The 72,089-nt window shown below is 45.2% G+C and overlaps 1 protein-coding gene across 1 annotated transcript; it reads left to right on the forward strand.

The window, feature by feature from the left end:
* The first annotated feature begins 3,128 nt into the window (after positions 1-3,128).
* LOC142210260 (cytochrome P450 2A13-like) lies at positions 3,129-43,898 on the forward strand. Its single transcript, XM_075279313.1, has 9 exons — positions 3,129-3,296; positions 19,891-20,053; positions 28,381-28,530; positions 28,877-29,037; positions 29,904-30,080; positions 30,278-30,419; positions 41,294-41,481; positions 42,686-42,827; positions 43,714-43,898. Exons 1-9 carry the CDS (start codon positions 3,129-3,131, stop codon positions 43,896-43,898), a joined length of 1,476 nt encoding a protein of 491 aa, XP_075135414.1.
* The last annotated feature ends 28,191 nt before the right edge of the window (positions 43,899-72,089 follow it).

Here is a 72,089-nt window from a genome sequence, read left to right on the forward strand (position 1 = left end):
TAGGAGTCCCAGTTCCTCCAACATAATGACCCTGATCCTTATCTTCCATAACCAACACAGCTCCATGAGGTTGACTAAGAAGTGGAAACTGTTCCTCTCTGCCCACATCGCAGACTTCACATCTGCAGACGAAAAGAGAAAACTCTACATCCTACTGGGAGAAGAGGAGGCCACTGTGGAGATCGCTGCCCAATACGTGTCCAGCTGTCACCAAACAAGAGGAAGATGAAACCCCAAGGACTATTAATCCCTCAACCCACCACCCAAAGACCTTTAAGCCCCCCATCATCTGCCTACCCCACACCCATACCCACATGTCCCAAACAAGAATGACGAGACCCCAAAGACACACGAACCCCCAATCCACACACCCCTCACCCACCCCCTTCCCCCACCCTCAACCATTTTTTGCTTTGGCAACACCAAATGTTTTTCTTCCGTCATGCTAATAAAGCATATTTGTATTTGTTTAGGCGGAGGTCCACCAAGTTGTTAAGGGTCAGATAAGGTGGAGTAAAAGCAGGCCGTCTTGTTACTGGAAATCAAGCAGAGTGTTTTTTGTGAGATAAGAACAGTTGAAATGTGCAGAGACTTTTCTGGTTATGAGGATCACCTCTTAACCCACTATATATACTGTATGTATATATATATATATATATATATATATATATATATATATATATATACACACACACACACACACACAATAACGTGCAAACCAACAGGTTACAGACATGCACCAAACTGGGACTATGTCTAGCCACAGCACAGCAATAATATTGGTGCCATTGTCGTTGGCGAGGATTTATTCAGAGGAATACTTTAAGCAGGACGCAGTAAAGCAGCTGCTCGCTCCTCCACCGTGCACCTACTCTCATCCAGGCTCATTAATTGCAAAAAAAACCTGGCAGGGCTTCACCTTGCACCCATATAATAGGAGGGAGATGGAGTGGAAGCAACAGCTTGCCCTGGTGAAAATTTTGGTGTGGAATGGTCCAGAGATGAGAATCCAGAGGAGGTGGATGTTACGGTTCTGTCTATATATATAAACTAGCTGGTACCCACGACTTATTCTGCGGTGATTGTAGAAGTGGGTATATACAGGCGCGGGTAAGGTTTTCGTACTGTGTATAAGGTATGGGATATGAAATGTAAGTTTGTATCTTGTTTTTGCTGTAATTCAGAGAATACGTGAGACTTTTGTGTTGAAGTTAATTTGTATTTGAGCTGCTATACGGTGTTGTGAGTAACTTTACATAGTGACTTTGGGACAGAAGTATTTGAAGTTAACCCTTTCCCGCCGATAGCATTTTTTGATTTTCGGTTTTCGTTTTTGACTCCCCTCCTTCTAAACCCCATAACTTTTTTATTTCTCCGCTCCAGTCATATGAGGTCTTAATTTTTCCTGGGACAAATTTTTCTTCATGATGCCACCATTATTTATTCTGTATAATGTACTGGGAAGCAGGGAAAAAATTCAGAATGGGGTGGATTTAACGAAAAAATGCATTTCTGTGACTTTCTTACGGGCTTTGGTTTTACGGCGTTCACTGTGCAACCAAAATGACATGTCCCCTGTATTCTGTGTTTCGTTACGATTCCGGGGACACCAAATTTATATGATTTTATTTACATTTTGACCCCTTAAAAAAAATCCAAAACTGTTAAAAAATTTTTTTTTTGAAAAGTCGTCATATTCCGACAGCCGTAACTTTTTTATACGTGCGTGTACGGGGATGTATAGGGCGTCTTTTTTTGCGGGACCGGGTGTACTTTTTAGTTCTACCATTTTCAGGAAATATTATTGCTTTGATCACTTTTTATTCAAATTTTTATCAGAATCAAAACAGTGAAAAAATGGCGGTTTGGCACTTTTGACCATTTTTCCCGCTACGGCGTTTACCGAACAGGAAAAATATTTGTATAGCTTTGTAGAGCGGGCGATTTCGGACGTGGGGATACCTAAAATGTATGTGTTTCACAGTTTTTAACTACTTTTATATGTGTTCTTTTATATGTGTTTTTTTTTTATATATATTTTTTTTACTTTTTTTTTATTTTTTTTTTTTTTCATTTATTAGACCTCCTAGGGGTATTGACATGGGTGGGCGGTGTCGCGGATTGTCAGAGCGGTGGGGGTCGGCAAACATGGCTGCTCCGGAGCGTTAAAGAGCGCCTCCTGGAGTATCGTTAAGGTGAGGGGCAAAGTGGTAAAGTATATGTATATGAGATTGTGTGGGGTGAGGGGCGAGGCTGTAGAGGGCAATATGAATGTTGTGGCTTGCTATGGTCCAAAGTGTGTGAGATTGCAGAGATGGTGGTGTGAGTTTGGGTTTTGTGGGGGTCCTGGCACAAACATATGTGTGCTATTGTGACGAAAAGTAGCCTATTGGTGGAGCGGTTTTTCCGTGATTGAGGAACAAACATCCGAACATGCAAACAACCAAACACACAGACACACAAACCCACAAACTTTCACATTTATAATATTAATAGGATAGCAGCCCCTGCACACAATATTATGTCCCATAGTGGCCCCTGCACACAGTATAATGTCCCTCAGTGGCCCCTGCACACAGTATTATGTCTCATTGGCTCTGGAGCACAAGAGAGGTGATGATTTTTTTCTATGTTTCATCACCTCTCCTGAGACTCTGCTTTTTACACTCTGAAGAATGAAGAGACCTCAGAGTGTAATAGTTTTGTTTCGGCCAAGTTTGGTCTGATCAGAACTACAGGGCTCTGGCTGCTGTGCCAGGGATATAAGCCTCGCGTGCACTCAGCACTTGTCCCGGGGGTTGCCGACCCCTGGCCTATATTTTCATGCAGCATGTCATTGCACGGTCGGTACTCACTGTTGTGTGCCTGAATTGTATAAGCCGTCTCTACTGACCCCCCTATAAACATGGCGGTGTATCACGGATTCATTACTGTAAGAATTTCCACTTCCTAAGACCAGCCTTGACAATTCTGCCATCAAAGGTCATCCAGGAAATAGGGTCAGAAGTTATCTACATGGTCGATTCGTTAAAATATGATAGTGAGTAACTTATAAGAATGTTAATAATTGTCAGACCTCAGGGACATCAAATAAATTGAGATTATTAGTGTACACTTCGTTACATAAGATGGAGGTGATCACGTTGTGTCTGGGAGTCTTCATTTTCCTCTCTCTTCTTAATCTTACGTGGAGGATACACAAGACACGACTGTCCTTACCCCCTGGACCAATTCCTCTGCCATTCTTGGGTAACTTCTTCCAAGGAAGCTTACTGCTCTATGAGTCCTACATAAAGGTAATTTATCTAATTAATCTTACTATATACTGAGCTTAAAGGGCACTTGCTTTTATAAAATATATATATTATGTATGATAATATTGTTAATTTTCCAAGATACAAAAAAAAAAAAAAAAAAAAAAAATCCTGCAATTTTTACTCTGACCACTAAGCCTAAAAGCACTTCATAATTCTGTAGGTGGTTTTATTGCAGCAGTAACCTCATTTACAGGATAACACTGATAATAGATAACCCATCATTACACCCACTCCTGACAATAGCTTATCTACTCCCCTCTCAGTAACAGGGCACGTCTAGCAAACACTCCCAAAGACCTCCAAGTAAATATGTATGATTATACATTAAAATGTCTCCAATGGACCACCACCGCTTTCAGAAGACCACTTGCCCACACCCCATTTTCATTTTTCCTGTATTGACCACCACCTTTGAGAAGATCACCCACCTAGAAGACCAGTTTTTAATGCCTTTTTGGGTGGTGCTCAGAGGTTTGACTGTATAGGTCTTTATTGTATATAACCAGTTGCAATCTGAGAGTCAATATAGATTAACCCTTAGGCGACATGAGGTGCCATAGTACAAAGCGGCCAACAGGGTGACAGGACCAGGGACAAAGTGGTAGAAGGAGTATTTATTTCTTCCAGGTTCCTGTCATATACATTCTAAAAGCACCTGGGAAATCTTGCATTAAGACACCTGTGCTCCTTGCTGGAGGGTTTGACCAAAACCCGGGTGAAAGGTCTGGCTGTTGGAATAGGGAGAGTTTGAGGTCTCTACTGCAGTCAGACAGTTCAGGTTTTGGGATGACTGGGGTTAATTCCTTGTATCCTGAAGACTGTGTGTGTAAGACCAGACAGGGCTGTTGCCTGCTTGTTTGCCTGAACAATTAAATAAAAATGGTTGGGGCCAGTTGCACCACACTTGGTTGGACTGGACTCTTAATGGCATGCCAAAAGTGCCCATCTATCTGAAGAGACCACAATCCCTGAGCTAATCCCAGGACAACATATGTACAATGCATAGGCTCTGGAGACAGAGGGATATAAATAATATACAAAATCTCCACAAGCTATCTAGTTCACCATTGCAGCCAGTCACCCATTCCTAGGCTCTGATATCTAATCCATCTCTATTATGCTGAATCATCAGGAGACATTTGGTTTGGTCAAAGGATAGAATCCATTGCAAGGATCACTACATTTCCCAGAGCCCTGACATTGAGCTTTATTACATCAGAATATCCAACGCTGACTGCTGGCTCCCACCGTCTTTAAATAGGCCTAGCCACATAAGCTCCGCCCCCAACCCCTGCACCTGGGGGAGCCAATCAAAATGTAAGGTCCTGCCCCAGGCCTGTAATGTGGGAGGAGCTACTGAGGGGAAAAAAACAACATTAGGGTGAATTCACACGGAGTAAACGCTAGCTTATTCTGAACGTAAAACACGTTCAGAATAAGCGGCGTCTAAAGCAGTTCCATTCATTTCTATGAGAGCGGGGATACGAGCGTTCCCCATAGAAATGAATGGGCTGCTTCTTTCACTCCGTGCAGTCCCATTGAAGTGAATGGGGAGTGCCGGCGTATACGGCAAGCTCTGCTCATGCCGGAGTGTACACGCCGGCACTCCCCATTCACTTCAATGGGATTGCACGGAGTGAAAGAAGCAGCCCATTCATTTCTATGGGGAGCGCTCGTATCCCCGCTCCCATAGAAATGAATGGAGCTGCTTTAGACGCCGCTTATTCTGAACGTGTTTTACGTTCAGAATAAGCTAGCGTTTACTCAGTGTGAATTCACCCTTAGATGTGAAGAAGCCAGGAATCGATCAAAGGAGAGGAAAGTAACCCGAGTGGCAGAGTACAAGCCAGAATAAGATCACGCAAGATAGAGGCCATGGGTAAAATAAATATCCCTGGATAACAAAGAGTGTAGATCCTGTTACTACATGTGTCATACAAACCACATATCATGCCTCGATCAGTAACAATGGTCTCCTCGCGAATATATCCATGCAGCGTATTATCAATCGCTCCAAACCTGCCGTGGTAGAACTGCTGCTATATAATAGGTATAGGTATATAATAGTTATAGGTCTATGCCGCCAAATAAACATCCATCAATAACGCAGAATAATAACTATAACTGTATACAGTATGTATCTAAGCGCAGCAAGGAATGGATCTAAAAAGATTGCCATGAGTATATCAAAACTGACTAACTCCTTCCTGACATCTGCAGTGGATGCCAGGTATTTAACCCCTTCCCGCCAATGGCAATTTTTGATTTTCATTTTTCGTTTTTGACTCCCCTCTTTCTAAACCCCATAACTTTTTTATTTCTCCGCTCCCAGAGCCATATGAGGTCTAAATGTTTGTGGGACAAAGTGTTCTTCATGATGCCACCATGAATTATTCTATATAATGTACTGGGAAGCTGGAAAAAATTCAGAATGGGGTGGATTTGAAGAAAAAATGCATTTCTGCGACTTTCTTACGGGCTTCGGTTTTACGGCGTTCACTGTGCTGCCAAAACGACATGTCCCCTGTATTCTGTGTTTCGTTACGATTCCGGGGATACCAAATTTATACGGTTTTATTTACATTTTGACCCCTTAAAAGAAATCCCAAATTGTGTTAAAAAAATTTTTTTCAAAAAGTCGCCATATTCCGACAGCCGTAACTTTTTTATACGTCTGTGTACGGGGATGCATAGGGCGTCTTTTTTTGCGGGGCCAGGTGTACTTTTTAGTTCTACCATTTTCGGGAAATGCTTTTGCTTTGATCACTTTTTTATTCAAATTTTTATCAGAATCAAAACAGTGAAAAAACAGCGGTTTGACACTTTTGACTATTTTTCCCGCTACGGCGTTTACCGAACAGGAAAAATATTGTTATAGATTTGTAGAGCGGGCAATTTTGGACACGGGGATACCTAACATGTATGTGTTTCACAGTATTTAACTACTTTTATATGTGTTCTAGGGAAAGGGGGGTGATTTGAATTTTTAATACTTTTTATATTTTTTTATATTTTTTTAAACTTTTTTTTTAATTTTTTTTTTGCATTTATTAGACCCCCTAGGGGTGTTGAACCCCAGGGGTCTGATCACTAATGCAATGCATTACAATGCTAATGCATTGCAATGCATTCAAAAAAATCATCTTTTCTTTTGCAGGCTGCATAGACCAGCTTGCAAAAGAAAGAGATTGCAGACTGGCCGGGGAGCTTTGTAAAGGCTCCCGGCTGTCATGCCAACGTGATGTCGGCCCTGGAGCATGCTCCAGGAGCCGGCAATCACCGGCAAAATGGCAGCGCCCATGCTCCGCCGAGAAAATGGAGCCTCCGGCGCCTTTGACCGTGGCGCCGGAGGGGTTAATTCCTCCGATTGGCTGCTTAAAGCAGTAGACACCCGACTCCCGGGTGGTCGCCATAGTTACACACCCAACATGCGCCGTACTATTACAGCGGATGTCGGGAAGGGGTTAAAAGATGTATAGATGAATAAACCAATAATTGTCCAGTAACTACAAATATAATATACATTCCATGCTTGCCCCTAACCAGGTCCAATGTATGCATAGTGATCATATCAGACCGCAATGGACTATTGTACTGAATATGCATCAAAAAGATGAGCCCCATATGGCTATACAAGAAAAAAAAAACAAGAACATAGAATCCAATTCTGGACTTTAACCTGAGAATACAGAGGAATCCCTCCAGCAACAAAATAAATAGTTGTACCCAATACATAATGAGGTAGAGATGACATGAGCGTGCGAGTGATTGAATATGGGGTGGGGTGGGGTGGGGGGGTGAAGGAAAGGTCTGCGTCAAACATGACCCCGAGGCAGCGGGCATGCTGCCTAGGAGTTATAGTGAGGCCTGAGACTGCAATGGATATATCAGGGACAGATCTATTAGATGGTGGGAACAGTAGTAGTTCAGTCTTAGGGAGATATAGTTTCAGATAGAGCGAGAACATGATATTAGAGACCGCAGAGAGACAGTCACTGGTGTTCTGTATGAGTGCAGGGGTGATGTCACGGGAAGATGTGTATAATTGGGTGTCATCAGCATAAAGATGGTACCTGAAGCCAAATCTGGTGATGGTTTGTCCAATCGGGGCTGTGTAGAGAGAAAAGAGCAGGGGGCCGAGGACCGAGCCCTGAGGAACCCCAACAGCAAGGGAAAGAGGGGAGGAAACAGAGCCCGCAAATGATACACTTAAAGTGCGGTCTGAGAGATAAGAGGAGAACCAGGAGAGCGCAGTGTCCATAAGGCCGACTGAGCGGAGCAGAGTGAGGAGGAGATGATGGTCAACAGTGTCAAAAGCTGCAGAGAGGTCCAGAAGAATAAGAAGAGAGAAGTCACCATTGGATTTAGCCATTAGGAGATCATTGGAGACTTTTGTGAGAGCCGTTTCAGTAGAGTGCAGAGCGCGGAAACCAGATTGTAAGGGGTCAAGCAGAGAGTTAGCAGAGAGATAGCGGATTAAACGAGAATAGACCAGGCGTTCCAAGAGTTTAGAGATGAAGGGGAGGTTAGAGACGGGTCAATAGTTAGCAGCACAGGATGGGTCTACAAACTCTTTGATTTTCATTTTTCATTTTTGACTCCCCCACCTTCCCTTCCACAACCCATAACCTTTTGTTTCTCCTCTCCCAGAGCCATATGAGGACTGAATATTTGCGGGACAAATTGTTCTTCATGATACCACCATTAATTATTCTGTACAATGTCCTGGGAAGCTGGAAAAAAAATTCAGAATGGGGTGGATTTGAAGAAAAAATGCATTTGTTTGACTTTCTTATGGGCTTCGTTTTTAGGCTGCATTCACACTGAGTAACGCTGGCGTTTTTTGTGCTTATTTTTGCACATAGCGCCGCGGTTAACGCAAAATCAGCACAAAAACAGCACAAAAAAACGCCAACGTAACTCAGTGTGAATGCAGCCTTACAGCGTTCACTGTGCAGCTAAAATGACATGTCACCTGTATTCTATTTTTCTGTGCGATTACGGGGATACCAAATTTATATGGTTTTATTTATATTTAACCTCTTAACCAAAATCTAAAACTTTTTTTCTAAAAGTCGCCATATTCTGACACCCGTTACTTTTTTATACTTCCATGTACGGGGATGTATTGGGCGTCTTTTTTTGCGGGCGTAGTTTTTGGTTATACCATTTTCGGGAATGTCTATTGGTTTGATCACTTTTTATTCAAATTTTTATGAGAGGCAAAACCGTGAAAAAATGGCGTTTTTGATTAATAAATAGGGTTGAGCCGATCTTGACTTTTCAGGATCGATTTTAAAATCCGATTTCCAATCATTTTTCATTCAAACCTGATCTCAATCCCAATTCCGATTCCGATGCAAGTCAATGGGATTTTTTTATTAATCGGAGATCGGATTTTAAAAGATATCCGATTACTATACAGCATGGAATCTAAGAATTGTTAGAATCCAGGCTGTGTAGTGAATCACTAAGTAGCCAGAGGATTTTTTTTTAATCCTCTGGCTACTTAGTCCCCCCATGTGTCCACTTACCTGCAGAGATGGCTGCTCCGGTGCCCAGTGTTCTTCTTCGCCTCGGTGCCGCTCCACGCTGCTCTTCTCACCTCACTGCCCCCTGCCTCCCAGATTAGGAGAGTGTGGGCGGGTACTGGGAGGGGAGACGTCACGTCTCCCCACCCTGTACCCGCCCACACTCTCCTAAGCCACAAGCCCCACCTTCCTAGCTCTTTAAACACTAACCTGGGAGGCGGCGGCAGCAAGGCAAGAAGAGCAGCGTGGAGCGGCAGCGAGGCGAAGAAGAACTCCAGGCACTGCAGACCAGCCATCTCTGGAGGTAAGTAGCTACTAGAGATGAGCGAACAGTGTTCTATCGAACTCATGTTCGATCGGATATTAGGCTGTTCGGCATGTTCGAATCGAATCGAACACCGCGTGGTAAAGTGCGCCATTACTCGATTCCCCTCCCACCTTCCCTGGCGCCTTTTTTGCTCCAATAACAGCGCAGGGTAGGTGGGACAGGAACTACGACACCGGTGACGTTGAAAAAAGTAGGCAAAACCCATTGGCTGCCGAAAACATGTGACCTCTAATTTAAAAGAACAGCGACGCCCAGCTTCGCGTCATTCTGAGCTTGCAATTCACCGAGGACGGAGGTTTCCGTCCAGCTAGCTAGGGCTTAGATTCTGGGTAGGCAGGGACAGGCTAGGATAGGAAGGAGAAGACAACCAACAGCTCTTGTAAGAGCTAAATTCCAGGGAGAAGCTTGTCAGTGTAACGTGGCACTGACGGGCTCAATCGCCGCAACCCAGCTTTCCCAGGATCCTGAATGGAATACACTGTCAGTGTATTCCCGTATACCCGATATATACCCCGATACCCGTTTCCAACGGTGTGCCCCCCCACCTTCACCCCAGAAATACCCTGCAAGTCCCCTAGCAATAGAATTGGGGCTATATACACCCACAATTTTTACTACTGGTATACAGTGCCATTGTCTGACTGGGAATTCAAAGAATATATTGGGAATACAAATACCCTCATTTCTTGCTACTGCCATATAGTGCCAGTTTCTGACTGGTAATTCAAAGAATATATTGGGGTTACGTGCACCCACAATTTTTACTACTGGTATACAGTGCCATTGTCTGACTGGGAATTCAAAGAATATATTGGGAATACAAATACCCTCATTTCTTGCTACTGCCATATAGTGCCAGTGTCTGACTGGTAATTCAAAGAATATATTGGGGTTACGTGCACCCACAATTTTTACTACTGGTATACAGTGCCATTGTCTGACTGGGAATTCAAAGAGTATATTGGGAATACAAATACCCTCATTTCTTGCTACTGCCATATAGTGCCAGTTTCTGACTGGTAATTCAAAGAATATATTGGGGTTACGTGCACCCACAATTTTTACTACTGGTATACAGTGCCATTGTCTGACTGGGAATTCAAAGAATATATTGGGGTTATAAATACCCTCATTTCTTGCTACTGCCATATAGTGCCAGTTTCTGACTGGTAATTCAAAGAATATATTGGGGTTACGTGCACCCACAATTTTTACTACTGGTATACAGTGCCATTGTCTGACTGGGAATTCAAAGAATATATTGGGAATACAAATACCCTCATTTCTTGCTACTGCCATATAGTGCCAGTTTCTGACTGGGAATTCAAAGAATATATTGGGGTTACGTGCACCCACAATTTTTACTACTGGTATACAGTGCCATTGTCTGACTGGGAATTCAAAGAGTATATTGGGAATACAAATACCCTCATTTCTTGCTACTGCCATATAGTGCCAGTTTCTGACTGGTAATTCAAAGAATATATTGGGGTTACGTGCACCCACAATTTTTACTACTGGTATACAGTGCCATTGTCTGACTGGGAATTCAAAGAATATATTGGGGTTATAAATACCCTCATTTCTTGCTACTGCCATATAGTGCCAGTTTCTGACTGGTAATTCAAAGAATATATTGGGGTTACGTGCACCCACAATTTTTACTACTGGTATACAGTGCCATTGTCTGACTGGGAATTCAAAGAATATATTGGGAATACAAATACCCTCATTTCTTGCTACTGCCATATAGTGCCAGTTTCTGACTGGGAATTCAAAGAATATATTGGGGTTACGTGCACCCACAATTTTTACTACTGGTATACAGTGCCATTGTCTGACTGGGAATTCAAAGAATATATTGGGGTTATAAATACCCTCATTTCTTGCTACTGCCATATAGTGCCAGTTTCTGACTGGTAATTCAAAGAATATATTGGGGTTACGTGCACCCACAATTTTTACTACTGGTATACAGTGCCATTGTCTGACTGGGAATTCAAAGAATATATTGGGAATACAAATACCCTCATTTCTTGCTACTGCCATATAGTGCCAGTTTCTGACTGGGAATTCAAAGAATATATTGGGGTTACGTGCACCCACAATTTTTACTACTGGTATACAGTGCCATTGTCTGACTGGGAATTCAAAGAGTATATTGGGAATACAAATACCCTCATTTCTTGCTACTGCCATATAGTGCCAGTTTCTGACTGGTAATTCAAAGAATATATTGGGGTTACGTGCACCCACAATTTTTACTACTGGTATACAGTGCCATTGTCTGACTGGGAATTCAAAGAATATATTGGGGTTATAAATACCCTCATTTCTTGCTACTGCCATATAGTGCCAGTTTCTGACTGGTAATTCAAAGAATATATTGGGGTTACGTGCACCCACAATTTTTACTACTGGTATACAGTGCCATTGTCTGACTGGGAATTCAAAGAATATATTGGGAATACAAATACCCTCATTTCTTGCTACTGCCATATAGTGCCAGTGTCTGACTGGGAATTCAAAGAATATATTGGGGTTACGTGCACCCACAATTTTTACTACTGGTATACAGTGCCATTGTCTGACTGGGAATTCAAAGAATATATTGGGGTTATAAATACCCTCATTTCTTGCTACTGCCATATAGTGCCAGTTTCTGACTGGTAATTCAAAGAATATATTGGGGTTACGTGCACCCACAATTTTTACTACTGGTATACAGTGCCATTGTCTGACTGGGAATTCAAAGAGTATATTGGGAATACAAATACCCTCATTTCTTGCTACTGCCATATAGTGCCAGTGTCTGACTGGGAATTCAAAGAATATATTGGGGTTACGTGCACCCACAATTTTTACTACTGGTATACAGTGCCATTGTCTGACTGGGAATTCAAAGAATATATTGGGGTTATAAATACCCTCATTTCTTGCTACTGCCATATAGTGCCAGTTTCTGACTGGTAATTCAAAGAATATATTGGGGTTACGTGCACCCTCAATTTTTACTACTGGTATACAGTGCCATTGTCTGACTGGGAATTCAAAGAATATATTGGGAATACAAATACCCTCATTTCTTGCTACTGCCATATAGTGCCAGTTTCTGACTGGTAATTCAAAGAATATATTGGGGTTACGTGCACCCACAATTTTTACTACTGGTATACAGTGCCATTGTCTGACTGGGAATTCAAAGAGTATATTGGGAATACAAATACCCTCATTTCTTGCTACTGCCATATAGTGCCAGTGTCTGACTGGGAATTCAAAGAATATATTGGGGTTACGTGCACCCACAATTTTTACTACTGGTATACAGTGCCAATTTCTAACTAGGAATTCAAAATGCGCAAGGCTCCCGGAAAGGGACGTGGACGAGGCCGTGGGCGAGGTCGGGGGAATGGTTCTGGGGAGCAAGGTAGCAGTGAAGCCACAGGGCGTCCCGTGCCTACTCCTGTGGGGCAGCAAGCATTGCGCCACTCCACAGTGCCAGGGTTGCTTGCCACATTAACTAAACTGCAGGGTACAAACCTTAGTAGGCCCGAGAACCAGGAACAGGTCTTGCAATGGCTGTCAGAGAACGCTTACAGCACATTGTCCAGCAGCCAGTCAGACTCTGCCTCCTCTCCTCCTATTACCCAACAGTCTTGTCTTCCTTCCTCCCAAAATTCCGAAGCTTTACAGAACAATAACCCAAACTGTCCCTGCTCCCCAGAGCTGTTCTCCGCTCCTTTCATTGTCCCTCAACCTGCCTCTCCACGTCACGATTCCACGAACCTAACAGAGGAGCATCTGTGTCCAGATGCTCAAACACTAGAGTCTCCTCCATCTCCGTTCGATTTGGTGGTGGATGACCAGCAACCCACCCTCATCGACGATGATGTGACGCAGTTGCCGTCAGGGCATCCAGTTGACTGGCGCATTGTGCGGGAGGAGGAGATGAGACAGGAGTTGGAAGAGGAAGTGGTGGATGATGAGGACACTGACCCGACCTGGACAGGGGGGATGTCAAGCGGGGAAAGTAGTGTGGATGTTGAGGCAGGTGCAGCACCAAAAAGGGTAGCTAGAGGCAGAGGCAGAGGTCAGCAGCTTAGGCGAAGCCAGGCCACACCCGGAATCTCCCAAGATGTTCCAGTTCGTACCCAGCCCCGAAAAACTCCCACCTCGAGGGCACGTTTCTCGAAGGTGTGGAGTTTTTTCAAGGAATGCGCCGAGGACAGATATAGTGTTGTCTGCACAATTTGCCTCTCGAAATTGATTAGGGGCTCTGAGAAGAGCAACCTGTCCACCACTTCAATGCGCCGTCATTTGGAATCCAAGCACTGGAATCAGTGGCAGGCAGCAACGGCAGGACAAAGGCCGCCTGCCGTTCACGCCACTGCCACTGCCTCTGCCTCTGCCTCTGCCACTGCCACTGCTGACTGTGCTGGCGATGCACTCCAGAGGACGAGCCAGGACACCACTTCATCTGCCTCCGCCACTTTGTTGACTTCTACCTCATCCTCCCCTGGTCCTGTCTTATCTCCTTCTCCTGCACCATCAAAGGCACCATCAGGCGTTTCTTTACAACAACCCACCATCTCTCAGACATTGGAGCGGCGGCAGAAATACACTGCTAACCACCCACACGCGCAAGCCTTGAACGCCAACATCGCTAAACTGCTGGCCCAGGAGATGTTGGCGTTCCGGCTTGTTGAAACTCCCGCCTTCCTGGACCTGATGGCAACTGCGGCACCTCGCTATGCCGTCCCTAGCCGTCACTACTTCTCCCGGTGTGCCGTCCCCGCCTTGCACCAGCACGTGTCACTCAACATCAGGCGGGCCCTTAGTTCCGCGCTTTGCACAAAGGTCCACTTGACCACCGACGCGTGGACAAGTGCATGCGGACAGGGACGCTACATTTCACTGACGGCACACTGGGTGAATGTAGTTGAGGCTGGGACTGCTTCCCAAACTGGCCCGGTGTACCTCGTCTCCCCGCCTAACATTCCTGGCAGGGACACGAGAAGAACACCCCCCTCCTCCTCCTCCTCTACCGCCTCCTCCTCCGCCACCGCCTCCTCCTCCGCCACCGCCTCCTCCTCCGCTGTTAGATTGACCCCAGCTACGAGTTGGAAACGTTGCAGCACTGGCGTTGGTAGACGTCAGCAGGCTGTGCTGAAGCTGATCAGCTTGGGGGACAGACAGCACACTGCCTCCGAGGTGAGGGATGCCCTCCTCGATGAGACGGCAATATGGTTTGAGCCGCTGCACCTGGGCCCAGGCATGGTCGTTTGTGATAACGGCCGGAACCTGGTAGCAGCTCTGGAGCTTGCCGGACTCCAACATGTTCCATGCCTGGCCCACGTCTTCAACCTAGTGGTGCAACGTTTCCTAAAGAGCTACCCCAATGTTCCAGAGCTACTGGTGAAAGTGCGGCGCATGTGCGCCCACTTTCGCAAGTCGACAGTAGCCGCTGCTAGCTTAAAATCTCTCCAGCAACGCCTGCATGTGCCACAACACCGGCTTTTGTGCGACGTCCCCACACGCTGGAACTCAACGTTTCAGATGTTGAATAGAGTGGTTGAGCAGCAGAGACCTTTGATGGAATACCAGCTACAAAACCCTAGGGTGCCACAAAGTCAGCTGCCTCAGTTTCACATCCATGAGTGGCCATGGATGAGAGACCTTTGTGACATCCTACGGGTCTTTGAGGAGTCCACAAGGAGGGTGAGCTCTGAGGATGCGATGGTGAGCCTTACAATCCCGCTCTTGTGTGTTCTGAGAGAATCCCTGATTGACATCAGGGATAACTCAGATCACACAGAGGAGTTAGGGATAGCATCCGATCCGTCACAGCTGGAGAGTAGGTCCACACATCTGTCCGCTTCACTGCGTTTAATGGAGGAGGAGGAGGAGGAGGAGGAAGAAGAGTTGTCCGATGATGTGATGGTGATACAGGAGGCTTCCGGGCAACTTCGAATCGTCCCATTGTTGCAGCGCGGATGGGTAGACATGGAGGATGAGGAGGAAATGGAGATTGAACTTTCCGGTGGGGCCAGAGGAGTCATGCCAACTAACACTGTGGCAGACATGGCTGAGTTCATGTTGGGGTGCTTTACAACCGACAAGCGTATTGTCAAAATCATGGAGGACAACCAGTACTGGATCTTTGCTATCCTTGACCCCCGGTATAAAAACAACATCTCGTCTTTTATTCCGGTAGAGGGGAGGGCCAATCGCATCAATGCTTGCCACAGGCAATTGGTGCAGAATATGATGGAGATGTTTCCAGCATGTGACAGTGGCGGCAGGGAGGGCAGTTCCTCCAGTAGGCAACCAAGTTCTCACCGGTCCACACAAACGAGGGGCACACTGTCTAAGGTCTGGGACACCTTGATGGCACCCCCTCGCCAAAGTGCCGCCACGGAGGGTCCTAGTGTCACCAGGCGTGAGAAGTATAGGCGCATGTTGCGGGAATACCTTTCCGACCACAGCCCTGTCCTCTCCGACCCCTCTGCGCCCTACACGTATTGGGTGTCGAAGTTGGACCTGTGGCTTGAACTTGCCCTATATGCCTTGGAGGTGCTGTCCTGTCCTGCCGCCAGCGTCCTATCTGAGAGGGTGTTCAGTGCAGCCGGTGGCATCATCACTGACAAGCGCACCCGTCTGTCAGCTGAGAGTGCCGACCGGCTCACTTTGATAAAAATGAACCACCACTGGATAGAGCCTTCATTTTTGTGCCCACCTGTGTAAAGCACCCCAACATGAAACTCCATGTCTGTACTCAACCTCTCCAATTCCTCCGCATCCTCATACTCATCCACCATAAGCGTTGCACAATTCTGCTAATACTAGGCTCCCTCCAACATGATTTCCCCCAACTCTGCTGGTTAGAGGCTCCCTCCACCCTGATTTCCACCAACTCTGCTGGTTAGAGGCTCCCTCCACCCTGCTTTCCCACAACTCTGCTGGTTAGAGGCTCCTTCCACCATGAATTTGCCCAAACTGGGCTGTTTAGAGGCTCCCTCCACCATGAATTGGTCCAAACTGGGCTGGTTAGAGGCTCCCTCCACCATTAATTGGTCCAAACTGGGCTGGTTAGAGGCTCCCTCCACCATGAATTTGCCCAAACTGGGCTGTTTAGAGGCTCCCTCCACCATGAATTTGCCCAAACTGGGCTGGTTAGAGGCTCCCTCCACCATTAATTGGTCCAAACTGGGCTGGTTAGAGGCTCCCTCCACCATTAATTGGTCCAAACTGGGCTGGTTAGAGGCTCCCTCCACCATTAATTGGTCCAAACTGGGCTGGTTAGAGGCTCCCTCCACCATGAATTTGCCCAAACTGGGCTGTTTAGAGGCTCCCTCCACCATGAATTTGCCCAAACTGGGCTGGTTAGAGGCTCCCTCCACCATGAATTGGTCCAAACTGGGGTTTTTAGAGGCTCCCTCCACCATTAATTGGTCCAAACTGGGCTGGTTAGAGGCTCCCTCCACCATTAATTGGTCCAAACTGGGCTGGTTAGAGGCTCCCTCCACCATGAATTTGCCCAAACTGGGCTGTTTAGAGGCTCCCTCCACCATGAATTTGCCCAAACTGGGCTGGTTAGAGGCTCCCTCCACCATGAATTGGTCCAAACTGGGGTTTTTAGAGGCTCCCTCCACCATGAATTGGTCCAAACTTGGCTGTTTAGAGGCTCCCTCCACCATGAATTGGTCCAAACTGGGGTGGTTAGAGGCTCCCTCCACCATTAATTGGTCCAAACTGGGCTGGTTAGAGGCTCCCTCCACCATTAATTGGTCCAAACTGGGCTGGTTAGAGGCTCCCTCCACCATGAATTTGCCCAAACTGGGCTGTTTAGAGGCTCCCTCCACCATGAATTTGCCCAAACTGGGCTGGTTAGAGGCTCCCTCCACCATGAATTGGTCCAAACTGGGGTTTTTAGAGGCTCCCTCCACCATGAATTGGTCCAAACTGGGGTGGTTAGAGGCTCCCTCCACCATTAATTGGTCCAAACTGAGCTGGTTAGAGGCTCCCTCCACCATTAATTGGTCCAAACTGGGCTGGTTAGAGGCTCCCTCCACCATGAATTTGCCCAAACTGGGCTGTTTAGAGGCTCCCTCCACCATGAATTTGCCCAAACTGGGCTGGTTAGAGGCTCCCTCCACCATGAATTGGTCCAAACTGGGGTTTTTAGAGGCTCCCTCCACCATGAATTGGTCCAAACTTGGCTGTTTAGAGGCTCCCTCCACCATGAATTGGTCCAAACTGGGGTGGTTAGAGGCTCCCTCCACCATTAATTGGTCCAAACTGGGCTGGTTAGAGGCTCCCTCCACCATTAATTGGTCCAAACTGGGCTGGTTAGAGGCTCCCTCCACCATGAATTTGCCCAAACTGGGCTGTTTAGAGGCTCCCTCCACCATGAATTTGCCCAAACTGGGCTGTTTAGAGGCTCCCTCCACCAAGAATTTGCCCAAACTGGGCTGGTTAGAGGCTCCCTCCACCATGAATTGGTCCAAACTGGGGTTTTTAGAGGCTCCCTCCACCATGAATTGGTCCAAACTGGGGTGGTTAGAGGCTCCCTCCACCATTAATTGGTCCAAACTGGGCTGGTTAGAGGCTCCCTCCACCATTAATTGGTCCAAACTGGGCTGGTTAGAGGCTCCCTCCACCATGAATTGGCCCAAACTGGGCTGTTTAGAGGCTCCCTCCACCATGAATTTGCCCAAACTGGGCTGGTTAGAGGCTCCCTCCACCATGAATTGGTCCAAACTGGGGTTTTTAGAGGCTCCCTCCACCATGAATTGGTCCAAACTTGGCTGTTTAGAGGCTCCCTCCACCATGAATTGGTCCAAACTGGGGTGGTTAGAGGCTCCCTCCACCATTAATTGGTCCAAACTGGGCTGGTTAGAGGCTCCCTCCACCATTAATTGGTCCAAACTGGGCTGGTTAGAGGCTCCCTCCACCATGAATTTGCCCAAACTGGGCTGTTTAGAGGCTCCCTCCACCATGAATTTGCCCAAACTGGGCTGGTTAGAGGCTCCCTCCACCATGAATTGGTCCAAACTGGGGTGGTTAGAGGCTCCCTCCACCATTAATTGGTCCAAACTGGGCTGGTTAGAGGCTCCCTCCACCATGAATTGGTCCAAACTGGGGTTTTTAGAGGCTCCCTCCACCATGAATTGGTCCAAACTTGGCTGTTTAGAGGCTCCCTCCACCATTAATTGGTCCAAACTGGGCTGGTTAGAGGCTCCCTCCACCATGAATTGGTCCAAACTGGGTTTTTTAGAGGCTCCCTCCACCATGAATTTGCCCAAACTGGGCTGTTTAGAGGCTCCCTCCACCATGAATTGGTCCAAACTGGGTTTTTTAGAGGCTCCCTCCACCATGAATTGGTCCAAACTTGGCTGTTTAGAGGCTCCCTCCACCATTAATTGGTCCAAACTGGGCTGGTTAGAGGCTCCCTCCACCATGAATTGGTCCAAACTGGGTTTTTTAGAGGCTCCCTCCACCATGAATTTGCCCAAACTGGGCTGTTTAGAGGCTCCCTCCACCATGAATTGGTCCAAACTGGGTTTTTTAGAGGCTCCCTCCACCATTAATTGGTCCAAACTGGGCTGGTTAGAGGCTCCCTCCACCATTAATTGGTCCAAACTGGGCTGGTTAGAGGCTCCCTCCACCATGAATTTGCCCAAACTGGGCTGGTTAGAGGCTCCCTCCACCATGAATTGGTCCAAACTGGGTTTTTTAGAGGCTCCCTCCACCATGAATTTGCCCAAACTGGGCTGGTTAGAGGCTCCCTCCACCATGAATTGGTCCAAACTGGGGTTTTTAGAGGCTCCCTCCACCATGAATTTGCCCAAACTCTGCTGGTTAGAGGCTCAATCCACCCTGATTTTCAAAACAAATGTTGGTGCCAACCTCAACTTACTACAAGGGCCAAATTCACTGCTGGTGACAAGCTCTCCTCACTGCAAGTGCCAAATACACATGTTTCAAGGTGTTTTCCTACTGTCAGAGAGGTGGTATTGAGTGTGTAAAGTGTGTAGTTGTTAGGCTGTGATGTTGGGGTAATAGAGGGTCTTTGGTGTGTTAGATGCCCCCAGACATGCTTCCCCTGCTGTCCCAGTGTCATTCCAGAGGTGTTGGTATCATTTCCTGGGGTGTCATAGTGGACTTGGTGACCCTCCAGACACGGATTTGGGTTTCCCCCTTAACGAGTATCTGTTCCCCATAGACTATAATGGGGTTCGAAACCCGTTCGAACACACGAACATTGAGCGGCTGTTCGAATCGAATTTCGAACCTCGAACATTTTAGTGTTCGCTCATCTCTAGTAGCTACTAAAGATGTTAGTTTAGTCTCCCATTAGAATGAATGGAGGCAGCCGGCGCGCAGGGGGGTTAAGGCTGTGTGCCGGCTGCTTCCATTCATTCCTATGGCACCGCAGCGGAGCCTTCACACTGAGTATACACTCCACTCAGAATGAGCGGAGCGTATACTCAGTGTGAAGGCTAAGCAAAGCATTGTGGGAAATAGTACCGATCTCGATCCCACCTAAAAAGATTGTGTTCGGAATTCTGATCGCGATCGTGAAATTTTCTCAATTGCCAATCGGAATCCGATCTTTTCCAAACACGATCGCTCAACCCTATTAGTAAATAAATCTGGTATCCCTGGAAAATACTACTAGGTTAGAACTTACCTTTAAGGGTTTCTTTTCCAGCTCCGCAAGAAGTATGGTCCGGTCTTCACCGTTTGGCTTGGCAATTCGCCTGTGGTTGTTCTCTGTGGATATTCAGTGGTTAAAGATGCCTTGGTAAATTTTTCACACCGATTTAGTGATCGTGGACCTCTACCGATAACAAGCAGATTGTCTAAGGGATATGGTAAGAAATATGATGGTGGAAATCTGACAATTCATTTGTAAGAAATTTTTGAGTGTGCCTAAATTTTTCAAACAACAAAACTGTGGGTGATAATAGTAGATTTTGTAATATGTTCTGTAATTCTTTCTGCTGTTATTTCCCTCCTCCTTCCCCTGCATCGGTCACTGTTTCTGAATACACTGTTCAGATCTGTACTTCGCTGTCCATTAGTTTTGAGCAGATAGTATTCGATCGAATACCAAGGGGTTCAGCCGCTTACACGCATTCCTATGGCGGCAAGGTATTTGATCGAATACTATTCACTCAACACTACTGTTCATGCACAGCTTACAGCTATAGCACATTGAAGACTATGGACAGGGGAGGGAGGGGAGCAGAAATCTTACAGATACTCAAAGTTGGGGTCTTATGTCCTCGCTCAGTTGGATTATGAAGTAAAATATTGTTCAGTTATGTTCAGGCCCTCAGTTTGAAGCCAAAGTCATGTCTCTTATTTATTTGCTATCAATGGGTTGGAGCTTATCTCTGTGTATAGACTTAAGAATACAGATTTGAACAGTGGGGCGGGTTTACTAAGCTGAAGGTGCCAGTCTTCTATCCTAAATTACACCACAATTTTTATTAAAAAAAATCCAATCATGGGAAGAACATACAAACTCCTTGAAGATGTTGTTCCTGATGGGATTCGAACCCAGGACTCCAGCGCTGCAAGGCTGCAGTGCTAACCACTGAGCCATCGTGTTACCACAATTATACTACAATTTGTGCCTACGTCTTGAGCACCAAATTTATTCTGTATTTTATACACTTTTTTAAGGCTTGTTTGAAAACTGGGCAGAGCCTAGAAGAAAAGGACTGGGGTTTAAGATGTGGCAGTCTGCATCAAAATTGTGCCAAAATTAACTAATAGGTGGCATTAATATAGACTTAGACTATGAGGTCTAAAGAGGCATCAGATTTATAATCACTCATATGCCACAGCAATAAATCTGGTTCCAGCTAAAGGATCCGATTTATACTGGTAGCTTATGTAAATTGAAGACTTTTCCTAAATATATTGCTTTAGAAATGTTGCTTTGTTTACCTGCTATGTGAACTTATTCCTTCCATTGTCACAGAGCAGTTCCATAAGCACAGACCTGTGTGATAGGACAAGTGACGTCCCTCACTCACTGCTCGGCCAGCAGGACAATCAGTTCAGCTAATTGCAGTTTGCTGATAAAGTATTGTGATACATCATAGTGTCCCATTGAGCAAGCTGGGAGGGGGGAGGGGGAGAAATACAGGAAGTGATAAGAAGAGACAACAAGCAAAGCTGAAACAGTGAGATGGGAAAACCCCTTTACCGGTAAGTATGTTTTTTGATTAAAAATAACTTTATTTACAATCAGTCATCAAATGACAAACATATGGCAAACTGTGCACAGAGATGGGTGCGTCCGGGTTCTTCTGCTCTAGCGGCTTCTTCCGAGTGTCTTGCTGAGTTCTGCTGAAGCTATTGATTAGCCTCAGCAGTCATGTGTCCACTGAGGCCAATCAACAGCCTCAGCAGAACTCTGGAAGAGACTTGTTCAGCAGAAGGACTGGAACACTCCAAGAGAACATCGAAGCATTGGGGACTGGTGAGTATGATTTTTTAAAAAATTTTCTTTCAATGTCCGCAGCTATTTTAAAAGTTAAAAGGGTGGCCTATTTTTACCCGGACGTCCCTTTTAAATGTCCCAATTCTATAGGAGTTTTCATTCAAGCCATCACCTTATTTACAGCTAGACATGGAGCCAGCAGAAGAGGGCTCCATCCACTCTATAGAGGAGGTGTCAGAGTACAAGTCAGTCTGGACCCATTCAAGTGAATAGTAGCACAGCTGCTGTATTCAGGCATTGCTGGTATAGGTTACAGCTCGAGATCGGAGAATCTCTCTAAATTTATTTTGTGTTCAGTGTTTTAGGTCAAACAAATTTGCCACAAACAACAAATTATATTGACTTAAAACATAGTGCAGAATTCTGTAAGACCTCCTAGGAGCCTACCTATAAGCCATAATGTAGAAAACTGTCAGGGTTCCTAGGAACCTATCTATAATACATAGTGTAGAATACTGTCAGAGCTCCTAGGAACCTATATATAAAACATATTGTATAACACTGTCAGGGCTCCTAGGAACCTATCTATAAAACACAGTGTATAACACTGTCAGGGATCATAGGCACTTTTCTATAAAACATAGTGTAGAATACTGTCAGAGCTCCAAGCAACCTATCTATAAAACATAGTATATAACACTGTCAGGGCTCCTAGGAACCTATCTATAAAACATAGTGTAGAACACTGTCAGGGCTCCTAGGAACTTATCTATAATACATAGTGTAGAACACTATCAGAGCTCCTAGGAACCTATGTATAAAACATAGTGTATAACACTGTAAGGACTCCTAGGAACCTATCTATAAAACATAGTGTAGAACACTGTCAGGGCTCCTAGGAACCTATCTATAAAACATAGTGTATGACACTGTCAGGGCTCCTAGGAACCTATCTATAAAACATAGTGTAGAATACTGCCAGGGATCATAGGAACTTTTCTATAAAACATAGTGTAGAACACTGTCATAGCGTCTAGGTACCTGTCTATAAATCATAGTGTATGACACTAACAGGGTTCCTAGGAACCTATCTATAAAACATAGTGTATAATACTGTCAGGGCTCCTAGGAACCTATCTGTAAAACATAGTGTATGACCCTGTCAGAGCTCCTAGGAACCTCTCTATAAAACATAGTATAGAACACTGTCAGGGCTCCTAGGAACCTATCTATAAAACATAGTGTAGAATACTGTCAGGGCTCCTAGGAACCTATCTATAAAACATAGTGTATGACACTGTCAGGGCTCCTTGGAGTTTATCTATAAAACATAGTGTAGAACACTGTCATAGCTTCTAGGTACCTATCTATAAATCATAGTGTATGACACGTTCAGGGTTCCTAGGAACCTCTCTATAAAACATAGTATAGAACACTGTCAGGGCTCCTAGGAACCTATCTATAAAACATAGTGTATGACACTGTCAGGGCTCCTTGGAGTTTATCTATAAAACATAGTGTAGAACACTGTCATAGCTTCTAGGTACCTATCTATAAATCATAGTGTATGACACGTTCAGGGTTCCTAGGAACCTCTCTATAAAACATAGTATAGAACACTGTCAGGGCTCCTAGGAACCTATCTATAAAACATAGTGTAGAATACAGTCAGAGCTCCAAGCAACCATTCTGTAAAACATAGTGTATAACACTGTCAGGGCTCTTAGGTACCTATCTATAAAACATATTGTATAACACTGTCAGGGCTCCTAGGAAACTATATATAAAACATAGTGTAGAACACTGTCAGGACTCCTAGGAAGCTATCTATAAAATATAGTGAATAACACTGTCAGGGCTCCTATGAACCTATCTATAAAACATAGTGTATAATACTGTCATGGCTCCTAGGAACCTATCTATAAAACATAGTGTATGACACTGTCAGGGCTCCTAGGAACCTATCTATAAAACATAGTGTATGACACTGTCAGGGCTCCTAGGAACCTATCTATAAAACATAGTGTATGACACTGTCAGAGCTTCTAGGAACCTATCTATAAAACATAGTGTATAACACTGTCAGGGCTCCTAGGAACCTATCTATAAAACATAGTGTAGGACACTATCTGGGCTCCTAGGAATCTATCAGCCAAGTGGTTATGGTTGAGCCATGTCATTGGGTCACCAGCGGTCACATGGGTGCAATAAATGTTATGACTCCCAGTGTGCCCAGGTCACTGTTGAGACACAATTACAAGGCTTATCACAGATGACATTGCAGAAGAGCACCGGGCATCACCAGGAGAGCACTTAACGCTACTTAACCCTTAATGACCTAAGCACACCCAATAGAACTCCTAACATGTCACCCAGGGAGATGCCGCGCAGCAAGGAGACCGCGGCGACTCCGTATCCTGACAGCTACAAGGAGGTGAGTTTGGACCTTGGCCTCCACCTAGTATACTGTGGGGTCTGAAGGGATGTGACCGCCTTTTTATTTGGTCCAAAACGAATCCACATTTATTCGGTTTAAAAAAAACTCAAACAATTTGGAATATTTGGTACAGACTGATTTGCCCATCTCTAGATACAACCCGATCCACTGAGGAATACTGGAGATATTTGTTGCTTTGATAGACTCTTTTTGTTTCACTGTGGATTAAACTTCTTTGGCTCGGTATCCTTCATTACTGGACTGTAGTAGCAACAAGTTATGGAGATTGGATCCTTGTTAAAAAGCTGGGACCAAGTAAAAGGTTGTCATCCCTATAAGTGAATAAAGTCAAGAAAAGTGTCCAAGGTCAAGAAGTTTTTGTGTACCACCTGCCCTATTGAGAGACCTCTGGCTTCCAGCTATCCCTGGGAGACACGTAGATGTTGTCAACCCCCTCTGGAGAGGTGCTTGGGAGACATGGAATTCAATGAGATTGACCCTGGCACCTGAACCATCACCTTTACTTCCAGTTGACCTTGTACCTGCATACCTTGGAGATTCAACTATCCTCCAATGTCTCCCTCTCCTTTTTACACAGAGAACATATCAAGTTTCATCTCACTAAACTTAGCAAGTCCTGTGACTTGTGGATTGGGCTGACCCTTTTCGAGAAAGTGCTGTTGCCACAGACCAAGATGATGAGGAAAACGTCTGTTTTGCTACATCGATTTGTCTCTCCACAAACCAGCTATAAGCCAGCCTATGTTACAGATGGGAGAAAGAGCTGAATATCCAACTGTCACAAGAAGAGGTAAATTGGCTACTGAAAGCTTCTCTAGGTTTCTCCATCTGCAGGAGGATAAGAGAAAACAACTTCAAGCTTCTGTCCAGATGCTCCTGAATGGATGGCACAGAGGGGAGTTATCACGGACCCGAAGTGTTGGAGATGCTCGCGACACAGAGGCTCCTACTTGCATTTGTGGTGGGAATGCCCGAAGATTGAGTCCTTCTGGAAGGAGATTGGAGAACGGATTACATTGGTCACAGGCACCCCTTTTTTACTGTCTCCGGAGACCATCTTACTCTCTCTCCCAAATGATACTTTGAAGCTTTCAAAAGAGCTCCTCATTACGCACATGCTAGCTGCCGCTAAACTATTGATTCCAAGGTTCTGGATGCAGCCAACTGTCCCACCTTTGTCACTCTGGAAAAACACTGTTCAGGAAATTGCGAAGACGAAGAGCTGCTTAGTTGGCCATCAAGGACACATGATAGATGTGAATGAATTTTGATTCCTTGGCACATTTACTGGAATAAGTCACATCCTGGTTAAATGGCTCCACCCCACTGCCGATATTCTCAACGAAAAGTTCACACACCTAACTCGCATTGGTCTCCTTCTTCATCACCACTCTAGACCTCATCTGTCTACCATCTCCCAACCTCTACCCCTTCTCCTCTCTCTTTTTTTTCTTTCCCTTCCTTCACTTTTCGCTCTTAGTCTCAATCTCAATCTAAAAATTTTGGATGTTTATATGTCCAATCCGTACTCTTGCAGTGATGTGAGTTTTCCCATAATCTCTCATTCCTTCCTTTTGATCTAGGCCGAATATTGAGGATACTCTGATTGGTGAATACAGCTGTTTGATATGTAATCCTATCTACTTTATTCTCTAGTATCCTGACCTTTGAAATGCTGAGAGATTCATTAAGTAGATTCGCTATGACCGCTGCATATCTATCTTTTATACTGTTTTTTCTCTCTTATGTTATGTATTTACAAAATCCAATAAAAAAAATTAAATAAAAAAAATAAGTTTTTGTGCCTGTGATGCAGGTGTAGCCAACATAGAAATTTCAGATGAAGATGAATGTTTCCAAATATAAATCTGTCCCATATACAGCCACTGACTTGATATTGGCAACTCCAAAAAGAACCACTTCAGAGAACACACCAACTTCTTCCAGTCAGCGGGTGGCTCGGCGCTTTCTAAAAAAGAAGTTGAATTTCAGCAAATAGACCCCATGGATTATCTTCAGCGAAAGTTTCAATGAGAACTGGCAAAGTATTTTTTACCACCTGCAGCCTATAGGGCTATGTGTTAGGATGGGTTCCACAGGTCAATCCAGCTCTCGCCCTCGGTGTCGGACGGTGAGGTTTGTGGAGTCTAAGTCCAGTGTTTGGCCTACTGAGCATGCTCGGACTTTTTGGAGACACTCTGAGGCTAAGTCCCATTCTCTCCCTACTGAGCATGCTCAGGCATTTTGGAGGCGCTCAGAGGCTAAGTCCCATTCCACCCATACTGGACATGCCCAGTGAGGTTATGGCCTCTGCCCTGCCTTTATATGGTGTGAGCCGACGCCCGCTGGGTGCTCACACTTTGACTATTACTTTGAGACAGGAGGTCAGGGCTAGGTTCCTGTTAATGCCAGGTTGCCATTCAGGTATTCTAATTAGGATTCCTGGGTACTGCGGGTAGGGAACTGAATAGCCTGTTGGTTCTGTCCAGTAATATTGTAGCTCCAAAGCTGTTGTGGAGCCCTTTGTGCTTCTGACCAGGGGTGACATTTAACCCTTGGCAGCCTAGGTTGCAGCCTATACTCAGGTGCAGTTCCCCAGCAGGTTACTGGTGAACCATTGTTGCCGCCTGTTCACATTTAAGCTGCACAAAAACACTTGCCCAGTGAAGTCAACTGGTGTAAGCCTCATTGCAGTCAATTCACATTAAAACTGCACAAAGACACTTGCCCAGTGAAGTCAACTGGTGTAATCCTCCTTGCAGCCGGTTCACAGTGGAGCTGCGCAAATGCCTTCACCCAGTGAAGTTAATGGGTGAACGTGCGTTGCCTCCTGTTCACACTTGAGCCGCACGAACATCCTGCTGCTTCACTCAACAAATGGCTACCCTTCTGGGGCTTGTGGACCTCGACTGCAGCCACTACCGCAGTCAAGAAGTTCTGTCAAAATAATCTTATATACAGTATATATACAGAACCGTAACACTATGTCATGTTTTGCACTGATAGGTCAGAGACAAGTGCAGGACATTTTGGTGCTCTAGGCAGATTAGGCAAACTATTCCCCCCGCTATATCTGCACCTTTCTGTCTGTCATTAGATAAGGAAAATGTTTGTTCTTGTACCGTGTTAGCCAGTGGGTAGGAGATATACAAAAAAAGAAAAAACTTGACAGTCTTCAGTAGTTGATACCTTTTTAATGGCTAACTAATAATGATGACAGATTACAACGTTTCGAAACTCTCGGCTCCTTTCTCAAGTAAATTTAAAACCATATCTGAAGGAGCAGATTTATGTACAAAAGGACACATAGGGATAGAATTCTAGGAGGAAGAGGGGGTGGAGGGTTATTGGTAGAAAAAATTTAAACAATTCCAGGTTCTTATCAGTTCTCAGGGTCTCAGGTCAGTGATTTCTGTAAGATGCCATAAATCCATGTGACAGATTAAACCCCTTCTCCAGTGTTTGAAGCAGGGTCATACGTTTAAAAAAGTCCCATTGAAGTTAAAGCAGAAGTAAACTTTTGATTTTCCTGCACTTCTTTATTCCTTCCCAAGTTTCTTTATTATAATCTCACACCACTTTCATTAGACGTACAGGTGCACTGGTTCTTGTATAATGCAGGAATGCTCAGGCTGTGGTTGGGGAGCACATTAAAAAACCTAGAAGAGTGCTTCAGGTGTCATATGAAAGAAGAGATTCTTCTATGTGCCACCAAGATGGCAGTTCCACCTACCATATCTATTTTCCAGAGATATCACAAAATGAAAACATGGCTGCATATACTTATGCCCATCCATATCGCTCAACTGAGGATTCTTCTGGAAGTGTTCGAGGTAGAGCTGTGATCTTGGTGTCATATAAAAACTCATTATTTCTGCTTTTATATGGCACAGAACTGTTCTACATTTTATATTACCTAAAATACAGCTGATAGAAGAGATCATCACTCCTCTAGCCTCAGCTTCCATACATTATACAAGAACCTACTCCTCAGTACTCCTGGTGTACGCTGATCCTCTTCTGTTCTGGGTGCCGTATACTCATGTACGCACTAGACACTGGTGTTGCACTGACATAATATACATCAGCACACAGCACCCAGTATAGAAGAGGACTGATTACCTCCCAATATCAATGACCATTTCCATCACTGATACCCTAGGCGGTTACCTATCTTTGCTTACCCTTCATTCCAGCCCTGGTCAGCTGTATCTAGAAGTTGCTTCATGGCAGTGAAATTCCAGTTCATGGGCAGTTTCACTCTTGACATTTTTGTTCTCATTTAGGTATCATAGGTACCAACGGTGAGCGCTGGAAACACACAAGACGATTTACTGTCAGCACACTAAGAAATTTTGGAATGGGTAAAAGATCAATGGAGCAAAGAGTGCAAGAAGAAGCTGAACACCTTATCAAGGCTATAGAAGCTACATGTGGTAAGATCAACTATGTTCAAGACCCTAAATCCTGCCACAACCAGGGAGCATCAAGTGTGAAAAAACAAAAGTATCAAAATGTATCTGATTGGAAGTCACAAGGAATTGGGAACAGAAAAAAAGATACCCTATGCATCCCCATACATGGAAATATAAGTAGATTAAGGCTGCCGTATCCAAGGCCATGAATGAGGAGGAGTTGCAGTACCACTTACAACCTCTTGGACAAGTATGGAGCTAATTGGTGGGGGGGGGAATGGAAGCCAAGTTTAAACAGTATTGTAATAATAAGTTGTATAATTTCTCTGTCTCCTGGATGATATATGGCGTTTTATCTTCTTTCCAGGTGAAGCATTTAACCCTCATACTGTTCTTGGATATGCAGTGAACAACGTCATCAACTTGGTTGTGTTTGGCAGGAGATGGGACTACGAGGACAAGAGTTTTCTGAAGTTCTTGAACGTCATAAATAATCTGTTTAACTTTATCCGAACTCCCCTAGGAGTGGTCAGTGTTATTATGTATATTCCTATTGAAGCGAATACTGAATGGTCAGGGTGGTGTGAAAGGCAAACCTAGGATTTGGTTGAGGTATATAGTATGCCCGTTGGGTAACCCATGGCAGTCACGTCTTGATGGCACCTTAGATATTGGCTGCTAGTGGATGTTGTTGCTAAAACCTGTTTTACTGACAACATTGGGCAGAATTTATTAACACTGGTGTTTCCTATGCTTTACCTGAACTGAAAGCTACACGAGCCAGGGACTGGTGTAGACGTCAACTACAAGTGACATCTGAAGTGAGTTCTAGTGTATCCAATGGGCCGATCCATCCTGCCTTGACCTTCCTTGAGCCCGGTTCTGCGCCTCCAACTGTTGTATAAAGAGACAAAATGGTTCATTTTTGGCTAAAACTGAGGCCATACGCCATAGATGTGTAACACATACCCAGATTTCCAATAGTAGATGAACCCCATTGTGTGACAATGGTTTGCCGATTCTGGAGGCACACATTTGTCTTACACTGGGCACCCATCTGGCACTAGTCCGTCATTAATCCAAACTTTTTCAGCCCATGAGTTTAGTTAGAATAATGGAAATCCAACTGGCACTCGACGAACCCCATTATAGTCAACGGTCCGTCAGGCTCCATTTGAGGTCCACTATCTTTACAATCCGTTTTCCCATTCTTCTTATCCTGTGGTCTGATTATCATGGACATCACATGTCCATGTAAAGTGGATGTGTGAATTAACCCTTCCAGGTAAAGCTATATTGACAAGACGGCCATGTTTTTTAACGACGGCCACACATCTGCATTTCAATGCAAATTGTCCTCAAGCCCTACGTTTCTGATAAATTCTGTCACACAGGTATATGTTGCATTTGAAAGCATCATGAAGCGTCTTCCCGGTGCTCATCAAAAGGTCTTTGAAGACTGTGAAGGCCTGAAATCCTTCATCAGGGAGCAAATAGAATCTCACAAGAAGACGCTGGATCCAGACTCTCCACGAGATTTCATAGACTGCTTCCTCATAAAGGCAAAAAAGGTAATAACACCTTCCGATGGGTGCGAAGGGAATCCCTCAGGGTTACCGTCCTGTTGAACAAGTCCTTGCTGCTCCATCGTGGCCATCAAATCTGATGGAAATGAAGATGGAGCCTCCAACACCAGTGTGAACATAAGTTAAGTGATAGTTTTCAGGCTATTTTGAAGGACAATTTTCATTCTACTGTTGAATTCCAGGAGGAGAAAATGAATTGTGAAGACTTCAATGAAGATAACTTGGTTATTACAGCCTTTGAGCTATTTGTAGCTGGAACAGAGACTACGATGAATACAATTCAGTTCAGTCTCCTGTTGATGATACAAAATCCACATATCCAAGGTAAGAATTTATTACTTCATCAAACATTGGGTGATGGACTATCGGCCCAAATCCTTGTGTATCGTTGTACTGTCATACAGTGTACGGATGACCATTGTTGCCATACAGGCCCAAAGCCTGTGCTAGAAGTAACAGGCTATTAATAGGCTTTGGGCCTATATGGTAATATCCCAGACCACGTGACATCTGGAATATTACCATATAGGCCTGAAGCCGGCTAGGATTAACATGAGCACAAACAGAATGTCATGCATTTTCCCCCCTCGGCTTATACTCGAGTCAATAAGTTTTCCCCGTTTTTTTGTGGTAAAATTAGGGGGATCGGCTTATGTTCGGGTCGACTTATAATCGAGTATATACGGTAGCTTTTTTAAAGCTGCTCCAAGCAGGACAGAAAGCTGCAACTGTTTCCACTGATTTCTCCGGTTGCAAAGGGGTAATGGCTAGGCCCAGCGTATGGAGGTGCCCCAGCTGCCATCTGGTGACGGAAGGCCTGAGTATCCAGAAGCAGAAACGCCAACATCTCCAGGGCCAGCAGTTTTTAGATGAGGCCGTTGAAGGCTTGGACATGTGGGTGGCTTGCGCTGTACTTCTGCCTGCAATGAAACGCCTGGGAGATGGGGAGTGGCTGGGAAGAGGCGCATGATGGTGCAGGCAAAAAGGGCGGATGAGGGTGAACTCCCCAAAGTGTCAGAGACAGATGTGTAGGTGTCCAAGTTGGTGATCTGGACTGCAGCACCAGCACTGTAAACAGTGGAAGAGACAGTGTCGGCAACGCCGGGCGACTATTGTCCTGCGTTTGCTCTCTACCACTGAGCCCAGGGCTTGCCTTCCAAATGACAGTGCACACAAAAGGTGGTAAGGTTGCTATTTTCAGAGCCCCTACTCGGTTTAGACTTGAAAAGTGTGCAAACCACACTAAATTTGTCATGTAACTGGTGACATTAGGCACCTCAGTGGCGGTAGTTTGGCCAGGGGGTTACGCTAGCCTCCTGTGTGACAATGAGATCATCTGCCACTTTGTCATCCTCCTCTTCCCCCATCAATATACGCTGTGAAGCGGACAGGAGTGTGCACTGACTATCCTGCTGGTATGTTCTGCTCTTATGCCCGACTCCTCAGCATACAATGTGTTATCCATGATGGCAATGAGGGATTCTCGCATCACACACAGGAGCAGGATTGTTACACTCATAAGTGTGTTGTCACAGCTGACCCTCTTGGTGGATTCCTCAAAGACACGGAAAGATCTCACATAAGTATGGCAACATATGTGAGTTTTGCATGAGTGGCTAGTACACAGAAAATCTTTGGCCTTGCTGCCTCTGGACATGCCTCTGCCTCTAGCCACCTTTTTTGCTGCTGCGCTTGCATCCACACCTACACTGATTTCGCCCCTAGGCATCACCCCTGTCCATGCCTCTGCCTGTAGCCTTTTTTCCTGCTTAGCTTGCCTCCACATCTATACTGCTTTCCCCGCTATACATCACCCCTGTCCATGCCTCTGCCTCTAGCCATTTTTTTTCCTGCTTAGCCTGCCTCCATATTTACATATCATTTGTGCGATTTTTTTCCTCTACTGTACCAGAACAAAGGATGAGATTTTTTAACTTATACCGGGGGTCGAGGATTGCAAAAATCCATTATTGTTTGCCCTCCATGATGTGAACTATCTCTTGAAAAGCAACCTAACATGAAGTCAGCCATGTGTGCCAGTGTGTTACTTCGCATGACTTATAATGAGCTTCTAACCAGCACAGTTGGGGGAATCAGGGTGGATTGAGCCTCTAACCAGCAGAGTTTGGGGGAATTAGGGTGGATTGAGCCTAGTAGGAGCAGAATTGTGCAAGGCTGATGGTGGAGGAGTATGAGGAGGAGGAAGAGTTGAAGAGGGTGAGCACACACATCAAACTTCATGTCAGGGTGCTTGACACTGCTGGACATGAAAATGATGGGTCTATCCAGGGGCTGTTCATTTTGATCAACGTCAGCCGGCTAGCACTGTTAGCTGACAGCTGGCTGTGCTTATCCGTAATGATGCTACCGGCTGCGCTGAAGACATTTTCCAATAGTACGCTGTCGTCAAAGCAGGAAAGGACCTCCAATGCATAGAGCGCAAGTTCCAGCCACAAATCCAACTTGGAGACCCATCAAATGTAGGGCGCAGAGGGATCGGAGAGGACAGGGCTGTGGTCATGCAGGTACTCCCGCTACGTGTGCCTGTACTTGTCCCTCCTAGTGACACGAGGCTCCTCAGTGGTGGTACTTTGGCCAGGGGGTGCCATTAACGTGTCCCAGACTTTGGAGAGTGTGCCCCTGGTGGGTGTGGACCGGATGGCAGTTGTTAGCCTGTTGGAGGAATTAGTCTGGCAACATGGGCGAGTTTTGCATGCGTGGCTAGTACATGGAAAATCTTTGACCTTGCTGCCTCTGGACATGCCTCTGCCTCTAGCCACCTTTTTTGCTGCTGCACTTGCATCCACATCTACACTGCTTTCACCCCTAAACATCCCCCCAGTCCATGCCTCTGCCTATAGCCACTTTTTTTCCTGCTTAACTTGCCTCAACATATACACTGCTTTTGCACCTAGACATCACCCCTGTCCATTTAGGGTCGGAGGCCTTTTCAGCTTTCAATTGCTCACTCTCCTCTTACTGCAAACCGCACATGACAACAGCCTGCCCTGATGGCAACTGTGTCACATCATCACTGAGGATGGAAAATGCTGGTTGCGGGTCCACAACCACAAAATCGCCAGGTGATGGCGGATGCTCCAGTGCTTGGGCATCAGTACACACAAAGTCGTCTCGTAGCTCCTGGGATTTGGGAAGTGGTTCAACAGAGGGAGAGACAATCAAAGGATCCGAAAAGAGATCCTGGGAGGGGGCAAGGGTAGGATGACTCTGTTGGGAAGATTGGGCATGTTGGACGAAGGAGGGTCAGACTCTTGGGTATGAACACGACTGCAGGTAGTGGCTGACTGGCTAGTGGAAAAGCAGCTGGAAGCATTATCCGCTAGCCATTGTAACACCTGTTCCTGGTGCTCGGGCCTTGTCTGTGTTGTACCCTGCACCCTGCTTAAAGCAGGTGTCATATCAGGAATTGTGCTGAGCACATTGTGATGTATGGGGGATTCAGAAGCTCTGGTTTCTTTCCCAAAAGCAGTCTTGATTGCAGCAGACAAGCTTAAAGGTACAGGTAGTGCGGCTCAGCAGCTCAGCATGTCAAAAAAAAAACAAATGAAAAGAAAGACCTACGCCCTCTAAAGTGGCTTACTAAATGAGTTATTCCCTCACTAACCAGGGGGTTAGCCTACTGCTGACCTACTAACAAACAGGGTTCACAAGTAAACAAGGGGTACACATATCTGGCCCTGTAACAGCGTCCTTTTTGGCAGAGCTTTCCCAGACTGGTTGAGTGTGTGTTTCAGTCTCTCTCCTCTCTCTCACTAACCAGCACACCTGTGCTACTTACAGAGCTCTGCTGGTCTGTTTCCAAGCCTGGAATGGATTGCCCTGCAGGACTGACCCGAATTTTACTCCAGTCTAAGCTAAACGCCTGTGCATACTGCAACAGTCTTGGGGAAAAATAGCGGTTCTCCCACACTATACCTCTCTCCACTTCACAGCATGCTAATGTTTCTTGTCCAGTGGAAAGGATGGGATAGGATTTAACATAAGTCTGCCACCCATGGAAACTCATGGTGCAGAAATTGAGGGAGCTGAATTTGATGAACCCTTGGGTTTTGGAGATGGAACTCCATCAAAGGTCTCTGCTGCTCACACACCCTGCTCAACATATGGTATCTAGGGTTTCAGCGTGTAATGACCTCACACAACAGCTGGTGCTTTGGGAAGATGTAGGCATTGCTGGAGTGTATTGAGGCTAGCAGCAGCTACTGTACACTAGCCAAAGTGGGCGCAGAAGTGCTGCCCTTTAACCAGTAGCTTGTGTAAATTGGGGTATGTTCTTAGAAACCGTTGCACCAATAAGTTGAAAACGTGGGCCAGGCATGAACCGTGTTGGAGGCTGGCAAGCTACAGAGCCGCTACCAGGTTCGGTCCATTATCACAGACGACACAAATGCCTGCCCCAGGTGCAGCGAGGAAAAACACATTGCCATATCATCCAGGATGGCATCCCTCACCTCGGAGGCAACGTGCTGTCTTTCCCCCAAGCTGATGAGCTTCAGCACGACCTGCTGACACCTCCCCATGCCAGTGTTGCAGCGTTTCCAGCTCATAGCTGGGGTTAATTTAACGGCGGAGGAGGGTGGTGTTTCAGCACTCCTGCCAGGAATATTGGGCGGGGAGACAAGGCAGGCTGCCACAGTTTGCGACCCGGTCCCAGCCTCAACTACATTCAGCCAGTGTGCCGTGATTGAGATGTAGCGTCCCTGGCCGCATGCACTTGTCCATGCGTCAGTGGTCAAGTAGAACTTTGTGCAAAGTGCAGAACTTAGGGCCTGCCTGATGTTACGGGACACGTGTTGGTGCAAGGCTCAATTCACCCTAAAAGCCAAAAAAACTGCTGGTGAATTTTGTTCAGTTCCAAAGGACTCTGTGTTTAGATTTGGCTCAGTCGCAGCTCCAGGACATGCCTTGGAAGGCAAGGTTTCCTTTAGTGGCTCCATCTCAGCAGGATGATGATGGTGAAGCTTGGTTAAATCTGGAGTCGGAAGGGAAAGTGGTTTCTGATCTACATGTAAAGTACTGGAGCATGTTGTTTGGACAATTAACACCTGATCAGAACCCTGTATAGGTAATATAGAGTCCGATATTAGAGGACCATTACCGCTAGTAGTGGTTGCAGCCAATTCTCCCCCTTTGCAGTTCTCTAAATAAAAGTTACCCCCAGGACTTGATGCCAAAATGTTATCAATTTCCCAATCAAAATCAAGGTCAATGTCTGGGTCCATCAATCCAACACAATGAGAGTGATAGTTCTGGAACCACCATTTTAGGGGCTAACAATTTTAAAGGGGCTAACACTCTGCTGGTAGAAGGCTGAAGTCACCTGAAGGGCCTCAATCTCTGCTGGAGCTCAGTTTAAGGGCCTGTAACTTAATTTAGAAGGGCTCATGTTAAGGGCCAGAAAAGTGAATTTTAGAAGGTCTTACCACATCACACACACACACATCCAGAATAACAGTTCAGGGTGGGGAGTGAAGGATTTCCCATTGCCTATTCCATCTGTGGTTGTCATGGGCAACGTGATTTAAAGGGTGCTTGGTAATGTTTCTTTAGCTTAAAATTTGGGTTTGTGTCCATCCAATTGGGGAGGAAAGAAGGTTTCCAAGTATTTTCCCCCTTTAAGGCTGCCTTCACACAGAGTAACGCTGGGCTTGTAAAAATCCTCATTCACAGCCGTACACGCGATCGCTGCAGAAGGCTCCCGAACACTTCCCATTCACTTCAATGGGAGCGCTCGTAAAGCTGGCGTTACAAGCGCTCCCATTGAAGTGAATGGGAAGTGTTCGGGAGCCTTCCGCAGTGCTTGCGTGTACGGATGTGAATGAGGACTTTTACAAGCCCGGCGTTACTCCGTGTGAAGGCAGCCTAATAGTGTTTTTTTTTTTTTTTTTTACTGTGGATAGAGTGTAGTTGTTAGGCTGTGATGTTGGGGTAAAACTGTGACTTGGGCATGTTAGATGCCCCCAGACATGCTTCCCCTGCTGTCCCAGTTGCATTCCAGAGGTGTTGGCATAATTTCCTGGTGTGTCATAGTGGACTTGGTGACCCTCCTGAATCGAATGGTGGGACCCCCTGAAATGAAGCATTTTTCCCCATAGACTATAGAATATTTCACTGTTCGCTCATCTCTAGTTATGATACTTGGCATACCCATATGTCCACTGTGACCACTATGAATACCGCAGGGAGGCCCAAAAGAGAAAAGGGAAGGGGAGTATATTTTTTTTTACTTTCCCTGGCCCCACCACCTTTTATATTCTGGGATCTGAAGAGACCATTTTAGTTTGTCCAAGATGTATGCACAGGTGTTCGGTAAGAAAAACTAATAATTTGGGATACTGGGTCAAAGCCAGATCATAAAGAAATGGTTCGCCATCTCTACCGAAGAATGGCGCTTTTTATTCTCTAGCTGATTCAGCTCCCAAAAAATAAGCGCCTGCTTCCCATTGAAATGAAAGGAAGGTAAAACTCTTGTGGCAGATTTGTATGAAAAAATGTGGTGTGTGCACCTAGCCTAAGAGGGTTACATAATGTCGGACAGCACATTGCAAAACCCATCCTCACTTCCCCTTGTGGCAAAATCATGGGGTAACAATGACCTCCTTGTCTGCTTAATGAACCATGATAGATAGCATGTCAAATTTGTAAGAGGAAGGTAAGAAGGTTGAGTGTAATAGGAACTCTGGTCATGGTGGAAAAGTTCTCTATTAGGCCCTCCGACACGCCTCAAAGGCTGGTGCAGTGCTGAGGGGGCTGACTGGGGGTCTGATGGTGGTGGTAGTGTTGCCCGTCGATATGTTAAAGTGGTAAGTCTCCATGAGCCTGATGTTGCTTGGAGTGCCCCCAATGGTAATTGAAAGAATCAGACTCACGACACAGTGTTTTAAATGAATGGTATACTGATATGGTTGAACAATCGGGATCGGAAAAGATCGGATCACGGTCGTGATCGGGTTCCGATCCTGCCTAATAAAGATCGGGAATGAAATTCCGGTACCGATCACTCAACTTACCTGCAGAGAAGCGCTGCCGCTCCCCGTTCTTCTCGCTCCTCTACGTTCTCCTTCATATGCCTTCAGAGCGCTGTGCGCGCCCCCGCCTCCCAGGCTAGTGTTAGAGATGCTGCAAGAAGACGGGGCTTGTGGCTTAGGAGAGTATGGGCGGGTACTGGGAGGGGAGATGTCAGTGATGCACTCACATCTCCCCGCCAACACTCTCCTAAGCCACAACAAGCCCCGCCTACTCCCAGCATCTCTAACACTAGCCTGGGAGGCAGGGTGCGCACGGTGCTCTGAAGGCATGTGAAGGAGAGAGAAGAGGAGCAAGAAGAACAGGGAGTGGCCGGGGGATTTTTTTTTCAATCACTATACAGCGTGGAATACTCCATACTGTGTAGTGAATAGGATCGTTTTTAAAATCCGATCTTCGATCATTAAAAAAATCCCATTGAATTGCATTAACTTTGGAATTGGGATTGGGATCGGGATTGGGTTCAAATGATCGGAAAATGAACGGAAAATCGGATTTTAAAAACGATCCTGAAATCTCAAGATCGGCTCAACCCTATATACTGATGAGAAACAAGTCAACACAGGCATCCTTCTAATGGAGGTATGGTGCTTAGGGAGATCGGCTGCAGCTTCCTGGTCAGTCTCCCTTGTTGGTACAGTCTTCCACCATATAGTGTGCTTTTCATCTCTTAATCCACATTATATCTACAGTGCTCTGGTTGTGGGTGTCAGATACAAAAGGGGTTGCCCTGCTGATCTATGGTTAACAAAAGGGCTGTAGGTATAAGGTCTATACAATATTAATCTCACAGTCTTCTCCCGCAACTTCCACCAAAGTGAGCAGGGATTACCCCCATCTCATGACTTGTACTTGGTCTAGGGACAGTCTAACCAGGAAATCTAGCTCTATTTCCTAACCTTTACTCCCACCCAGTGGCGTAACTAGGAATGGCGGGGCCCCGTGGCGAACTTTTGACATGGGGCCCCCCCTCCCCAAACCGATGCTGAAGACCTCGACTGACCCCCTCCTCCGCACTCTATTATGTCCCTTAGTAAGCCCTGCACACAGTATTATGTCCATTAGTGGCCCCTGTACACAGTATTATCCCCAATAGTGTCCCCTGCACACACAGTATTAACCCCTATAGTGTCCCCTGCACACACAGTATTAACCCCTATAGTGTCCAATGCACACAGTATTATCCCCTATAGTGTCCCCTGCACACACAGTATTAACCCCTATAGTGTCCAATGCACAGTATTATTAACCCCTATAGTGTCCAATGCACACACAGTATTAACACCTATAGTGTCCAATGCACACAGTATTATTAACCCCTATAGTGTCCAATGCACACAGTATTAACCCCTATAGTGTCCAATGCACACACAGTATTAACCCCTATAGTGTCCAATGCACACAGTATTATTAACCCCTATAGTGTCCAATGCACAGTATTATTAACCCCTATAGTGTCCAATGCACACACAGTATTAACACCTATAGTGTCCAATGCACACAGTATTATTAACCCCTATAGTGTCCAATGCACACAGTATTAACCCCTATAGTGTCCAATGCACACACAGTATTAACCCCTATAGTGTCCAATGCACACAGTATTATTAACCCCTATAGTGTCCAATGCACACAGTATTAACCCCTATACTGTCCCCTGCACACACAGTATTATCCCCTATAGTGTCCAATGCACACACAGTATTAACCCCTATATTGTCCAATGCACACACAGTATTAACCCCTATAGTGTCCAATGCACACACAGTATTATCCCCCATAGTGTCCCCTACACACACAGTATTAACCCCTATAGTGTCCCCATATGTCCCACTGTGGACACCTATAAACATTTATTATACTCTGGGGTCTGAAAAGACTCCAGAGTATAATAATCGGAGACCCGGGGGATTAAAACCATTAAAAGAACAGAGACAGTTGCTTACCTGTTCCTGCCGGCCGCCGCTCTTGTCCAGCTTTAATGACGTCAGACGTCACATGACCCGGGAAGCTGGCCTGGGTCATGTGACGTCAGAGACGTCAGACACGAATGACGGAGGCCTGGCAGGATCGTGGAGAGGTAAGTAACACTGTTTTTTATGTTCCCTTACCTCTCCGGTCCGCCGGTCATTATACTCGGGGGTCTGCAAAGACCCCCGAGTATAACGATAGCCTCTGTGGGCCCCGCGGTGTCACTTGCCGATCCCGGCCCAGCCAGGATCGGCAAGTGAATAGGGCCCGTAACGGACTTAAAAAAAAAACAAAAAAACCCGCAGCGGTAGCGGCTGTCACCGGGCCCCCTAATGGCCCGGGCCCTGTGGCAGCTGCTACTGCTGCTACCACGGTAGTGACGCCCCTGCTCCCGCCTTTCATAGGGAAGTAGAGACAAGTCCCAAGTCCTCCACTTGACAGAGGAAGGAACTTCTGACCCCTTTCCCTTCCTAACTAGAAGTTCCTAAATCTAGGTCGAACCATCAGCTCAGTCTCCCAGCCTAAATGGGTTGTCATATTAAATGTATATGACATGGAAAGTTAGGGGTATAACTTGAAGTTCCTTGGTCCTAATACAAAAGGTCCCCAGTTAAAAAGTGATTTTAAAAAAATCTATTAAAAAAAACCCTAAAAACTTTAGTTTTCCCATTCTTATGTTCCAATTAATAAATAGGATTCCTGAGCAACCCTTATATGTGAGGCTAAACAGGAAAATCCTACATTGATTCTTCTGGGATTTCTTATGATAGGGCTTTGGAGTTATCTTGGAAGCTGCGATTTATTGCAAGTCATTTTGCTAATAAATGCCAAAAATTTCAATATCTGTATGACCAATAAGTAATTTTGTTTGTCCCTTGTTCCAGTCTAATATAGAGGGGAAATGAATAACTCTGTGTTAGATATTATCCATAAGAACACGCAGATATCATAGATTGTAAGCCCTGCGAGGTCACTGCTAGTATTGTATTGGTCTTGTATATTTTGTGTACTGTATAAACTCTGAAATGTCCAGCATCATGGAATTAATATAATAATGTATAGCCTCATGGAATTAATATAATAATTTCCAGCACATGGGATTAATATAATAATGTCCAGCATCATGGAATGAATAAAATGTACAGCCCATGGAATTCATATGGTAATGTCCAGCCCCATGGAAGTTATATAATAATCGACAGCACCATGGAATTAATATGATAATGTCCAGCACATGGAATTAATATAATAATGCACAGCACCATGGAATTAATATGATAATGTCCAGCACATGGAATTAATATAATAATGCACAGCACCATGGAATTAATATAATAATGTACAGCACCATGGAATTAATATAATAATGTACAGCACCATGGAATTAATATCATAATGTACAGTACCATGGAATTAATATAATAATATCCAGCACATGATATTAATACAATAATGTTCATCCCCATGGAATTAATATAATGTACAGCACCATGGAATTAATATAATAATGTCCAGCACATGGAATTAATATAATAATGTACAGCACCATGGAATTAATATAATAATGTCCAGCACATGGAATTAATATCATAATGTCTAGCATCATGGAATTAATATAATAATGTGCAGCACCACGGTATTAATCTAATAATTTCTAGCCCCATGGAATTAGTATAATAATGTACAGCACCATGGGATTAATATAATAATGTACAGCACAATGGAATTAATATAATAATGTCCGGCACCATGGAATTAATATAATAATATACAGCACCATGGGATTAATATAATAATGTACAGAGCACCATGGAATTAATATAATAATGTGCAACACCATGGTATTAATGTAATAATTTCTAGCGCCATGGAATTAATCTAATAATGTCCAGCACCATGGAATTAATATAATGTACAGCACCATGGGATTAATATAATGATGTCCAGCACCATGGGATTAATATAATAATGTCCAGCACCATGGGATTAATATAATGTACAGCACCATGGGATTAATATAATGTCCAGCACCATTGAATTAACAGTGCTCCATAAATAAACCATAAAAAAATAAATAATAATAATAATAATAATAATTAATAAAATCACATTTACTATGATTTGAAATGTGAAGCTATTACAAGAGATGTATAAATTGTTGAAATTTGCTCCATTTGCAGAAAAGGTCCAGAAGGAAATAGATACAGTCATTGGTTCAATCAGGATGCCGGGAATTTCTGACAGGACCCAAATGCCTTACACAAATGCTGTGGTCTATGAGATCATGAGATATGTAGACCTTGTTCCAATGGCTCTCGCTCACAGCGTGTCGGAGGACACATTCTTCAGAGGTTTTATGATCCCCAAAGTAAGACTTTACTTATTTTTAGTCTTGGTGATGAATGAAGAGCTCTGCAAATTTTTGAAATCTGTATCTCAGAAAGCCACCACTTGAGTAGTCAATATATCTACTTATATATGGATGAACCATGGTACATTGACATGTACACAACACATGAGTGAAAAGGATGAACAACTTGTCTGATACATTGTGTGAAAGTTTTTAATTTGTTGGTGGTGGTCAGTGGTCTCAAGGTTATGGTTCATGAGCACAACGTAGAGATCGATTGGTTTTAATTTAAACCTGAGATTATTGGGGTTCACCACCTATGAGTTATTATTCTACACTGGGGTCTCCATACTCTTCAGACCCCAGAATATAATAAGTGAAGGCTCAGGAAAGGGACAGAACAAAATCTAAACACTGATACTCATTCTCCCTCACCTCTCCTTGGCTCTCTTTGGAGTCCAGTGCTCACTAGCTGGTGTGGTAGTCTTCTTTTGGTCTCTTGCAGTCTCTTTTCTGATATCACAGGCCTCGGGGTCATCACTGGGTTTCAATCATAGACCTCACAATGTCAAGAAACTTGTGCAATTGGGCGTCATCAGTGACCCTGGGGTACTTGATATCTCAGACGGAGATCAAAGACAATCGGAGATGCTGGAGAATGAGCAGCAGATGCCGTGAGGTATCCCAGGACTGCTTAGAACACCTTCCACAAATGAGGTCCACATTCTCTAATTTTCTAAAATGGAGACACAAATTGTGATGGGCTTTTAGGGCTATAGCGGGGGTTCGATAGATCTTCCTGTAAAGTTGAGCAGGTCTTGATCCCTGCCCAAATGGCTTCTCAAAGTCTGCATCAACTTAGGTTTTCCTACAGGTTGTAGGTCTAGAGGCTGAAAGGCCTAGTCCAAAGCAGTTAGGCCACGTCTAAAATGCTTCTCACATACTAAACCCTAAACACACATGTTACATGTCTAACTGACCAAGAGCAAAGGATGGATGGTTATATAAACTAGGGTGTACACTGGGTCTACATCAACCAAAGGTTGGTTTCATATTACTTTTACAAGTCTTGTATCATTTTAGGAAAATTGGGTCTACTTTGTTAACACAAATAGCATCGTTCTTGTCCTTGGACGTTACTGGTATTACAACTCATAACCATGACCATTCCTTTGACTAGCACATGATACGTTGCATCCAACAATTCATAATATCCCAACAGGGCACCACCATATTCCCAATTATTGGCTCAGTGTTATCAGATCCAGACTGCTGGAAGACTCCTTATGATTTTGATCCAGAAAACTTCTTGGACCAGAACGGATTGTTCCGCACTCATGACGCCTGGATGCCTTTCTCAGCAGGTACATTTCTTGATGGATGATTTATTTGATTCATGACAAACAATCCCTCTCAGTTTGGAGCAATGAGGGTGATCCGCTAACTTCCAAGTCTTTCAAAATCAGTCAAAAAGTCAAACTGATTTTGGAAAAAGCAAACCAGAAACCTTTTTCAGACTCCAGAGTATAGTAAGTGGAGGCCCAAGGAAGGTGCGGAAAAAATAAAAACCCCAGGTACTCACCTCTCCTCAGTGTCCGGTCATCTCCTTCAGGCTTCTTCCACCATCTTCTCTGATGTCAGGGTCACCTGTGATGACTCAGTGGTCACATTGGTTGCACCGACATCCTGGTACTGTGTCAAAGCATCATGATAATAGCTTATGCGGTAACCTTAAGGTTCCTGATGTCAAAGAAGACACCAGAAGAGGCCACAAGAGCTGCTGGTGAAGATTATCAGGAAAGAAAACCAGACACCCAGGAGAGATGAATATCTGTTTGTTTTTTCTTTGTCTCCATCTGCCATGATATATATATTATTGGAGGAAAACATAGGCTGGGCATATGGAAGAACGGCATTGTGGCTGCCATGGAGGCTATGGTGGCTTTTATGGTGGCGTTATGATTCTCTTGAGGTCGTAGTGGCTGTCATGGAGGCATGGCAAATAGTATAGGCATTAAAGTGAATCAATGCAGCAGTATACACTCCCTTTAAGGGCATTATGGCTGGCATAAAGAATATTGTGGATTTCATTGGAGCATTGTGTCTGTCATGGGAAATGGCATTGCAATTATGGGTAGTATAAGAGGTATTGTGGCTGTCCTAGAGGGTCATGTGGCTTTCAGGGTTGGCATGATTGGCATGGTAGAAACATTGGAGGTTACATGACAACATTTTTTTATATTCCCACAGGAAAAAGACTCTGCCCAGGAGAAGGACTGGCTCGTATGGAAATCTTCCTCTTCCTCACTGCTCTTCTTCAGAGGTTCACATTCAGACCTGCAAACCCATCTGACACATTCGACCTTGGGACTCTTAGAAGAGCCTTCAGAAAAAATGGACTTTCTTACGATTTGAGAGCTTATCCCCGCACATAAGAATGATTCATATTCAGCGCACAAATGAAACAACTACATAGAATTGGGATATCAAAATTCACATTAAGTGACACTGAGCTTTTGCGTCATCGTTTCTTAAATTCTAGGAAAAATAAGAATATTTCCAGAAATTCGTTTCAGGTCCCATTTGATCGAAAAGATCACCCTATCCCATTTGGTCCAAATCCTTTCTAAATCGAAACGTTCCCAATTGCCCTATAAAGTCATGTTGTGAAGACAGACATTAGTAACATCAAAGTGACAGCCACATGACTATGGGTAAACATGGAATCCATCTGTCATTTTGGGAGATTCAAATCTTGAAAGTTTTGTATTGATATTCTCGTAGCAGGAATATACAGTATTAATACATTTTAATAAAAAGCTATATCGTTCATATCATGACATTCTTTTAAAGGGGTTATCTGGAATTAGGTTCTTAAAGGGGTTGTGCCACAAAAGATCAAGAATAGGGGATAAGTATCAAATTATTGGAGATGCCAATATTAGAATCCCCAGCAAACAGGACAGAGAATTTCACCTGATTCTGTTTTCCTTTTCTGCTTCCCTGTACATTACACAGAATAATAAATGGCACCATTTTGAAGTACAATTTTTCACGTAAACATCAAACCCTTACATGACTATGGAAACGGAACAATGAGAAAGTCATGGCTTCTGGAATGTAGGGAGTAAAAAACGCAAACAAAATTGTAAAATGTCTACATCACATAAGGGTTGATTTATTGTTTTTTGTCACTGTGTGTCACAGTGGGGCAACATGGTGGCTCAGTGGTTAGCACTGCAGCCTTACAGTGCCAGAGTCCTGGGTTTGAATCCTGCCAAGGACAATATTTGCAAGGAGTTTATATGTTCTCCCCGGGTTTGCGTGGATTTCCACCCATACTCCAAAGACATAGTGATAGGAAAAAAAATGTACATTGTGAGACCTATATGGTGCTCACAATCTACAGAAAAAAAAAGGATAGAGGGGTGCAGATGCCCTTTTGGGACCCTTTCGGGGTCTATGGGGAGGATTTGTGCGGCTATTAGGTTCCCTCCTCCTCTACAACCCAGGCTCATCTCTTCTTCTGTGGAGTTGGGTGCACCTAGCTGCAGGCTCTTGGCAGTATACTTGTTTCAAAGTAAGGCTACTATGTACTCCTGGGGACTGGAGATATTGGCACCAATCTCTGCCCACTGTCAGAAGGGCATTCCTGACAGTCTAGCTGGACACTGACTGTACTCGTCCATAGCTCTATACTGTCAGAGGGGGTGTTCCTTACCGCCCATCGATGACACTAAGCTGTGAAGCTAGTCTATGGACGAGTATGGTCAGGAGGGGTGTTCCTCACAGCCCAGCTAGACTGTCAGGAACGCCCTTCTGACAGTGGGCAGACATCGGTAACGGCACACATATCTCCAGCCCCGGGGCACATAACAGGAAAGCCGACAGTGCACTGAATTCAGCGCACTGTTGTCTTTCTACTGATATATAAAACCGCATGTGCCCAAGGACATGAAAGATCTTCTTCAACAGCAAGGACCAGTAATGAAGCTCCATTCAATAGTACAGATTATCATACTCAGCTATGAACTGAGAGTACCGGGGCTCACCATCAGAGCCAGTTTTAACTGCAGGAAGATATAATTGTTAGGGCTTGCAGCATTGATGAATAAGGGACTTTGTAGACATAAAGTAGGCAATTGAACCTTTAGTTAGACCGCACAACAGAGCTCCTGATGAACCTTTGAATGCAATACAATTCGGAAACGCAATGAGCTTATTAATTGAGCTATAAGACCCTATTATTTGTACTTAGTCTATTAGACATGGAGATAGTTGAGAAACAAGGGACTGACAGTACAGAGATTTACTAATCCGCTTACATCACGGCTTATATGGCAATATTGTCTGATCTCACCACCCGTGAACTTAAGTCTCCGCTGTTTCCATTATTCGGGATTCAGAAGTCCTTTGTTTTATTAGGGGGATACTGTAACATCCGGCCGCATGCTGCGGCGCAGGAGATGTGTTCAGTTGTGATTTTTTTTCGTTTGGTTCTCCTTGCTCTGTCTGAACACTGCCCTATTCTTTCACCTTGGTAATTGATTTTCCACCACACCCATCTCCTTCACCTTCAGTTTGCTCTGATCCTCTATAGGTTAATCTGGCCTTGCCCTGTGATTGACAGCTGCCTTCCTGTCAACTCCATGGGCGGGTTCTTCCTCCCTATTTAACCTTGGTTCCTATTCACACCAGCGCTTGCTATTGCCATGCGCATACCTGCTCTGACTTTCGCTGTTTTTGATTACTCTATTATACTTGACCTTTGGCTTTCCTCACTGACTTCTCTTTTTGGACTCCGATTTGGTACTGTATTGCCCGACTGTTACTGACCCTTGGCTAAGTTGACTTCCCATTGTTGTTGTTCGTCTTGTCTGCGTTTTGTGTGTCACATACTCAGGGAGGGACTGTCCTCATGGTTGCCGCCTATTACGTAGGATAGGGCCTGGCAATAGGAAGGGAGAGCGGGGGGGCATAAGCCTAGGGCTCACTGTCTCTTGTGTCCCCGTTCCAGGGTTCCCTAACAGATACACTGACAGTAGTGACTCTGAGAGCGGAAGTAAAATCGCTCTTAACTTAGTTTAATCACTGAACCTATCTGCGCAGATATTAAATTGTCACAATGAGTGTCATTATTTTGGACGCTTAGGATATTTTATTTTAATATATTGAAAGTTAAGTTTCAGAATTACTCCCCATTTCTGTGATTTGATATTTATTCCTATGGTGTTTCGTGCCCGCTCTGAAGATCAAACAGGACCAGGTATCGGTAATTGCCATCATACTGTTCTGACCAAAAAGGGCATGGTTTTCCCAACTCATTCAGATGAGTCGAGGAACATGTTGGAGGCTTCCCCTAATCCAGAACCTGGTAACCCAAGGAGACTGGCTCTGCCAGGATCTCAAGAGGTTCAACTGGAAGAGGTTGACAGCCTGGAAGTTGACCAATCCTTGTGTGGACCTAGAGCACTATCAGAAGCCGTCCAAGAGCAGCTTCCAAAACCATTAGTTAACAGAGGATGGGTGAGACTTTTATGACTTGGTGCTCTGAAAAACAGGTCTAGTTCTTCTATTGAGACCATTTTGGAGTTTTTACAGGATGGCCTTGATAAAGGTCTTACTCCTGCAACCTTAAAGGTTCATGTAGCTGCCCTTTCAGCCTGCCTAGGCAGATGTCTATCTCAGGATGTTCTGATTTCTCCATTTCTTAAAGGGGCAGCTAGGCTAAGGCCAACTGTTCAGGTCCCTGTTCCTCAGTGGGACCTTTCTACAGTCCTGGTGTTAGGATTGGGTCCCGCAGGTTGCTATCATAGCGCACAGCACCACCTGCGGGTCAGTCTAACCATCCAGCTTTCACCTTACTGAGCATGCTCAGACGTATTGGAGCTGCTCACAAGCTAAGTGCCATTTCTCCCCCACTGAGCATGAGCGGTGAGGACATGCCACCGCCCCTATTGGGCGGGGACTTCACTTTAAATGGTGTGAGACAACACCTGCCGGGTGCTCACACTTTGTCTAAAATTTCCTCAAAGTCCGCGGAGTGAATGACAGTAGTCAGGGATAGGCTCCAGTATTCAGGCAGGGTTTTAGTTGCACCTCGTTCACCTGGAGTGTCGCACAGTATACACTGTTCACATTAAGTACCGCGCTGCAGTGTCTTTGCAGTAGTTCACATTGAGTTCAGACTTACAGCCGCCCACCACTGGGCCTGTGGACCTCGTTGTCTTGCAGCTAAGAGGTTCTGTAGTTTAAAAAAAAAAAATAAATGTATATATATACACAGAACCGTAACACCTGGTTGGTCTTTGTGGGACTCCCTTTGAGCTTCTGGAGGAGGGGGACTTCAAATTTTTGTCTTGTAAAGTGGCTTTCCTTCTGGCAATTACCTCAGACAAGAGGGTTGACGAGCTACAAGCTTTGTCTGCCTCAGAGCCTTATATTTTCTTTTTCCCAGACAGGGTACAGTTAAGATTTCTTCCCGGTTTTCTTCCTAAGCTACCTTTCAGCTCTAACATTAACCAGGTTATTTCTCGGTCGGCCCTTTTTTCCTTTTCCTTCCTCATCAGAGGAGTAGAGATTGCACTCTCTGGATCTGGTAAGAAGCTTATGCATTTACCTCCAGCGTACAACTACCTTTAGGAAATCGGAAAACCCGTTGATCAATTTTTCCGGTTGTGGTAAGGGTTCCCTGGCTATATGTATAAAGGCGGCCATTGCTGTCTCTTTTTCCTCCCAGGGCTCTCTGCTCCAGAATTTGTGCGAGCAAATTCTACCAGAGTGGTTTCTGCCTCTTCGGAAGAAAAGTGCTCTGTCTTATTAGAACAGATTTGTGCCACTGTCACTTGGAGGTCTCAGTCGACCTTTATTAAGTATTATAGATTAGATTTACGTAGCTCGGAGGCGACTGCTTTCGGGCGATCTGTTTTGTCGCCAGTGTGTCAAGGAGGCCCTCCCTAGGGGTCTTCATGCTACATCCCACATGTTGTGCTGCTGTTGGACATAAGGGGAATAGTTGATTCTGTAGATAATCTGTTTTCCGTTAGTCCAAACAGCAGCACAATCTGTTATTATGTTTCTTTATTATTTTCTTTGCTTAATTACTAACACAGGAGGGGGGGAGTTCTCTGACCTCTTATAAGGCTCCATTCACACAGAGTAACGCCAGGCGTCATTTGTGTGTAATTTGTGTGTCTTTTACGGCCGTCATAAAACGTTTACATAGAGTTCTATAGGAAAAGACATCGGTAATTTACGGCCGTCATTTACGGCCGTCATTACAATGACGGCCATAAATGACGGCCGTAAATTACGGACGTCTTTTCCTATAGAACTCTATGTAAACGTTTTATGACGGCCGTAAAAGACACACAAATTACACACAAATGACGCCTGGCGTTACTCTGTGTGAATTATAGTGGACGTTGTATTTAATTAAAAGTTCCACCCGTTCTAAACAGCACACAGGGCAGGAGAACCCCAAGTGTTGTGCTGCTGTTTGGAATAATGGAAAACAGATTATCTACAGAATCAAATCAAATAAAAAAATGCATTATTGGCACGTCCGAATAGGTATTTGGCATTGCCAAAGCTAGTAAAGTGGGCGGGGTGGGGGGTGGGGGGGGGAGTTGGGTTGGGTGGGTGGTGGGTATGGGGGGGGTGGTTTGGGTTATAACAGTCCATGGAGTCTCATCTTTCTCTTCGTTGGTGACCGCTATATGGGGGGGTGGGGTTGAAGGTGGGGGTGGGGTGGGGCGGGTGTATTGGGATAAATCAACGAATCAACGAATCTCTTTCAGAATACAAATTTAGTCCAAATACATCTTGTCTTGTTGTTTGACATCAGTTCCTTTATCAGTAACAGACACTTTGAGAACTTAACAACAAGTTGGAGGTCATCAAGTAACCACATGGATTGTGCGCTACCCATCTATATGAACTTTGGCTTTCTAGTCAATCTAGCAACTCTGTGCACTGTCTTATTGACTAAGCTCAGGTTCATGTAAGCTGCTCCTTTCAAGATTAACCATTATCTGACCTTGCCATAGAGTTCTACCACTGTTATCTATTGGACATGTTTGTAGTGTGGAGGACAGCAGTAAATACATGAATATCTGATAAGAACCCTTTCACTTCTTGCACTTTCTTTCCTATCTATTTGCACGCCCTACCCCCCATCTTTCTGCTTCAGTTCAGACAATAGTAAAGCCCTAGAGCTAATGACTGCTTGACTGTGTTCACACCTGCTGACCAGCGTTTACTTTTGAACACATATGAGAACTCTTGTGATGATCAAATTGCAACCTCTTGTAGAAACATACCTCCAAAAATACACATTTTCATAAATGAATATAAGAAACCTTGTAATATATATTGCTTAACCCCTTCCCGCCGATGGCATTTTTTGATTTTCGTTTTTCGTTTTTGACTCCCCTCCTTCTAAACCCCATAACTTTTTTATTTCTCCGCTCCCAGAGCCATATGAGGTCTTAATTTTTGCGGGACAAATTTTTCTTCATGATGCCACCATTAATTATTCTATATAATGTACTGGGAAGCAGGAAAAAAATTCAGAATGGGGTGGATTTGAAGAAAAAATGCATTTCTGCGACATTCTTACGGGCTTTGGTTTTACGGCGTTCACTGTGCAGCCAAAATTACATGTCCCCTATATTCTGTGTTTCAGTACGGTTCCAGGGATACCAAATTTATATGGTTTTATTTACATTTTGACCCCTAAAAATTTTTCCAAAACTGTGTTAAAAAAGATTTTTTCTAAAAGTCGCCATATTCCGACGGCCGTAACTTTTTTATACATAAGTGTACGGGGATGCATAGGGTGTCTTTTTTTGTGGGGCCGGGTGTACTTTTTATTTCTACCATTTTCGGGAAATGCTTTTGCTTTGATCACTTTTTATTCAAATTTTTATCAGAATCAAAACAGTGAAAAAACGGCGATTTGGCACTTTCGACTATTTTTTCCGCTACGGCGTTTACCGAACAGGAAAAATATGTTTATAGATTTGTAGAGCGGGCGATTTCGGACGCGGGGATACCTAACATGTATATGTTTCACAGTTTTTAACTACTTATATATGTGTTCTAGGGAAAGGGGGGTGATTTGAACTTTTAATACTTTTTATATCTTTTTATATTTTTTTTAAAATTTTTTTTTAATTTTTTTTTTTTGCATTTATTAGACCCCCTAGGGGTGTTGAACCCCAGGGGATCTGATCACTAATGCAATGCATTACAATGCTAATGCATTGCAATGCATTGCAAAAAATCATCCTTTCTTTTGCAGGCTGCATAGACCAGCCTGCAAAAGAGAGGATTTGCAGACAAGCCTGGGAGCCTAATACAGGCTCCCGGCTGTCATGGCAACGGGACATCAGCCCTGGAGCATGCTCCAGGAGCCAGCGATCCCGGGCAAAATGGCGGCTCTCCTCTCTGTTACAGTAATATTTATTTTGTATGGTTTCGTCGGGGGTGGGGCTATAACCTTTAATAACGGCGTTTTATTAGCATATTATTAATTTTTTATTATTATTTTATTTACATTTTTTAAAAAACTTTTTTATTATTTATATATATATATATATATATATATATATATATATATATATATATATTATTTTTTATTTTTATTTTTTCCAGATTGTGTCCCCTAAAGGTGATAAGAGACCTTTGGGGACATCTGATCGCTTTTTTTTGTACTGGAGGCTGATTTCTCCTATAACTGAGGCTGCTACATTTAACCCCAGTTGTAGGAGAAATCCAGCCTCCTGTACGCTGTATAGACAGCTTACTGAGCTGATCTGGGGTCCTGTGGGACCCAGCAGCTCTTGTAAGACGGTGCTCCCGGTGGATCACATGACCGCTGGGTCAGAGGGCAGCTGAATTATGGCAGCATCCATAGCTGTGTATACAGTGCTCATTGAGCGCTGTATGATCGAGATGGCAGGGGAGGTAATAAATCTTCCCTGTCTTCTCTCTGGGAGCTCCGGCTGAAGTTACAGCCAGCTCCCAGCTTCAGTAGCTGCACAATCTCTGTGCAGCCACTGTGTTCTGACTGGACGTACCAGTACATCCTGTCAGAACTAGGCAACCACTATCCGGACGTATATAGTCTATGTGCGGTCCGGAAGTGGTTAAGAAATATGGTTCCTTCTCTACTGTTTAGGCTGCTCTGCGACTCCTTATTTTCACTCAGGCTGTTTATTTACATAGAGTCTGTCTTGAATCTATACCAAACATACAAGTCTATGGAGAGAGGAGGGGGAGGAGGAGGTAATTGAATTATTTCCTAATTCTCTGCAGTGAAAGTCTTATCTTGAGACTTGACAGTGTTAAAAGAGTTTCCTGACTCACAGTGTAGCGTTTAGCATCTGCATCTATTTGTGTCTTTTCCAGCCTCCTCCTCCTCCTCCCCTCCTCTACATACATTTCTAGGTAAAATGTAGCCTAGTCTTAAAGGTGGGAAGGGAGACATATTTGATTAATAAGATAAGATAATCCTTTAATAGTCCCTCAGCATGTTAAAGCAGCATAGTAATACAGACACAGGATAATACACAGTAATATATTACAGGACACACATAAGCTGAGAAGAGAAGATATACTAGGAGTCCATAGCAGCTAATGAACAGAAGAGAAAGAAAGAAGACTTCATGGTCATAATCATTAGTTCTCTGTGTGGAGTGATCTTTGCTTGGTATGATGTAGATTATACAGCCTGGTCGCAGTGGGAAGGAAGGACCTGCCATAGCTCCTTCTCACACTTGGGGTGAAGCAGACGGTCACTTACAGTGCTGCCAAGTCCCATCAAGGTCCCATACATGGGGTGGGATTTGTTCTCCCACATGGAGCTCACCACGGACAGTGTCCTTTTGTCACCCACTACCTGTACTGGGTCCAGGGGTCCCCCCAGGACAGAGCTGGCCCTTCTGATCAGCCTGTCAAGTCTATTTCTACCCCTGGTTGATATACTGCTCCCCCAGCAGGCCACACCGAAAAAGATGGCTGAAGCAACCACAGAGTTGAAGAAGGCCCTAAGAAGTGGCCCCTGGACTCCGAAGGCCCTCAGCCTCCTGAGCAGGTAGAGTCTGCTGTGGCCCTTTCTGTGCAGCGCCTCCAGGTGATCAGCCCAGTCTAGTTTATTATTGAGGAGCACAACCAGATACTTATAAGTCCTGACTATCTCAATACATGTCCCTTGGATCTCCACCAGGGTCGGAGCACTTCTCCGTTTACTAAAGTCCACCACCATCTCCTTGGTCTTCCCAGCATTAATCCTGAGGTGGTACTGCTGGCACCGTTCAACAAAATCCCGGTTTAAGCTCTGTATTCCCTATCGTCGCCATCAGTGATAAGGCCGACTATAGCAGAGTCATCGGAGTACTTCTGTAAGTAACAGCTGGAGGAGTTGTGCCTAAAGTCAGCAGTGTACAGTGTGAAGAGGAATGGGGCAAGAACTGTACCTTGTGGTGCCCCAGTACTACAGATCACAGTGTCAGACACACAGTCCTGGGCTCCCACATACTGAGGGCAGTTAGTCAGGTGGTCTATGATCCAGTTGGACAGGTGATGGTCCACACCACCAAGGTTCAGCTTCTCCCTCAGTAGCCCTGGCTGAATGGTGTTGAATGCACTGGAGAAGTCAAAGAACATTATTCTCACAGTGTTCCCGGGTTTCTGCAGGTAAGAGAGAGCTCTATGAAGAAGGTGGATGATGGCGTCATCTACCCCAATGCCCAGCCGGTAGGCAAACTGGAGGGGGTCCAGACCTTCATCAGGTGGGATGTCAGTGCTACAGGTCGGTAGTCATTGTAACCCATCGGGTTGGGTTTCTTTGGGGCTGGTAACACACAAGATGTTTTCCACAGTTGAGGTACCTCTCCCAGCTTTAGACTCATATTGTACATGTGCGTAATAATGCCACCCAGATGGTCACTGCACATTATAAGAACTCTTGCGCTTATTCCATCAGGTCCTCTAGCCTTGTCTGGTTTAATCTTCTTGATTTCCCTACACACCTGAGATTCCTGGAGGATCAGATAGTCAGATTGTAGCTGACTGCAGGTCGGTGGGGGTTGGGTCTTGGTGTGTGAGGGGAGGGGGGTTGACTGACATGCTGGTGAAGAGAGCGTTGGCTTGGAGTCAAATCTATTGAAGAATAGATTAAGCTCGTTAAGCCAGTTCCTGTTACCTTTTATCTGAGGGCCAGACTTTTGTTTGTGTCCAGATATAGCCTTAAGACTGTCCCACACCTTCGAGATTCTACCCTCCCCCATCTGTAGTTCCATCTTCCGCCTGTAGTTGGCTTTCCCTTCTCTGATCAGTTGTCTTAGCTGTTTCTGTACCTCCCCCAGGCCATTTTTGTCCCCAGACCTAAAAATTCGCTTTACAAATTTTCTTATGTTCACGTGTACTATTCGTTTATGAGAAATTGTTTTATAATTGGAGGTCCACTATAAAGGCGGTGTTATCCCTCTTTAATATTGGTGCTGGAATCGAGTACTGCACTATAGATATATATTAATTATAATCTTACCATTCATTATTGTCTACATACATACATTTTCTATATACATTGGGATTACTTGTCCCATATACGACAGATGAGTGCAGCGTATCCCACTGTATAGGCTTTTGATCCGCCTATTTGACACATGAGACAATTCGCTATTCTGGCATTAAGACATTTTGGCATAAACAGATTAATGGAACAAAGAGTGGAAGAAGAAGCTGAGCACCTTATCAAGGGTATAGACGATACATGTAGTAAGATCGACTATGTTCAAGACACTAAAATCCACCATCAATGGGCTCTGGTTATAAACTAACCATAGACATGAGATTACTGTTGGACTAACTCGCCATTTGTGGTGAGACTGGTCCACCTTCTACTGTGTATGGGATGTTCTAACACCCCCGATGGCAGATGTCAAGGGTAAGAAAAATTGGGCTCTTGGTTGGTAGCATGCCTGATTGTTTTTCTTCTTGTCCCTTTAGCAGCTGTTGATGCTAGAGGTATCAACACAACTGTTAGGATTGGGTCCCACAGGTTGCTATCATAGCGCACAGCGCCACCTGCGGGTCAGTCTAACCATCCAGCTTTCACCTTACTGAGCATGCTCAGACGTATTGGAGCTGCTCACAAGCTAAGTGCCATTTCTCCCCTATTGAGCATGAGCGGTGAGGTCATCATCACCGCCCCTATTGGCGAGGGACTTCCCTTTAAATAGTGTGAGCCGACGCCCACCGGGTGCTCACACTTTGTCTAAAATTTCCTCCAAGTCCACGGAGTGAATGACAGTAGTCAGGGATAGGCTCCAGTATTCAGGCAGGTTGTCAGACTAGGCCTCTGTGTGGGGTTTCTCTGCTTCAATCTGGGTGCTGTTAGGTAGGACCTGTAAACCCTGAACTGTTAGATCTACACTAGGGCTAGGAGCGGTAGACGCCGTTCCAGCTTGTAGATCTGCAGCAGGTATGGTCTCTGAGATAGCCTATGTGTACTGTCTGACTTCATGTATGGCTCCCAGCTGTCTGCGGGAGCATGGGTGTGTGATGTCTCCAAGCTGTGTGCCGGAGCAAGCAAACTCCCCTGGGGACTCCAAGCTGTGTGCAGGAGAATGTTCTAAAACTTCCATGATGGCCCCTAGGTGTCGCAGGGGAAAGTGTATGTGTTTGCTGGCCTGGGGTGAGTGTTAACCCTTGGCAGCCGTGTGTGTTTCACTTGTACTGGTGCACCTGGCCAGTGAGCTAAACTGGCAGGGTGTTAGTTGCACCTTGTTCACATTTAGTGTCGCACAGTACACACTGTTCACATTGAGTTAAGGCTGCAGTTTCTTACAGTAGTTCACATTTAGTCCAGGCTGCAGTGTCTTGCAGTAGTTCACATATAGTTAAGGCTGCAGTGTTCTGCAGTAGTTCACATTGGGTTCAGACATACAGCCGCCCACCATTGGGCCTGTGGACCTCGCTGAAGTGTTCTACAGCTAAGAGATTCTGTAGTTTAAAAAAAAAATACTTATATATATACACAGAACCATAACAACGGTTGACCTGTATCAGGTCCAATGGCTACTTCTTTGTCTTTAGTCATCATTGACACTTTTCCCCACGTCTACAGTTGTTTTATGTAGTGAAGCACTTGTACATTAAAGATGGGAATCAACAAATGTAAAAAGTCTTGATCTACTGGAAAGGGTACAACAATCGGATGGAGAACAGAAGTATGGTCAGCCAATCCAAGAATATGGTAGAGAAGGTTGAGCAGAGCTGAGTATGAAGAACCATAGGGGATAGTTTATAAAAGTAAGGAGACAAGCCAAGAGTTCACTAATGGAGATAGAGCCAAATACATTGGGTCACTATATAAAGTAGAAATTGATATACTGAAGAATCAACAAGTCTAAGTCTGAGACAGCCACACCTTGGCTGGTTAAAGTGTCAGTCAATGGGACTCATGTTAATTGCAACTTTTATGCATTGGCCTAATTACAAGGGCTGATGCAAAGCAAATAGGGGAGGAATTATCTCTACTGCAGTCGTTCCTTCCCCAATGGGCTGCATGGACTATCGACAGTGCAATTACAAAGAGCAAAGCCAAGGATCTCCATCTTGTATCCTGCAAATCAGCCAATCAATACAAGTCCTAGGAGCACTTGCTGATAATTATTGCCCTAGATATTGGGCTGTTTAATAGGATCCAAACTAGAGAATAAACACCAATAATTAGCACTGAGATCGGAGTCTAAATATAGCCAAGCTCTCCGATCTGAGCATAGGCAAGTGCCACTTGTCATCCATTTTGAAGTTCTGATTGCAAGGACTGGTAGTTAAGATGACTTCATTGCAATCTGGATTCCTAGAACTAGAACCATTTGGTGATCTCCATTTGGATCAGTAGAAAAGTGGAAGGTTGAGGTGCTGCAGAAGTAACATGGATCCTACAATGCAACCATATCATGGTCCTATGAAAACAATCAAGTTCTCTCATTTACATATGGCCTGGTGAGGACGAACATAAAAACCTGACTATCCCTAGTCCCTCTCCTATCTATGGAATGCATCTGGTATTGCAGCTCAGGACAATTGAAGTGGATGAGGTTGCGTTTCAATACTCACAACTTGTGGACAAGGATGGGCAGGAGGGGAGTTTGGAACAAAACAGACATATGTTTGTAATCCTGGACAGCCAAGCTACCTCTATTCTAATAACAGGCCATAGACAGCAATAGACTAGAGTGAACTCATTGAGGTTTATGGGAAAGTGTGCTCTTTGCTTAGTGCAGGGAGGGAGAGTAGATAAGCTGTGACATCATCTATTGTCAGTAGTGGGTGTAATGATGGATCAGTGGTGTTATCTATAGAGGTGATAACTGATAACCTAATAGTTTCTGTGATGTAAATGAGGTGACTGCTGAGTAGAAAACTCCCTACAGAATTAACAGGTGTCGGTATATTATTAGGCTTAGTGGCCAAGGTGGAAATTGCAGGATTTAGTCCGAAAAAAAACCTTTGAAAATGTATTTGGCATAAAAAAATGGTTTAAAAATAGATACATTTTGTGGAATGAATAATTTAGGTGAAGATAAGAAAATTTGTAATATATCTTATCAGAGTAAAATGCTCCTTAATTCTATTTTCAGCTTCTTTCTCCTGCCTGTGAAACTTCTTAATTCAATGTTCAACCCCATCTTTAGTGAATACGGGCTAGAGCTCACAGGCAGGTTACATACAAGTCTAAGGAGAGAGGAAGAGCCCCGTGAATATGAAGCATATATGGGCACAATATGTAGCAGATTTATAGCAGTTTTATAACAGATTGTAGCAGTTCTAACGTGAATAAAGCTCAGTGAGATAAATGTCTCACTGCTCCTGCAGCAGTCTGTCTAAGTTTATGCTTCTCACTCGCTCCTCTTCTCCTTTTGCTCTCTTTGCTCCATAGACTCCTATGAACTGTAGCCGGTTTTTAATGAAGATGGATCTGGCAGTGAATTGGGCAGATTAGCAGGCAGGAGAGAAGCAGATAGCAGGAGAAACACTTTCTTCAGAAAAGATATATCATTAAGTTTCCTATATTCACTGAGTTGTCCTTGCTTAAACCTCTTTGATAAGAACTGGCCACTACATACCAAATACAGCCCACAACAACTGTTGTTCTGTAGATGTTCTGACAGACGTATAACCACACTCAATCTGACCCTTGTCGAAGATTCTCATATTCTTGTGCCTGCTTATATTTCCTAAGTCTCGCAATTCTGCTGCCTGAAAACAACCTAAAATTTTGCCTCAAACTGCAGATCTAAGTCCTTGTCCCTTCCTTCTGACTCTACCTCTAAAACCTTTCTTCAATACACTCAATCCTCAGCAGCAAGTCAAAAATTGGAGTCAAAACCCTCATCCAGATCATACTCTTTTGTTGCTTGGTTAATCCAGCTCTCTACTTGTTTCTCCTCTGCCAGTCACAACTGACCCATTGTCCATTCAGTTCTAAAATGTCATCACCCTGATCGATTGATCGAAGACAAGAAAATATTTCTGGTATTTCTTATGACCAATAATTTTTAAACCAACCCATTGTTATGGTCAGCAGGGTTTATTAAAAAAAAAAAAAAAAATCTAAACCCTACGGAGACCTCTGGGCTACTGACTGCTAAACAACCTGGTGTGAACACTGACTAACAGTTACTGTCACTGCCAGCTAAATAAAAGGACCAGGTGTGCTCTGTTACCGTTCACAGAGTCGTGTGCAGTCACAGCAGCCGCACAAATAAACTAACTGGCTAGCCAGCACTCCTGGACTAGCCAGAGACCAACAAACCCTGTGTGCTTCCAGCCACCCAACCCCCAATGCAGCTACAGCCTAACAACTGGTCAGTGTGAATACTGACTGAAAACTCATACACACAAGGCAGCATGCTGCCCAACTATAAATGGCATTGCTGACTAAGGGGATATTTCTAACTAGGGCCACTAAGTGTAGACAGGCTGGAACCCAAGCACCACACACACATAAATTCAGGTTAGGATTAGGATTAGGATTTGTATTTGATCTTAGAGCTGTCAGGATACGGAGTCGCCGCGGTCTCCTTGCTGCGCGGCGTCTCCCTGGGAGACGTGTTAGGAGTTCTATTGGGTGTGCTTAGGTCATTAAGGGTTAATCTTTTCCTTGCCTTCAGTCTCCATGCCATTAGCCATCAGGTGTGTTCTCTGCTGCTATTTAAACCCCACCCAGGCATGGATCCTTGCCAGCCATTCACTTTGTGTTTCCTGGTTCCCCTGCTCAGTCTGATTCCCTGTCTGTTTGTATTCGGTCTGTTCCTTGGTTTGTATCCCGGCTTGTATTTTTGACTCTCCCTTGTCTTTTGATTTGGTACCTTTATTATTATCTCCTGGCTCGACCTCTTGCTCGTCTGACCTCGCCTTCTCTTCTGTGTCTTGCTGGGACTTGTGGTCCTCCCCGGTTCCATGCTGTTTAGTCTTTTGTCTTGCATTGCATTTACACTGTGCTTTCTGTTTAGGTGTGACCCCCGTGACTCCAGTCCCTAGCACTTTCAGGGCCTCCTCTTCCCTTATCCTAGCCACCGGGATAGAAGCGTAAGGAGTCGTGGTAGGCGCACTTCAATTAGGAAGTGCATTGGTCTGCCTCATCTCAGATACTACAGCATAGTCATAGCCGCAGGGCCTACGACCCCTTTTGTCATTAGTTGCACAGTGTTGCTTTCCCAGCTGTGTCACTTTGCACTGCCTGACCCTGACTCCAATCCTTACAAGAGCGCCGGGCATCCAGACCAGCCCCCTTATAAAGGCAAGGGGCAGTCACCAGCAAATAGCCCAGCTGCCCAATCCGAGCATCCATTGGTCGACACACATGTCGATCAACCAGTCGACCACGCCCGGCTTTTGCAAGGCAGATTAACCCCTGCAACCCTGGATTGTGCAGAGGAACAGACAGCGACGCCCATATCATGGCCGCAGTTACTGCACAATCCTAACAGTACCCCCCCCCTCCACGGCGCAACGACACCATGTGTCTCCGGATCGGAGACGAAAATGGCGAGGAGTGAGCCAGACATAATCCCTTGGGGACAGTTCCGTCCCTGACCTATGTCTGCTATCAGCTGTTGTTCTGCTCCTGCCCTTGGCCTGGCTAATGGCCGAATGTATAAGCCGTGGAGCTTTATTAATTGGTAACTCTACCACAGGACTTGGCAAGTCAGGGGAGTACGAAAGTTCAGTCCTAATATCCTGCCCACATACTGTGCCTACACTCTGTTTAAGGTTTGGTTTTTCCCTACTTATTTCTTGCAGGCGCAAACCCTGGCTGGCACCAGATGGCAGGGGACAATGAGACTTTCCTTCAGATTTACGCCTCCTGTTTCTGCGTGGCGTTGCCCTTGCCCTTAGCAACAGGTCAGTGGAGTATACTCCAAGTCTGTGTTTTACCAAAGACCCAGCAGTGTGTACAATAAAGACCTCTGCAGACTGAGGCGGTAAGACCTCTTGCTTTGAAGGCCTCACTGGAGGAACGGCAGATGGTATAGCCTCCATACACCTTCCCTTGCACTCAGGACTCCACTTATTAATCTCCCTTTGCCTCCAGTCTATGACTGGTGAGTGCCAACATAACCATGGGAGACCTAGCATTACTGCATCAGATAAGCCCTCCAAGATTTGGAAAGAGAGCTTCTCTGTATGCAGTTTTCCACTCCTCAGAAGCAACGGTGGCGTCTCAAATCGTATCTGCAGCTGAATCTGAGACCCGTCTACCACTGTAATGTTAATGGGCACACCATCTTAAGAGCTGGTCTTAAGAGCTCTCATGGGCACACCATTCTGCTGGGCGAATTTGGCTGACATGAAATTTGCCATGGCCCCAGAGTCTATCATTGCTCTAGTATTTACCCAACCATTACCCAGCTTAAGGGCTACTGGGAAATGGACATGATTATGGGACTTTTGTGTACCAAGTAACCCACCCCCGATGAACACTTGGCTAGCCTTCTTTTCCAGTGGAGTCGAGCATTGAAGAGCAATATGCCCTGGCCTGTTGCAACGGTAACAAATTACCCCCCTGATTTTCCTACTCCTGCTGCCACCAGGAGTGGAAGCACGGGAGGTGTCCATAGGTTCCGTGGACTGCTCAACAGGGAGGCAGTGGTAGATTTTATGACCCCCCTCTGTGACATATGATTACGCTCGAGCCCCCACTCCACTCTCCTATCAGACAACTGTGTATCCACACGAGTAGCTGAATTTATTAGGGCAGAGAGGGAGGTAGAAGGCTTTCGGCCTGCTAGTTCATCCTTTATATTTGAGGACAAACCTTCCCAAAAGATTGCCACCAGTACCTTATCTGGCCAATCCAGCTCGGATGCCAAAATGCAAAACTCGATAGCGAAGTCCGCTACTGAGCTCTGGCCTTGCTTTAAACGTAAGAGCTGAGAGGCAAAGGTGGACTGGGGCACTGGGCCATGAAACACCAGGCGTAGCGCACAGCGCGGCTAGTGTAGCCAGGTCCACTGCATCCCGTTCTTTTAACGGGGTGACCCAGGCCAAGGCTCTCCCAGTGAGCAAGGAAACCACAAAGGCCACTTTAGATTTCTCATCTGGGAAGAGACTGGGACAGGCTTCAATGTATGTTTTACATTGGTGAATGAATCCCCGACATCCCTGTGGCTCACCCGCATACCGCTCCGGAGGCAGGAGAGGACACGGTGATGCTCCAGGGGTCGGCAGACTACCAACCAATTGAGCCATAGCCTGAACTAACCCTTGAGATAGGTCAGAAAAATTAATTGGGGCAGCTGGTGGAGATTGCTGCAAGTGTTGCTCCACTGCGCCCAGGCGTGTGTTCAGACTATTGACAAGACGCGCCACTTGTGAAGACGAAGTCATATTGCGGCGGGGCTCTGACTCTAAGATACTGTTATGGTCAGCAGGGTTTATTAAAAAAAAAAAAAAAAAACTAAACCCTACGGAGCCCTCTGAGCTACTGACTGCTAAACAACCTGGTGTGAACATAGTCTAACAATTACTGTCACTGCCAGCTAAATTAAACAACCAGGTGTGCTCTGTTACCTTTCACAGAGCCCTGTGCAGTCACAGCAGCTGCACAAATAACTAACTGGCTAGCCAGCACTCCTGGACTAGCCAGAGACCAACAAACCCTGTGTGCTTCCAGCCACCCAACCCCCAATGCAGCTACAGCCTAACAACTGGTCAGTGTGAATACTGACTGACACACTCACACACACAAGGCAGCATGCTGCCCAACTATAAATGGCATTGCTGACTAAGTGGATATTTCTAACTAGGGCCACTAAGTGTAGACAGGCTGGAACCCAAGCACCAAACACACATCAATACAGATTAGGATTTGAATTTGATCTTAGAGCGCTGGGCGTCCAGACCAGCCCCCTCATAAAGGCAAGGGGCGGTCACCAGCAAATAGCCCAGCTGCCCAATCCGAGCGTCTATTGGTCGACATACATGTCGATCAACCAGTCGACCATGCCCGGCTGTTGCAAGGCAGATTAGCCCCTGCAACCCTGGATTGTGCAGAGGAACAGACAGCGACGCCCATATCATGGCTGCAGTTACTGCACAATCCTAACACCCATACACAAAAGATGATTGTCGACAGATCAGACAGGACTGACTGACCTTCTAAAGTATATGGGGTCTTCCAGAATTCTCCCTGTTATGTCCACACCCGTGTATAGCACCGGAGGAGTGCCCACTCATGATTACCTGCTCCCAGACTCTTGTCATTCTGTGTTGGCACAGTTAGGGTTAACTTTTGTGTGCTTGTGATTGACAGATTATTTACCAATCAAGCCTGGGGCAGGTTCTGGACTTCCTTAAACTGGCCTTCCGCCCACACATGGTTGCTGGCTATTGTGTCTCTGACCTTGCGAAGCATTTTCACTTGCTCTTGTATTCATTGACCTCTGTTTTTTGGCCTTTTTGTCTACTCTTTTGGATTGCGATTTGGTACAGTTATGTCTCTCTGGTTTGACCCTTGGCACGCTGACTCCTCTTATGTGTTGTGTTGTCTTATTCTGTTTTGTGTTTCACTTATCTAGGGTAGGGTTTGTCATCCAGTTGTCCCTGTCATTAGGACAGTTGCGGCAAATAGGTAGGGACATGTATTGGGTCGAGTTTTAAGGCTCACTCTCACTTTCTTCCTTTACCCTTGCAGCGTTTATTGGGAATTATCCTTGGAGAAATTCTAACACCTCTGGTGGCAGATGTTGAGGGATAAAAGAATTGAAATCCACCTGCCCGATTCTTCTGTTCTTGAAAACAAACCCACCACTAAAGTAGCCTGGCAGTGGCCTCCTTCCATAAGGGGATCAGATAAGAAAGCTGAACTGTCTCCAATGGCTCTTGTTCACAAGATGCCTGAGGACACATTCTTCAGAGGTTTTGTGATCCCCAAGGAAAGACTTTACTTATTATTGAATTATTGAAAAGTTCTGCAACTTTTTGAATTACCGGAACCTGATTGAAATACTGATACCTGGAACCCCCATAGTTTACCTGCTTGTACTGCTGCAGCCTCTTCATTTCTTACCAAGCACAGCGCCGTACATTGTCTAGTGGTCGTGCTTGATATTGCAGCTTAACTCCTTACATTTTTATGGTGCTGAGCTGCAGTGTGGCCATGTGACCCATGGAGTTCGCACAACCGGGCTGGATCAGCCAATACCAAAGTCTGTTAGTATGTGAAACTATGATACTAAGAATTCACCCTTCCCTGAAAAAATTTCACTAGACCTAGTATCCAATGGCATATACCCTGGGTGTTTCCCAATGCCCTGGGTGTGTGAGAGCTAGGCCAGTGGTAAAGCAAAGCTAAGTCTGCAATATAAAAGGCTTGCCCAGCAGTGCATTGAGGTTAGACCAGCTGTATAGCCAAATGGTCCAGCAGATTAGCAAAGTGGTCCATTGTTATATTGGGAAGGTCTGGAAGAGTAGCAGAATGATCCATTAGAATAGCAGAGTGGTCCAGTGGAATACCAGACTAGTCTTAGACAATTGGCATCAGTCTCATGGGGTTCTGTTCCTCAACAATGTAGGTTATAGGTTGGACTTCACTGGGTTGTCTGGGATAAAAACTAATCCCTACAGTAATCTACACATCCTGCCCCGCCTACTTTCTTAATAACATAATTTATTAAAAATGTATATTTACCCATATCCCTGGGGCGGTCATTTAACTGCCCCAGGGACATTTGCTGGTTATCCATTGACTATCCGTTTCCCCATTTCCAGCGTGGATGGGGGGGGAGTAGTAGTGATGTTCCATTTCCAGAAATGGGTAAACGGAACTGCTACTCCTCCCCATCCACTCCATCATACTTACCTATCTTCCTTCCAGGCTTCTTCCCTTGGGACGGTTCCTCCCTGTTTTCTCCCTGCAAAGTGGCCTATGAGAATAACATCCCACCACCTATGTCAGCATTAAATAACCCCAGCAGGTGACATCATAGTCACTAGAGATGAGCGAACAGTGTTCTATCGAACTCATGTTCGATCGGATATTAGACTGTTCGGCATGTTCGAATCGAATCGAACACCGCGTGGTAAAGTGCGCCATTACTCAATTCCCCTCCCACCTTCCCTGGCGCCTTTTTTGCTCCAATAACAGCGCAGGGTAGGTGGGACAGGAACTACGACACCGGTGATGTTGAAAAAAGTAGGCAAAACCCATTGGCTGCCGAAAACATGTGACCTCTAATTTAAAAGAACAGCGACGCCCAGGTTCGTGTCATTCTGAGCTTGCAATTCACCGAGGACGGAGGTTTCCGTCCAGTTAGCTAGGGCTTAGATTCTGGGTAGGCAGGGACAGGCTAGGATAGGAAGGAGAAGACAACCAACAGCTCTTGTAAGAGCTAAATTCCAGGGAGAAGCTTGTCAGTGTAACGTGGCACTGACGGGCTCAATCGCCGCAACCCAGCTTTCCCAGGATCCTGAATGGAATACACTGTCAGTGTATTCCCGTATACCCGATATATACCCCCGATACCCGTTCCAACAGTGTGCCCCCCCCACCTTCACCCCAGAAATACACTGCAAGTCCCCTAGCAATAGAATTGGGGCTATATACACCCACTATTTTTGCTACTGCCATATAGTGCCATTGTCTGACTGGGAATTCAAAGAATATATTGGGCTCACATATAACTTCAATTCCAGGGAGAAGCTTGTCAGTGTAACGTGGCACTGACGGGCTCAATCACCGCAACCCAGCTTTCCCAGGATCCGGAATGGAATACACTGACAGTGTATTCCCGTATACCCCATATATACACCCCAAATCCCCGTTCCAACGGTGTGCCCCCCCACCTTCACCTCAGAAATACCCTGCAAGTCCCCTAGCAATAGAATTGGGGCTATATACACCCACTATTTTTGCTACTGCCATATAGTGCCAGTTTCTGACTGGGAATTCAAAGAATATATTGGGGTTACGTGCACCCACAATTTTTGCTACTGGTATATAGTGCCATTGTCTCACTGGGAATTCAAAGAATATATTGGGGTTACGTGCACCCACAATTTTTGCTACTGCTATATAGTGCCATTGTCTGACTGGGAATTCAAAGAATATATTGGGGTTACGTGCACCCACAATTTCAGCTACTGGTATATAGTGCCAATTTCTGACTGGGAATTCAAAGAATATATTGGGGCTATGTGCACCCACAATTTTTGCTACTGGTATATAGTGCCAGTTTCTGACTGGGAATTCAAAGAATATATTGGGGTTACGTGCACCCACAATTTTTGCTACTGCTATATAGTGCCATTGTCTCACTGGGAATTCAAAGAATATATTGGGGTTACGTGCACCCACAATTTTTGCTACTGGTATATAGTGCCATTGTCTGACTGGGAATTCAAAGAATATATTGGGGTTACGTGCACCCACAATTTTTGCTACTGGTATATAGTGCCATTGTCTGACTGGGAATTCAAAGAATATATGGGGGTTATGTGCACCCACAATTTCTGCTACTGGTATATAGTGCCAATTTCTGACTGGGAATTCAAAGTATATATTGGGGCTATGTGCACCCACAATTTTTGCTACTGGTATATAGTGCCAGTTTCTGACTGGGAATTCAAAGAATATATTGGGGTTACGTGCACCCACAATTTTTGCTACTGCTATATAGTGCCATTGTCTCACTGGGAATTCAAAGAATATATTGGGGTTACGTGCACCCACAATTTTTGCTACTGGTATATAGTGCCATTGTCTGACTGGGAATTCAAAGAATATATTGGGGTTACGTGCACCCACAATTTTTGCTACTGCTATATAGTGCCATTGTCTCACTGGGAATTCAAAGAATATATTGGGGTTATGTGCACCCACAATTTTTGCTACTGGTATATAGTGCCATTGTCTGACTGGGAATTCAAAGAATATATTGGGGTTACGTGCACCCACAATTTTTGCTACTGGTATATAGTGCCAGTTTCTGACTGGGAATTCAAAGAATATATTGGGGTTACGTGCACCCACAATTTTTGCTACTGCTATATAGTGCCATTGTCTGACTGGGAATTCAAAGAATATATTGGGGTTACGTGCACCCACAATTTTTGCTACTGGTATATAGTGCCATTGTCTGACTGGGAATTCAAAGAATATATTGGGGTTACGTGCACCCACATTTTTTGCTACTGGTATATAGTGCCAGTTTCTGACTGGGAATTCAAAGAATATATTGGGGTTATGTGCACCCACAATTTTTGCTACTGCTATATAGTGCCAGTTTCTGACTGGGAATTCAAAGAATATATTGGGGTTATGTGCACCCACAATTTTTGCTACTGGTATATAGTGCCATTGTCTCACTGGGAATTCAAAGAATATATTGGGGTTACGTGCACCCACAATTTTTGCTACTGGTATATAGTGCCATTGTCTGACTGGTAATTCAAAGAATATATTGGGGTTACGTGCACCCACAATTTTTGCTACTGGTATATAGTGCCATTGTCTCACTGGGAATTCAAAGAATATATTGGGGTTACGTGCACCCACAATTTTTGCTACTGGTATATAGTGCCATTGTCTGACTGGTAATTCAAAGAATATATTGGGGTTACGTGCACCCACAATTTTTGCTACTGCTATATAGTGCCATTGTCTCACTGGGAATTCAAAGAATATATTGGGGTTACGTGTACCCACAATTTTTGCTACTGGTATATAGTGCCATTGTCTGACTGGGAATTCAAAGAATATATTGGGGTTATGTGCAACCACAATTTTTGCTACTGGTATATAGTGCCATTGTCTGACTGGGAATTCAAAGAATATATTGGGGTTACAAATACCCTCATTTCTTGCTACTGCCATATAGTGCCAGTTTCTGACTGGTAATTCAAAGAATATATTGGGGTTACGTGCACCCACAATTTTTGCTACTGCTATATAGTGCCATTGTCTGACTGGGAATTCAAAGAATATATTGGGGTTACGTGCACCCACAATTTTTGCTACTGGTATATAGTGCCATTGTCTGACTGGGAATTCAAAGAATATATTGGAGTTACGTGCACCCACAATTTTTGCTACTGCTTTATAGTGCCATTGTCTCACTGGGAATTCAAAGAATATATTGGGGTTACGTGCACCAGCAATTTTTGTTACTGGTATATAGTGCCATTGTCTGACTGGGAATTCAAAGAATATATTGGGGTTACGTGCACCCACAATTTTTGCTACTGGTATATAGTGCCATTGTCTCACTGGGAATTCAAAGAATATATTGGGGTTACGTGCACCCACAATTTTTGCTACTGCTATATAGTGCCAGTTTCTGAGTGGAAATTCCCCAAATAATTTGGGGATTCATTCACCCTACATCTCAGGCTCTTGCCATATTCACCCAGGTTGTCAGTGCAGCACCAGCTCGTTCCCAGACAGCTCGGCCCGAAAAACACATTACCTATATAGAGGATTTGGACAATGAAGACAACATGTTCTAAATCTAATGTCTGCACCTTCTCCAGAATTAAAATAAAGGCAGCGTTTAACTTTCAAATAGCACTGCACAAAGGAAGATCTTATCAGCTTGTCTCATGACATGCTACTAAAAAGTGTCATTTGTGTATCTTAATGTAAATATAGTTGTATAAGCTTTTTAGGTTTTAGGCACTGCCAAGTTATTTATTACCACCCGCTCCCTTATAATGATGATGACGCCAAAGTCACTGTGGGTGTTCAGAGCTCACAGCTTTGGTTGACATTTGTCTTGCTCTCTGTCGGTACCAGCTGTCTTTTTGGATACCGTAAAGTTATGTTGACTTTATTAACAGCTATAGAAGCTTTAGCCAGGTTGTGACGGTGTGTAACCCTAACAACACTAAGTGGGATACACATTAATAGTCAGTCTATGTACGCTAAACGTATCACTGAAGTAATTTTTTTTCCCTCTCCCCTAATATAAGAAAGGAACAGACATTAGACCTAGACCGGGGTTCGAGGCTTGTAAAAATCCAGTATCATTTGTTCTTCATGATGTGAAATATGTGTTGAAAAGCAACCCAAGATGAAGTCAGCTATGTGTGCCAGTGTGTTACTTGGCATGCCTTTGCTGGCCCCAACTGTAAGGGTCACTTTCCATTTCCTCCATTTTCCACTCCCCTTCACACCATTTGTGGTGAAGCAATGGGATGCACTGAAGTGCACCCTCTAGCCTCGTGTGGGACAGGGACATCAGATGCCACTCCAACCCCCTCGTCTTCCTCCGCCAGCCAACGGTGCGAAGATGAGAGGAGTGTGCTCTGAATGTTTTCTGCCTAGCAGAGGCTAGTTCTCACTTACGAAAATGGCCCCACTTTGACCTGTATATCAGGCACAATGGTGTAGGTTTCAAAGAAACATGGCACCAACAAGTTGAAAAACGTGGGCCATGCGTGGACCGTGTTTGAGTCTGGCAAGCTCCAGATCTGCTACCAGGTTCCAGCCATTATCACAGGCGCAAAAATGCCAGGCCCCAGGTGTAGCAGGGAAAAAAAAATGCCATCTCAGCCAGGATGGCATCCCTGACCTCGGAGGCACTGTGCTGTCTGTCCCCCAAGCTGATCAGTTTCAGCACAGCCTGCTGACATCTCCCCACGCCAGTATTACAGTGTTTGCCGCTAGTAGCTGGGGTGGAGGTTGCAGCATCGTAGGGTTTCAGTCTACTCCTGCCATGAATTTTGGCCTGGGAGAGGAGATAGGCCACCCCAGTTTGCACCCGGGGACCAGACTCCACCACATTCACCCTGCCTGTCAATAAAGATAAGCACTGCAGCATCCCTGACCACAGGCGCTTGTCCATGTGTCGGTGGTCAAGTGGACCTTGCAGCAAAGCGCAGAGCTCTGGGCCCAACTGATGTTATGGGACACATGCAGGCGCAAGGCAGGGACAGCACACCAAGAGAAGTAGTAACGGCTAGGCCCAGCATAGGGAGGTGCCCCAGCTGCCATCTGCTGACGGAAGGCCTGTGTTATGTCAGTCCAGGTAGCTGCAACGGGGCTAAGGAATAGCAGTAGGGAATCTTGCCCTGCACTACTCCCACTAGCTATCCCGGTCCCTGCCTCATGGGTGTGGGTCGGCTGTTCTCAGGCTAAGCCTGACCCCGACGGCTCCTCTCTCACTGATACCGTAGGCCTAGAGGGAAGTGGGAGAAGGAATGCCCTATAAGATCTCTAGGGACTGGAGACTAAAGGGGGTCACCCCTAACGAACAAGTGAAGCTGCTACTGACAGGGACTGACAAGGGTGTGCGCTGACTAACAACACAAGCAGCACACAGGAAAAATGTGGGAAAGGATTCCCCCAAACCAATATGGGAAGGAACTTTACACTAGGAAACAAACACAGGGAAACTGAGTAGAAATCAAAGGATAAGGCAATTCACTCACACAGTCAATAACACACACAGAGGGAGGATTGGTGAACACAGAAGGGAAAACACACAAACCAACTCGTTCACCCAAACCTCCCAAAAACCAACCACGGAACTTCCTCTATCCCAGAACACCACCTACTCCTCCTGCTAAGGCCTAGCTCTGCAAAAGCGACACTCAGCCCAGAACCATGGGAGGCATGGGTTTAAATACAGAGTAGAGACCACTCCTCCCAGGTGCAAATGGGAGGACAGACTAATCAACCAGGAAATAAAGCTGCCTACCAGCAGTCCGTGCGTGCAAGTCAGAAGGTGTGCACCAATACCCATGACAGGACAACCCCGCAGCGCCAGGATGCCACCCCAGACACTGCGCAGCCAAAAACTCCCCAGGTAAGAAAAATAGAAAGTAATGAACCTAAATACTCCTAACAGCCTGGGTATCCAGAAGCATAAACAAACACCAACATCTCCAGGGCCAGCAGTTTATCGATGAGGCTGTTAAAGGCTTGGGCATGGGGGTGGGTTGTGTTGTACTTCTGCCTGCAATGAAAAGCTTGGGAAATGTGGAGTGGCTGGGAAGAGGCGCATGATGGTGCAGGCCAAAAGGGCGCATGAGGGTGAACTCCCCAATGTGTCAGAGATAGGTGTGTAGGTGTCCTTGCATCATATACTTGCACCATATTTGGCTTTGGAAGTTAATTTTGTGCCAAAAAGTGGTTAAGACAGCGATCCCTCAGCTACTCCCGTTACACTGTCTATTGAAGTTACCATCTGTGGAAGTGGACCACCACTTGTAAGATCCCAAAGGAAGCAGGCAAGAGATGTGCAGTGCAGAAAAAAAGATGAGAAAATAAGTGTAGGCTGTAGAGCACAGAGGGATCGGAGAGGACAGAGCTGGTGTCGGCCAGGTATTCCCACAACATGCGCCTATACTTGTCCCTCCTGGTGACACTAGGCCCCTGAGTGGCAGTAATTTGTCCAGGGGGGCCATTAACGTGTTCCAGACCTAGGAATAAGTCTTCCAACAGGGTAGAGTTTTGCATGCCTTTGCTTCTACCCACTGTTTTTGCTGCTTAGCTTCCCTCCACATCTACTCTGCTTTCACCCCTAAACATCACCCCAGTTTATGCCTTTGCTTCTACCCTGTTTTTTTGTTGAATTAGCTTCCCTCCACATCTACACTGCTTTAGCCCCTAGACATCACCCCTGTCCATGTGGGGTCGGTGGCCTCGTCATCCACCAACTCCTCTTCCAATTGCGCACTGCCCCCTTACTGCAAACCGCACATGACCACAGCTTGCCCTGATGGCAACTGTGTCTCATGATCCCCACTTAGGTCCAGACAAGTCGGTGGCGGGTCCAAACCCCCAAAATTGGAAGGAAATGGCGGATGCTGCAGTATTTCTAACACCTGTTCCTGGTGCTCGGGCCTGGTCTGTGTTGTACCCTGCACCCTGCTTAACGCAGCTGCCATATCCGAAGTTGTGCTGGGCGCATGCTAATGTTTCGTGTCCAGTGCAATGGATGGGATGGGATTTCACATAAGTCTGCCACCCATGGCCACTCATGGTTGAGCAACTGAGGGACTTGACTTTGACGAACCCGAGGGTTTTGGAGTTGGAACTACATCAAAGGTCTGTGCTGCTCACACACTCTGCTCAACACATGATATGTTTAGTGCCAGCAGTGTGGAGACGTCGCACAACAGCCGTTGTTCCAGCAGGTACAGGCGTTGTAGGAGTGCATAGAGGCTAGCAGCGGCAACTAAAGACTTTAAAAACTATCCGCACAAGCGCCACACTTTCACCAGTAGCTCAGGAACATTGGGGTACCTTTTTAAAATGATTAGCAGCAATGAGTTAAAAACGTGGCCCAGGCATGGAATATGTTGCAGGCTGCCAAGCTACAGAGCCAATCCCAGGTTACGGCCATTATCACACATGACAACATGCCTGGGCCCAGGTGCAGTGGCAAAAACCACATTGCCGTCTCATCGAGGATGGCATGACTCACTTTGTAGGCAGTGTGCTGTCTGGCCCCCAAGCTGATGAGCTTCAGCACGGCCCGCTGACGTCTCCCCACACCAGTGTTGCAGCATTTCCAGCTCGTAGCTGGGGTCAATTTAACAGCGGAGGAGGGTGGTGTTTCAGCCCTCCTCCCAGGAATGTTGTGTGGGGAGACAAGTCAGGCCACCATTCAGCTAAGCGCTGAATTTAGGGACCGCCTCATGTTTGGGGGAAAGTGCTGGTGTGGACGGCACAGTGCGGTGGCGCAGTAGACACTCTGCCCAAAAAGGGCAGAGTGTCCCCCAGCCGGGATTCCAACATCTCCTGGGCCAGATTTCTTGAGATGAGGCCGTTGAAGCCTTGGGCATGTGGGTGGGTTGCACTGTACTTTAGCATGAAATGAAAGGCTTGGGAGATGGGGAGTTGCTGGGAAGAGGCGCATGATGGCGCGGGCAAAAGGAGAAATGGCAGGAAAAGGTGAGGATGAGGGTGAACTCCCCAAAGTGTCAGAGGCAGATGTGGAGGTGTCCTGGCTGCTGGTCTGGACTGCAGCGCCAGCCCTGTCAACAGTGGGAGAGGCAGTGGCCGCCAGGCCAAACGACGATTATCCTGCGCTTGCTCTCACCCACTGAGCCCAGGGCTTGCCTTCCAAATGATGGCACCCGCAAGAGGTGGTGAGATTCCT

The sequence above is a fragment of the Leptodactylus fuscus genome, chromosome 6 (genome assembly GCF_031893055.1).
Source record: "Leptodactylus fuscus isolate aLepFus1 chromosome 6, aLepFus1.hap2, whole genome shotgun sequence".
Classification (NCBI taxonomy): Eukaryota; Metazoa; Chordata; class Amphibia; order Anura; family Leptodactylidae; genus Leptodactylus; species Leptodactylus fuscus.

Bases quoted from the DNA above. Each gene is read 5' to 3' on its own strand.
- LOC142210260 (XM_075279313.1), top strand. From the start codon at position 3,129: ATGGAGGTGATCACGTTGTGTCTGGGAGTCTTCATTTTCCTCTCTCTT. The intron at 28,531-28,876 runs GTAAGATCAACT...TCTTCTTTCCAG, and splicing joins GGCTATAGAAGCTACATGTG to GTGAAGCATTTAACCCTCAT. The intron at 41,482-42,685 runs GTAAGACTTTAC...ATATCCCAACAG, and splicing joins GAGGTTTTATGATCCCCAAA to GGCACCACCATATTCCCAAT.